The sequence below is a fragment of the Salvelinus namaycush genome, chromosome 38, assembly GCF_016432855.1.
Source record: "Salvelinus namaycush isolate Seneca chromosome 38, SaNama_1.0, whole genome shotgun sequence".
Lineage (NCBI taxonomy): Eukaryota > Metazoa > Chordata > Actinopteri > Salmoniformes > Salmonidae > Salvelinus > Salvelinus namaycush.
Genome location: NC_052344.1, coordinates 12,417,732 through 12,489,820, shown reverse-complemented (window position 1 = coordinate 12,489,820; position 72,089 = coordinate 12,417,732). Strand labels below are relative to the sequence as shown.

Sequence of the window (72,089 nt, the reverse complement as noted above, 5' to 3'; positions counted from 1 at the left end):
TGATTTTTAAGTAATTAATTTGCATTTTATTGCATGACATAAGTATTTGATACATCAGAAAAGCAGAACTTAATATTTGGTACAGAAACCTTTGTTTGCAATTACAGAGTTCATATGTTTCCTGTAGTTCTTGACCAGGTTAAATACTATCAAATACTTGTTCTCCCCACTGTATGTATGTAGAATGATGAGAAAAAAAATATTGAATACATTTTCAGAATAAGGCTGTAACGTAACAAAATGTTGAAAAAAAGAAGGGGTCTGAATCCTTCCCGAATGCACTGTAAGTGGGAGTAGAATCTGGGTTTGTCCCAAATGGACCCTATGGGCCCTGGCCAAAAGTAGTGCACTATATAGGGAATAGGGCACCATTTGGGAGGCAAGCTGTGTTGTGTCGGCAAGACTAAATACATGTTGTTCTCTAATTCTCAACAAAACATTTCAGATGGACTACATTTTCATTCATTGGATGGTCCTCTCATCGATGGGGTTCCCACCTATAAACATCTGGGCATTTGAATTGATAAAGATTTGATGTTTAAAAAACTTCTTAATGAATTTGCTAAAAAGCTAAGATTTAAAGTGGGATTCTTTTTTAGAAATAGATATTGCCTCTCTCTCAATAGCAGGAAGCAGATTGTACAGTCAACTTTCCTGACAGTTCTTGACTATGGTGACACCATTTAAAACTTTGGATTCTGTCTACAATGGCGCCCTTCGTTTTATCACAAGTAACAGTTTTAATACTCATCGCTGCACCCTTATCAAAAGGTTGGCTGGTCCTCATTAAAGTCCCGTAAGTTGGCTGGTCCTCATTAAAGTCCCGTAAGTTGGCTGGTCCTCATTAAAGTCCCGTAAGTTGGCTGGTCCTCATTAAAGTCCCGTAAGTTGGCTGGTCCTCATTAAAGTCTGACTTTGTTGTTAAAGTATGAAACATGAGATGCCAAACCCATTCACAGGGCTGGTTACTCTTGAGGTTCCTCGAGTCTCCACAGAACTAGATATATCCGTATTTTTTATTTATTTTGGGGGTGAATCGCTTACAAAATTCATTACATTTGGATTGCCTGGTGCCACTAGGACAGTTTAAAACACTGATGATAAACGTGTTCACCGAGGTGTGCAATTGTTTTGATTGATTGACTTTAATAACTTGTTTATGATGCCTGTGATGTTTGTGATGTTCTAATGTAATGTACCTGTTATTGTATCTTGTATCTTGTAGTTTTATATTTTCTTTTACGTCCTCAGGGCACCATTGGAAATGAGGCTCTGGTCTCGATTGGGCTCCCCTGAATAAAAAAAAATAGTGAATAACATGGGGAGAAATAGATAAACGTGTAAAAAGGAAGAAAGAGGTGTTTATGGGAACAGCCGTGCAGACATGCAGGAGCCTACATGGACCTGGGGGGAGGTCACTAATAATCCTCTCCCTTTAATACAGTTCAGGATAACCTTCATGAAATGTACAACTTGTAGTGTATTTGAGGTTTAAAACGGCTTCTGAAGACTTGATTTTCCCTTACGAAAAATGTATTAACCCCTTCAAAAATGTCCATTAATTATAATCCACATAATACTTCACATTACCTGTTAATGGAAGGATTGTTTTCCTCCTTTAGCAAATTGGCTCGACCTGGGGTCTTGCGGCACTAACACAGTGCCATAAACATTTATTGGCAAGCTCAAGGGCCCCTTAGGCATTAGAGCGTGCCACCTTTAAATTACAAGCTCGATTCATTCAACCCACTGATACCATTGTCGGCCCATAACACTTTATATTGACTTTATATTACAATCAGAAGACAGAGAAACAGGAGGTGGCTGGGTGATTGACAGGTTAGGATCATCAGAGGGTCATCCTCTAAATTGCTGAAGGGAGGAGAGACACAATTGTTTTGGCTCAGAAAGAGACACGTGTCAAATGAAGAGGCACTTTGGAGAGCAACAGTAATGGCCGCCACATTGTAAATGGGCCTTACACAAAGTGTAGTAAACCGCCAAGACGGGCGGTCCCGCCCCACAGGGCGGGTGGCAGATTTCTTAAGCCAGCCCCCCTGGCGTCCACTACCACTGAGTATGGACCCTGCTCTGAGTCTAACACTGAGTGACCTTTTTGCTCTTCTCGCCCCTCTGAATAGGTTCCCAGGGGGCAATGTTTTTGTGGAGCACTATTGAGCGAAGTCGTAACGATAAAGTAGCATTCAGAAAATACAAGCAGCGGGGGAAATCTCTGGGCTTGAGAGAGGTTCTCTCGCTCGGTGGGCCCAAGAGGTAAATTTTTCACCCACTGCACTGTGACTCAATCAATAACAAATGATTTGCTTGATCATTTTGAGAGATTTCTGGGAGAAATGTACTTCAAATGTTTTTCTGTGTGAAGCCAGCACACACACACACTTTAATTGAGGATGCTTTTTGACCTTTGGACTTTGACTGAAAAGCAGGGGTAAAAAAACTCAGACGCCTACCTCATGTCCTGTTAGTTTGCAAGGCAGCTGACCACACACGTATAAAGCTTGTCCTCGCAAAAATACACATGCCCTTCAACAGTCTTTGGTGTAGGAGGGGAGGGGACTGAAGAAGAACAATTTGTTCATTTACAAACAGCAGAATAGAAAACTGACAAATAATACTTGATTGATTGATCGTACAGTTTAAAAAGTACAAAGAAATCCCACAGGATAACACATGAAACTGTTAAATGTGGTTATTTCCAATGTGGTGAAGCTTAACGACAGCACATCTCATTGTTCTGTACCACCATCTTCCTTAAAGCAACAATCATGGACCTGGAGAAATGTAACCACTCTCAAATTCATAGACAGAGCTATGGAAGCAAGGACTGGCCTTATCAAAATTAGAGTTGTAACCATGTTTTGAGGCTATATAGTGTTTGTTGACATTTACTATTATGTAAAGAAGAATTTGTTCTTAACTGACTTGCCTAGTAAAATAAGGTTAAATAAAATTAAATTAAAAAGACTGTTTACAAACATTGAAATACAACATGCTTATATTTTGGGTTCTGTTAACACTGTTAAACTCGAGACATTTAGAAGTTATATTCTTCAACAATTGATGCCTACATATCATTCATTTATGAGTCCCAAAAATGGATGTTGCAACTGCTGATTGTCCCTTTAAGCATTCCTTTTCTTGACACATTCTGACTTGAGATCAGCAACATGCCCCTTTAAGCGTTCCTTTTCTTGACACATTCTGACTTGAGATCAGCACCATGGCTCCTCTCCCTGTAGTAGAATGGCTAAAAAGCATCTGGATGAAGCATTACTCCCAACTGATAACACGCTAATTCATTTGATGCACTTCCACAGGAGTTGAGGTGAATGAGGAAACCAGATAGATGGGTCCAGAGCAGTACTGTCAGGCACTGTAGGCTAGGGCCATTTTAACAGCCTGATTCCAATGTTGCTCGAGCCGTGAGAGATTGACCCTGTCGGCCACGCCTGACATTAGCGAAGCGCACCGTTTCCATTAATTCCAAGCCTTGTTGGACAAAAAATATTCCACAGCGTGTGAGAGGATTTATCTAACCAGATGCGTGCCAGCTACTAATGCTTCTTGGCATATGCTGTTTCTTAAGGCTACGTCCCAAATGGCATAGGGCTCTGGTCAAAAGTAGTGCACTACACAGGGAATAGGGTGCCATTTTGGATGCAATCACTGGCGCTCCTCAGAGTAATTATAAAAAGGAAGTGTTTTTAAATACACATGAGGCTGAACCACAGGGCTTTTTAATCCTCCACCTCCCTCTTGTAGGCGAGCCATGATGATACGCTGTCCTTTAACCCTGGCAGCCTGTTTTGGAGGCTGGGAGTGAGACGGGATAGCTGGGAAAGGTATGATAAGGAATTTAAAGTGAATTTGAGATGTCCACAGTACACCCCCACAAATATGTCAGAGCGCAATGAAATAAACGTTTCGAGAAGGGCACCTTTTATAATGATATTTACTATAGCGTCTCTTGTACAAACTCATCACTGGTGTAAGCCCATTTCAGCCATGTTGGACTTTAGTGTAATGTCTCCAGTTTACCCTGTTCCCCCGGTAACCCGGTCTTTGGTTGCTGTGGTGATCCATCAGGTCAGACCGCCCCTGTCAGAGGTAGCTCCTTTTTTTGGATCCTTCTTCAGGAACTGGGCAAACTCTCTCTCTCTCTCTCTCTGAGGAGATGAAACTTTTGAGCTTTCTCTAGGGAAAGTCCGTTGGAAGTCCTGCTGTAGTAAGCTGAACGTGTCAGTCAGACTTTAGTTGAAGGACACAAAAGGATATTTTTCCCTTCGGCCACCCAGAAATATACGTTTGACTACTGTAGTCAGCTAGCCTCTGCTGAAAGGAAAAGAGAGCCTCCGAGGCAACTTCCACTATTGGACGTTAACAAGGCGACACTCCATCTTAACCCCTCCTCCACATTTACTGGATTGGTTGAACAGTGCAGAAGAGAACCTCCCCCGACAGGTTGTTTCTTCTTGTCAAGACCAGTATGTAGAGCATCTAGTTTCAGGCGTTTCTTATACGCCTGCTACGTTAGGTTAGTAGTGGACAAACAGCACTGAAGACATCACAGGCTTCAAATGTAATCTGTCACACAGATAGAATTTCAAAGACCGCTGTCTATATCTCCTCACTACTTTTTCCATAGCCGTCTTTCTGCAATTCATTTATATCTGATTTCAAGCAATACTGTGATTCCTCTCAAAATAGCATTGCTTTACATGACCAGTTTATGGAGTAAAAAAACATGGTAACACTTTGCCTTAATCTGTCCCCATACCTGTATGTTACTACACAGTAATAACTGTAGTAGCGTTGTATTAACATGTAGCTACATAGTAACCACTTAGTAACTACAAGTCTTACCAAATACATTCTGCTACATGTTCTCCTCTGACAGCTATACTGTCCTACTAACGACAGTATCAGGTATAAACGTTGTTCTGTGTCTGACAGCTGTACTGTCCTACTAACGACAGTATCAGGTATAAACGTTGTTCTGTGTCTGACAGCTGTACTGTCCTACTAACGACAGTATCAGGTATAAACGTTGTTCTGTGTCTGACAGCTGTACTGTCCTACTAACGACAGTATCAGGTATAAACATTGTTCTGTGTCTGACAGCTGTACTGTCCTACTAACGACAGTATCAGGTATAAACGTTGTTCTGTGTCTGACAGCTGTACTGTCCTACTAACGACAGTATCAGGTATAAACGTTGTTCTGTGTCTGACAGCTGTACTGTTCTACTAACGACAGTATCAGGTATAAACATTGTTCTGTGTCTGACAGCTGTACTGTCCTACTAACGACAGTATCAGGTATAAACGTTGTTCTGTGTCTGACAGCTGTACTGTCCTACTAACGACAGTATCAGGTATAAACGTTGTTCTGTGTCTGACAGCTGTACTGTCCTACTAACGACAGTATCAGGTATAAACGTTGTTCTGTGTCTGACAGCTGTACTGTTCTACTAACGACAGTATCAGGTATAAACGTTGTTCTGTGTCTAGCTACATTCACAACACTCTCAGCATGTAAATATACCCTTTTCACTCCAGCACCTTCGTATCCCCTCCCTCCTCAGACAATTGTGCTATTCACTCCATTCACAGCCAAACACACTGCCTGAACCGTGAATTTCTCTTGTTATAGCTGCGTCCCAAATAGCACCCTATGCCCTATATAGTGCACTACTTTTGACTGGGGAACATAGGGTACTATATAAAGAATAGGTTTTCATTTGGGACGCAGTCTAGAAGTCCCTTTAGCACAGTGCTGGAGTGACTCTTGTTAGAGGGTCTCTCACTGAGCTCTAGGTCCACTCCATCTGAGTGGCTATCAACACCAATGAGACATTCGACAGGGAAGTGGAGGGGCCCCCATCTGTATCCATGTCTATTACACAGCTGGCCTGCGTGCCAAATGGCACCCTATTCATATATACAGTGCACTAGCTTTGACCAGGGGCCCATAGGGTGCACTATATAGTAGAATAGGGTGCCATTCAGGACGCAGAACTTGTCCTCCCTCTTCTCCTGGCACTCCAGAACAGATCACTATAGCAGCTCCTCTTCGCGCTGTCTAGCGACTATCTTGCTATCTCACAGTCTTGTGTCCTCCTGCCCGCTTCTCATTAGTGATTTGTAATGAGAGTGTGTGTTGCTCTCAGAGGCACTGACTCCAGTTAGCTTTTGCTTCGCCTCCCATGGATCTCTCAATGTAGCATCCAGCTAATTGGATGGCGTAGATGTCAAACCGCTATTGCACTTTCTAAGCACATTGTTTGAGGTGTCGTGTGCTTTTTGTAATATATAAATGTTTTTACCATTATCAATGTTCAATGAGGGTGGGATTTCTCAGTCAATGAGAACAGTGAGAGAGACAGACAGATGGACAGAGAGAGAGGGACAGACAGCCAGCGAGACAGCCAGAGAGACAGACAGACAGCCAGAGAGACAGACAGACAGCGAGACAGACAGCGAGACAGACAGCGAGACAGACAGACAGACAGACAGACAGACAGACAGACAGACAGACAGACAGACAGACAGACAGACAGACAGACAGACAGACAGACAGACAGACAGACAGAGATAATTTAATCAATTTTATAATAAGGCTGTAACGTAATAAAATGGGGAAAAAGTGAAGGGGTTTGAATACTTTCCGAATGCACTATATATTATGACATGTGTTATGACGTTTTTGTTCAATTTGGTGTTCGGCAGCGTTCGACAGGGGTTTTTTCGGCTGGTCAAGCACACCATTTTTTTTATTGAATCTCGTCGAAGTTCACTAGCCAAAGTCTATGCCCCTAAGTCTGTGATTGGTCAACAGTAGGGATTCTTCAATGAAGTGTTTGCAGTTAGATGTAAAATTGTGCGACTAAGACCTTGGCAAAAACGTCTAAATTAATTGCAGATTTCTTGAGCCATTTTAGATTAATTTGGACTATTTTGAGGAAGTGTACTGGCTATGGCATCTAAAGAGGGACAAACAGTAATATTGATCGTTTTTTCTCGATTTTCAAGCGAACCTATGTATGCAAACCCCTTTATACTCCTGTAACACCTGAATCCTCTCTATGAGCTGGCCAATGTCCACTGACGCTACAGTTGAGTTGAGTCCCAAATGACACCCTATTCCCTACATAGTGCACTACTTTTGACCAGATCCCTATGTAGCGCACTCTATAAGGAAGTATTGCACTATATAGGGAATAGGGAGCCATTTAGGGTGCAACCTTGGCCTCTGTCTGACGGCCCACGCTGGCTGTCGATGGGTGTTAGGGTGGGTTGTAACTCACAGTCCAAACACATTGCATCCTGGGTGTGTGGGAGTGAGACCCTGAGGGCCATGGCAGGGATGTCCCAGAATACCACTACCGTTGCTGGGCAGGAGACACCACCTTTCACCCCTGTCCGCCACACCACCATCACCACCCCCTCACACACAGTGGTGGTGGTGAAGATACCAAATGAATGACTGGAGTGCATTTTGCAACAAGGGGGAGATAGTGGTCTCTCAACGGCAGTGGTTCCCAACCCCTCACAGTTTACCGGGAGGGTCGTTGGGCCTTACTTGATTTGAGAGGTGGCATGAAATGCATCAACTGTGAGATATGTGAAATAGGGGTCCCAGGGGGGAAAAGCTTGGGAACCCCTAGTGTAAGGTACAAAATGGCCGACGTTATTGCTCCGCCTCTTTGCGTGCTATGGACTAACCACGTCATACTTATTTCTCCGCTGTCTCTCAGCAGATCCATTAGATCCACTCAGCCTGCCTCGCCAGGGTTCTGGACAGACATCAGGGCAGCGGCATGTCGACAGTCACGAACAAACAATGCGTCGTTGGACAGATCAAGGCAGCGACTCTGACATGCTCAGCCGAGGGAGCCTCAGATCTGCCGTGAGCGATTAGGCCAGAGCTGTGGAGATAATGAGTCTTTTTCCTGCTAGTGACATCGTCTCTTAACATTTACTATGAGCTGATCGCAAATGTATTTATTTTCTCTTTTCTCTCTCAGGACTCTCGGGAGTCTGAGGTGTGATGCTGTAATGTTATGTCTGCCTCTGTCTGTCTGTCTGTCTGTCTGTCTGTCTGTCTGTCTGTCTGTCTGTCTGTCTGTCTGTCTCTCTCTCTCTCTCTCTCTCTCTTTCTCTCTGTCTCTGTCTCTGTCTCTGTCTCTGTCTCTGTCTCTGTCTCTCTCTCTGTCTCTCTCTCTGTCTGTCTCTCTGTGAAGGTAGCATGTGTTCTCTCTTGTTCAGAACCTCAGATTGGTTAGGATATTCTTGGCCATGACTTAGAGAGACTAAATGAAAGAGAGAGAGAGACAAACTGAGCTATTTCCTTCCCTAGCAGTCTGTGATGTGTATGTTTCACAAGAAGTCTCTGAGAAGACTTGGCTTATAAGGTCAAAAATCCAGCAACTCAGTATTTATAGCCTTGCCCCATCTAGAGTTAACGACAAGAATGGACAAATCCAAGGACTGGATTCTTTCCGAGAAGCCCAGAATTCCTTTTGTAAGTTATCATGGGTAAAACAACTCTATGAGCAGATTTTTTCAGATGCGGTGTCACAGTGTGACTGTGAATACATCCCCCTCATCCCCAATTCCTCTTCCCCCTTAATTCTCTCAATTTCCTAACCCCCCCCCCCCCCCCCCCCCCCCCCCCCCCCCCCCATTCCTCACCCCTTCCCCCAGCCTACATATTATCCAAGCCTGTAGCTGGGACTGTGGCTGTATACTGTTCCTCCTGCCTACATATTATCCAAGCCTGTAGCTGGGACTGTGTGTCACGTTCTGACCTTAGTTCCTTTTTTATGTCTTTATTTTAGTTGGTCAGGGCGTGAGTTGGGGTGGGCATTCTATGTTGTTTTTTCTATGTTTTGTTCTGTTGTCATATTTCTATGTGTTTGGCCTAGTATGGTTCTCAATCAGAGGCAGGTGTCAGTCGTTGTCTCTGATTGGGAGCCATATTTAGATAGCCTGTTTTCTATTGTGTTTTGTGGGTGGTTGTTTCCTGTGTCTGTACCATACGGGACTGTTTCGGTTGTTTGTTTGTTTGTACTTTTGTTAAGTGTTCTGTTGATTTATTAAATATCTCATTATGGACACTTACCACGCTGCACATTGGTACGATCCTTGCTACTCCTCTTCAGACGAAGAGGAAATCCGTTACACTGTGGCTGTATACTGTCCTCCTGCCTACATATTATCCAAGCCTGTAGCTGGGACTGTGGCCATACTGTTCCTCCTGCCTACATATTATCCAAGCCTGTAGCTGGCACTGTGGCTGTATACTCATCCTCCTGCCTACATATTATCCACGCCTGTAGCTGGGACTGTGGCTGTATACTGTCCTCCTGCCTACATATTATCCAAGCCTGTAGCTGGGACTGTGGCCATACTGTTCCTTCTGCCTACATATTATCCAAGCCTGTAGCTGGGACTGTGGCTGTATACTGTTCCTCCTGCCTACATATTATCCAAGCCTGTAGCTGGGACTGTGGCTGTATACTGTCCTCCTGCCTACATATTATCCAAGCCTGTAGCTGGGACTGTGGCTGTATACTGTCCTCCTGCCTACATATTATCCAAGCCTGTAGCTGGGACTGTGGCTGTATACTGTTCCTCCTGCCTACATATTATCCAAGCCTGTAGCTGGGACTGTGGCTGTATACTGTTCCTCCTGCCTACATATTATCCACGCCTGTAGCTGGGACTGTGGCTGTATACTGTCCTCCTGCCTACATATTATCCACGCCTGTAGCTGGGACTGTGGCTGTATACTGTCCTCCTGCCTACATATTATCCAAGCCTGTAGCTGGGACTGTGGCTGTATACTGTTCCTCCTGCCTACATATTATCCAAGCCTGTAGCTGGGACTGTGGCTGTATACTGTCCTCCTGCCTACATATTATCCAAGCCTGTAGCTGGGACTGTGGCTGTATACTGTTCCTCCTGTCTACATATTATCCAAGCCTGTAGCTGGGACTGTGGCTGTATACTGTTCCTCCTGCCTACATATTATCCAAGCCTGTAGCTGGGACTGTGGCTGTATACTGTCCTCCTGCCTACATATTATCCAAGCCTGTAGCTGGGACTGTGGCTGTATACTGTTCCTCCTGTCTACATATTATCCAAGCCTGTAGCTGGGACTGTGGCTGTATACTGTTCCTCCTGCCTACATATTATCCAAGCCTGTAGCTGGGACTGTGGCTGTATACTGTTCCTCCTGCCTACATATTATCCAAGCCTGTAGCTGGGACTGTAGCTGTATACTGTTCCTCCTGCCTACATATTATCCAAGCCTGTAGCTGGGACTGTGGCTGTATACTGTCCTCCTGCCTACATATTATCCAAGCCTGTAGCTGGGACTGTGGCTGTATACTGTTCCTCCTGCCTACATATTATCCAAACCTGTAGCTGGGACTGTGGCTGTATACTGTTCCTCCTGTCTACATATTATCCAAGCCTGTAGCTGGGACTGTGGCTGTATACTGTCCTCCTGCCTACATATTATCCACGCCTGTAGCTGGGACTGTGGCTGTATACTGTTCCTCCTGTCTACATAGTGTCATCAGGGAGGTTTCAACCTGTCAGGATAGGAATGGAAGGTCTCTGGCCCCACGAGAATCACTAGCGTCCAAGCAAAGGTCAAGTTTTATAGTCCTCTCTCCTAACCCTTCCAAATAGAGGTGATTATGGCCTGTGGAGTCCAATGACACGGTGCACTACCACAGTGGCATTGTTTTACACTTAACCCAGTGCTCTCATAATAGGGGGATTGTGTAAAGATGCATCTGCAAAAATCAACTAGTATTCTGAGGACTAAGATGTCTTATTTGAAATACATTTAACATTTTCACCCCAAACTGTCATTACTGAAATGCATCCAGATTAAATTCTCAGGTCATTTTATACAATTTTACTTTAGAAAAACCTAACTTATTTGAATGAAACACAAAATATGTTTCTGTAGTTTGTCCATAAATCATAAAAATGGTATACTAGTTTACGTTAAACTATAATCTTTATTACGTACAAACACAGTGTCTGTGGACATGTTTCATTACCATGACACTTTTTCAAGTTCCTGTAAAAACTCCAATCAGTTTTTAAATAAACTTGTATTCCCCCATGATGCATCATCTAGAGGAGAAGTAGAGGTTTAGTTAATTTATTCGCTTCAATGCCTTCAAAATGAGGTTCTGATTCTCCAACACTCCCTTTACCCCACTTGGCCTTCTCATTACCGAAACGACTAAAAAGCTCAAATTGGGGAAAAAGTCTAATTTAATTGTATTATAATTTTATAATTTAATTTAAAATATTTGTAATTTCAGTGTAATGTTTAAATCAGGCCTTTTCATTAGGGGAGCAATGTTAAAAAATATTAGAACTTGATTTGTTTCACTTTTTTGGACTGTTTTGGTATTTTGTGGCAATTGTAGTAAAATGCATCAAATCGGATGAAAAAACATCATAATAATTATGAAATAGCTAAATACAGATCCTAATCTCAGTGATCCAAGAGGAAAGTTTGTGAAAATGACACTTGAGAATTTGTTGGTCAAATGTCAGTTTCGTGAGAATGACTCAATAGCAACGCTGCACCGTTTGTCACTGTGACAAGGCCATTACTGCCCCGGTCTGTCACCCTCTGGTCGTACATCCTATCCAACTCCAACCAGGAGTCATAGAGTTGCTCATTGATATATCCTGGCATCGGCAGTGCCACAGCCCCAGCCCTGTGGAGACGAGTGAGCAGGAGACCATTGTTGACATATCGCTGACTTCTTAACAGTATTATATATAGTATTATATTATTATATGATAATAATATAATATATTATTATTTATTATATTAGTATTTTATTATATTTTATTATATTAGTTATTATATTATATTAATTACTAATTATATTAATTATTATATCAGTATTATATTATAGTATTATATTCTTAACAGTATTATAGCCTTGGTTTGTATATCATTGAGAGAGGAGGGATTAGGCCTACACTAAAGGGGTTTTGCTAAATGATGACTTCAAGGAGTCCAAGGGATCTTTCTCCAAAATGCCTCCTCCTTCACTGCGTTCTAATGGCAAACGGTGCCAACCTACACAGCAAACCGTTCTCAGAAAGGGGATGCTTCTTTTCAATAGTTAACGGTTTAATTCTGGGAATCCTTGTCTGCTGGCCAACTTCTATATTTTCCCTATGGCTTGGCACCGACTTCAGTCGGCACTGTTTAATAACAGTGTGTTTTATATGTATTAAACAGGGAAGACGAATCAATAGACATTAAACCAGAGGGCAAATGTTTAAGTGCTCGGGGAAATGTTAACACTACGCGCTTAGAATGACTCAAAGTGGCTCGGTGTGTACTTTTCAGTCTAGTCAAACGCAACCCTGAACAGGGGCCAAGTCTCACTAAACGCTGAGGATAAAGCAGGAACATGACATGTAGCTATTACCTCTTGAACATGTACGGACGCATTGTCTCGCTGTAAATGAGGGAGAAGGGGGATGAGCTGTCACCCAGAATAAACCAGAAGACCAAGATGATTACCCATCAATGGGATCACTTTTTATTTGAGACAGATGCTGTCAGCCGCACTCCGCCCCGTAATGATGAAGTAATGTATTCCACAGTGAGAGGATGGGAGAGGAGCGAGTCAGGAAAGCTGAACTCGTTCCTTGTGTTCCTGGATGACCTGTGTGTGTGTGTGTGTGTGTGTGTTTGCTCCTCAGTCTCACCTAATTGTGCAGTCAGGCCCATCCCAGGGCATGTGATGAGAATGGAGCACCCTCTCACTTGTGGAAACTTGAGGTGATCTGTCAGAACAGGTAGAACACACACACACACACATTTTGACCCCATCACTGAAAGTCTGTCTGAAAGACTCTACTATGTCCACAAGCCGTGTAGGACATGTAATAATGATGTTATTTTCTACAAGGAAGATCATCCAAAACTATAGCCTGGTGATCTTGTGAACTTCCCAATACCTTTCTGATGCATTTCAGTCACTTCAAACCATATTTCCTTTAGATTGAAATACTGTCCGACTGATTTCTAAAAGACTGTCATAGCCTCGATTAATAAGTTAACATTGGCTGTTGATTGGCCGTTTCTTTACATGCTGGAGTTTTTTGATACCAAAAAAGTTTGGGAACCCCCATCCTGTCCTCTGTGACTTTGACTGTGCCACATTTGACCTTGACCTACATTTTCATATAATTGAATACATTTTACATCACTGTGAAATGGAACTTGATGATTCTAAAGGCAGCTTTGTGATATTATAGAGAGTTTTTGCTCTGATGGTTTTGAAGCATTGAAGCATTGAGAGTGATCACAGAGATATGTATGCATTGGTATGCTGTGTGACTGTGTGACAGAAATCATTTCCTAATGGATACAAATAAAGGCATCATCATCTTCGTCACCATCATCATTACCATCCTCATCATCATCATCAACAGCACCCCCTCACCCTTGGTACTCCAGACCTCCACCCCACCCCTCCTCTGACCCTTAGTACTCCAGGCCTCCACCCCCCGACCCTTAATACTCCACCAGGCCTCCACCCCACCGCCCCTCTGACCCTTAGTACTCCAGGCCTCCACCCCCCGACCCTTAATACTCCACCAGACCTCCACCCCACCGCCCCTCTGACCCTTATTACCCCAGGCCTCCACCCCACCCATCCTCTGACCCTTGGTACTCCAGACCTCCACCCCACCCCTCCTCTGACCCTTAATACTCCAGGCCTCCACCCCACCCATCCTCTGACCCTTGGTACTCCAGACCTCCACCCCACCCCTCCTCTGACCCTTAGTACTCCAGGCCTCCACCCCCCCGACCCTTAATACTCCAGGCCTCCACCCCACCCATCCTCTGACCCTTGGTACCTTAGACCTCCACCCCACCGCCCCTCTGACCCTTATTACCCCAGGCCTCCACCCCACCCATCCTCTGACCCTTGGTACTCCAGACCTCCACCCCACCGCCCCTCTGACCCTTATTACCCCAGGCCTCCACCCCACCCATCCTCTGACCCTTGGTACTCCAGACCTCCACCCCACCCCTCCTCTGACCCGTAGTACTCCAGGCCTCCACCCCCCCGACCCTTAATACTCCAGGCCTCCACCCCACCCATCCTCTGACCCTTGGTACTCCAGACCTCCACCCCACCCCTCCTCTGACCCGTAGTACTCCAGGCCTCCACCCCCCGACCCTTAATACTCCACCAGGCCTCCACCCCACCCATCCTCTGACCCTTGGTACTCCAGACCTCCACCCCACCCATCCTCTGACCCTTGGTACTCCAGACCTCCACCCCCCCCCCCCCCGACCCTTAGTACTCCAGACCTCCACCCCCCCCCCCCCCCCGACCCTTAGTACTCCAGAACTCCCCCCACCCCCCCTCTGAACCTTAGTACTCCAGACTTCCACCCCACCCCCCCTGACCCTTGGTACTCCAGACCCCCCCCCCTCCCCACACCCCCTCTGAACATTAGTACTCCAGACCTCCACCCCCCCTGACTCTTAGTACTCCAGACCTCCACCCCCCCTGACCCTTGGTACTCCAGACCTCCTAATCCCCCCCTTAGTACCCCAGGCCTCCACCCCACCCCCCTCTGACCCTTAGTACCCCAGGCCTCCACCCCACCCCCCTCTGACCCTTAGTACCCCAGGCCTCCACACCCCCCTCTGACCCTTAGTACCCCAGGCCTAAACCCCACCCATCCTCTGACTCTCCTCTGGACTTCTCCCCTTTTATGGAACAGTGTGAACAGTCCAATCCATGTGCGTCTCCCAACCCACCTCCCTCTCTCCCCATATCCCCTTTCCCCCCCATGTAATCCCCCCTGTAGCGCTATTCGCCCCCCCGCCCAGTGCTGTAAGACAAGACGTGTGACAAGTTTTGCTGCAAGTCTGGCTGGCACTGATCCCCTGGCACACCTCCTCTCCTCCTCTCCTCCTCTCCCACTCCGAAGAAAGAGTGTTTCACCCTGTTTTTATGAGACAGCATGCATCTCTCTGCCTCTCACTTTTGGTCTGTACCACAAGAAACCCAGGGAAGGCGTTTGGTGGGCTGTATCATCCAATTCTCACAGCATGGCTGTATTTATTCATAGACTTCTTCAGTTGTTGGGTCTTTAGCCAACCAGTGCCTTTCAATGGGTTTATTTTCCTCTCACACTGAGGGAGCGTGGAGGTGGTTTGTTATTTCAAGCGTCAATATTTTTAGATGTGAAGTGAAAACTCCATGTGAAAGTGGAAAATGGCAAGCCTGAGAGGTCAGATATTGGCCATTTGTCACCAGCCAGCAGCAGTAAATTAAGCTTTAAAAACAGAAATAGCCCCGTTTGACTGCCAAGTAATCTCCAGCCAATCTACTGGAAGACTGGGCCCAGGGTGGTGCTGTCCGGGTCACCAGGCAGCTCCAGGCTCTCCACATCTTACAGGGTCTCCTTCATCCAACACCTGCCACAGGCTGCCATGAGCCCTGCCTGCACACAAAGCCATAAATATCCCACCATTCCACATGGCTTGCTTTCACATCATGGACTCTCATAGTGGATAGCTCCTTTTTAGCTTTTCTCCTCAGAATTGCACACCGTCCTCTCTACGGGAGTGTATACCTCTAATGGCATTTCTCTCATTAAGGATTAAGACTGGTCAGTTCGTCATGAAGACTGAGATATTTTAGATGGCCATTAGAGGAGACATTCGGCTGTTACCTTCTGAGACGAACCCTATCGCCACTTAGACTTCCATTGGTGTGAAGCAATTCACTCACCAGGGAGCTTGGAGCCAGTTCCTTGGGTTCAAATATGTAACCCCGGCAACAATGACTCCACTTATTTAAAACCCCACATTACTCAACTTGTCACTTCATAAGAATATCACCCATTGTCCACCTGCCAGTGGTAAAAGCACTTTAGCCTTCCTGAGGGGTTAGAAATTCTAACGATTGGTAATAGCACATACAGAGAGTTCAAATGGTGTTGTTGCCTGGGATGGCCAGGAGCGCTAGGGCGTAGCGCACACTTCCACAATGGAGAAGCAACATTGGTCATCACTCATCGCCGGTTGGCGACAGGGTGTGACTGATGGTTGCCGTGGCGATTTATGAGATGGCCTTTATTCAGGCCTGGAGAGACTGAGGAAATCGAGGAGCGAGTGGAGGATGCACTCATTCCTCCCTTCCTACCTCTCTCCCTCCCTTCATTCCTCCCTCCCTTCTGCTCTTTCTTTCTTCTCTCTCTGTCTGACATGGAGAAACAATGACCTTGAAGCAGCTGGGAATTACAGGAATCATCCACTTGGAGACTTGGGGAGAGGGGCAAAGGAACTCGAGGAGTGTTTTAAGGGATTCATTTCACTCGTTTGTTCGAAGGAGCAGTCCAGGATCCTCACATTAGGGATTTGGGGGAGAGAGAGCGAGCAAGTGTGTGCTTTGGTTACGCAAGGTGATACCCACCAGCAGCCAAGTGCAAGGGCACCAAGCAGGCTACAGTACAGACAGGAGACAGGGTACTGGTAACGCCAGAGACATAGTCTTTTGAGTGTCCATGCTGCTTCTGTCCACACACGCACGCACACACACACACACACACACACACACACACACACACACACACACACACACACACACACACACACACACACACACACACACACACACACACACACACACACACACACACACACACACACACACACACAACGGTTCATTTACACACAACAACAACAACAACACTGCTATTTGATTTCTTATCTGAACTGTAGCCGTCCGCATCCCGCTAGCAATCCCTTTAATGTTTACCCCACATCAATCTCCAGGGCTCTGGATGCACGCAGCCTTGCTGTGATGCTTATCATAGTTAAATTGGGATAACGAACTGTACACATTATCCATTCTGCCTCACAGCAATGCTGCTGAATTTTTATTTTTTATACAAAGCACATTAAAATCAATCCCACTGGGCAAAAACTAGTTGAAACAATGTTGTTTCCACATCATTTCAACAAGAAAAGTCTGTGAAGACGTTGAATCAAAATGGAAAACTGATTGGAATTGCAAAAAGTCAAGACATTTCTTTTTTTTTTATACCTAACTTTTTACCTAATTTTTTTTACCTTTTTACCTAAATCTGATTTTTTATTTTATTTTTCACGATGAATTCACGTTAGTTGACAACTTAAGCAAAAATAGACGTTGAACTGACATCTGTGGGATGTTACGGGCGCTGACACCCGTAAAAAGGTAAACTGCCCCTTAGAACCAACTCCTCTCGTTTTAAACTCTAGTTTCAAAATTGACTACAAAGTATAAATAGGATCATTTTGGTCATAAAGTCAGTCTTGTCCAAAGCTGAGTTTTGTAGGTGAGTTCTTCACGACTTCCTGGAGGGGTGGGTATGGATTAAGATCATGCCCACTGGCACCGTGCCCACTAACAAGACAGAAGCAGCTGTGTTGATTGCACTTTATCAGCTGCACACGCTCTATCCAATCACAGCTCCCAGAACCTCCACACAGAGACAGACCTGCCCATTACACAGCGCCTCAGACTTGTTTTCATAAGACAACACGTCCCAAAAGTTATGTTGAAATAACCTCTGGCCCTAGGCCCTTTATGGAGTGGCCACTTGCTGATGTGTTTGACAGTGTCAATCATTCCAGTCTGCCACTTTTTTGGGCAAAATGAGAATTGAGACGATCAGAGAGCACTTGTATACCAACTGCAACTTGTCAATATTCCAAAACGTATTTGTATAAATATCTTGTGTCGCCCCGTGATCTGTTTTGTAACATGATTCCCAATGAAACACTGCCAGACAGATGCACACTCTGGTAAAAGATAGTGAGAAAGTTGTAAAAAACTAAACGGTACGGAAGCACACACGTCGCCACTCGCCAGTGACTTGATAAGCTGATTGTGGCCTGGCTGCTCAACGTTCTTGTTAGCTACTACTTGCTAGCATCATTAACAAACACAGTTGGAACTTAGCTAGTTAGCAAGAGATTTTGGGGACTGATAAAAAGCGTGTACTGTAGCTTGTGCTTAATTTACGATAGTTTGACAACTTGTTTGACAAGTTGTAGACGTGTTATTGTTCTCAGAAATCAGTCCTGAGCACGCAGCCAGACTTTCCCGACTGGATAGACTGTATGCAGTGCAATGTCTATTTTTACATGAGAAATGCTACACCAAACACCTTAGCTAAATGTAGAATTGCATCATTAAGGCCACCTAGGCAGAAACGTCTAAATTAATTACAGATTTCTTTATCTTAGATTAATTCAGACTATTTTAAGGAAGTGACTATTTTGAGGAAGTGGCTATGTTGTTGCTACGCAGGGACAAACAACAGGACCTGCCAGGGTACAGTATACGACCATAACACACCCACATCAAACCACACCCCCAAGACAGCTTTCGTTTGGCTTCAGTCATGGCCACTAGCATTTCTTAATGAGCAATCTTCGAAACGAGGCCAAATCAAGAAGTGCAGTCGCCCTTTAATCCACCCCTCCACCCCTCCCACTTCACCCCTAGAACCCTACAACCCTTCCACCCATCTCCACCCCTCCCACACCTCCCACCCTCCCACCCCTTCCACCCATCTCCACCCCTCCCACCCTCCCACCCCTCCCACCCTCCCACCCCTCCACCCCTTCCACTCCTCCACCCCCACTACTGGTAATTGGTGCCGTGAGGCTCCATAGTTCTTTGTGTACTGTACTGTTCTACCCTGCTCTCCATGAGTTCCCTGGCTCCCTACAGACTAATTGGGCTAACTGGATGTGAAATGCCTAGATAGCTTCCCCCTAACGCTAAGAGTTTATATGTATCCGCTAGGGGATTGTAGTCTTTGCCTGCCTGCCTCTCTGCCTGCCTCTCTGCCTGCCTGCCTATTTGCCTGTCTTCCTCTTTGCCTACCTCTCTGCCTGCCTCTGAGCAAGGTAAGGCAGGCATATGCATACGGCCGTGCGCTGTCTGCCAGTGCGTGCTTGCGTGATGCACTTGCTAGCGAGCCGAGCTAATGCTGCACCCAAATGTCGTTTTGTGCCTCTCAGGTTGCATGGCAGCCTGCACAGAAGTCAGGCAAGCATGTTAATTCACTAAACACTCTTATTAAAATGCACCAAATACAAGTTAGTGCATCATTAGGACTGCTAATCTGAATGCACTGTGTTTGAAACATCCTTTTGTATGACTAGATGCTATACTTGAAGCGTTCCCTGTAGATTGAATTTGCGTTGTAGTTAAAGATTTATCACTTTGAGGATACATGTCACAGGACTGTTTTCAGTCATTCAAAACTCTCCAGTACGACAAACTATTTCCCTAGAACCTTATATACAGTGACAGGGATCTTTATGAATCTTTCTTCATCAGGTTTTTCTTTTCTGCATTTGAGTGATTTGATTGATTTTTTATTTATTTAACCTTTATTTAACTAGGCAAGTCAGTTAGAGCAAATTCTTACTTTACAATGACGGCCTACCCCGGACAAACCCTCCCCTACCCCGGCCAAACCTTCCCCTACCCCGGACGACACTAGGCCAATTGTGCGCCACCCTATGGGACTCCCGATCACGGCCGGTTGTGATACAGCCCGGGATCGAACCAGGGTCAGTATTGATGCCTCTAGCACTGAGATGCAGTGCTTGCTGTTTGGGGTTTTAGGCTGGGTTTCTGTACAGCACTTTGAGATATCAGCTGATGTAAGAAGGGCTATATAAATACATTTGATTTGATTTGATTTAGACCGCTGCTCCACTCAGTAGCGTGGATGCTGAGTGTCTTCATGTGAACTCCATTATTGAAGGAGGAGGGTGGGGAGATGGATTGTTGGGCTGGTTTCTGGGTGTCTAGCTCATCCATCATCCCTCTTCATTAGAGTTTTCCAGACTGGGCGTTCCATTAACGGAATTCCCGTTCTGAATTCCACAGTCCAGAGCTATGATAGATACTGAGATATACTGCATGTTTTGCATGCATTTCAGTTCAATAAACGCAGGAAGTAAACTGAAATTGAAAACCAATGAGGAAAATTTGAATTAGAATATCAGTTTACTTCATGAATATGCAGTTTGGTAAATGGTTGTGCCACCTTGTGTAGTGAATTGCAAGGACTGTGTCACCTGTAGCCTTAATGATAGGAAATCATTTGACCCTCAAAGATATGGACAACTGGCACCTCCTACCTGGACTGACTCTAAATGAGGATCACCTAATACAAATGGATCTCTAAGTACCATTTATAGAGACATGGCTCATTTCAGTGTTATCAACATTTTACACACAGCCTTAGCAACACAGAGTAAACTGACATTTTTGGAGGGAATTAGGTAACACTTTTTACCTGTGCACTAATTGGTGCTGATCTGGGATCAGACTGTAAGCACGAGTGATATTAATAATTCAGCAGATACACCATGAATAGATCAATGGCGAAGCGATAAACCCCAGTTTGCTGTCGCTCTGTTCACTTTGATCCTGTTTGAAGAACAAATGTAATCTAAAGCTTGTGGAGCAGTGTCATAAATTCCCACTGAATCAGACAGCGCTAGAATGGAGAACTAAGGACAGGTGACAATGCATCAGTCATAGAATGATACTAATAATATCCACACAGAATGCTCAGTAAATTGATTGATAGGGGTTGGTTGATTCATTGATTCATTGGTTGGTTGATTCATTGGTTGATTGATTCATTGATTAATTGGTTGGTTGGTTAAGTGATTGATTGATTACTTGATTTATTGGTTGGTTGGTTGATTTAATGAATCAATTATCAGTATTTTGTTGATAATGAAATATACAGAGATCTAGATTTGTCCAGTTTAGTTCACATGCATGAGTATTGTGATGTATTCTTCTTAAAGTTATAGGCCGTCATCATTTAATACTCTGTAGTAACAGGGAATATGGTGTGCATTCATATGCATGTTATGGTTGTTCTCTTAGATACAACACCTCCCATCATGCACTCTCAATGACCTCTGGATTGAGGTCATGTGTGTCTCCTGTGTCTGAACGAACAAGTCTGTACCACGGTTGCGTCCCAAATGGCACCCTATTCCCTATATAGTGCACTACTTTTGACCAGAACCCATAGTCTCCCACTAGGATATACTGTATAGACCCCAGCAGCCTGCTATCTGACAGTGGATAATTTATTTATTGTATGGACCATTTATCTCCGCTGCTGCTTAGCTGTTCAGTGGGCAGGGACCTAGTGAACTATATATTTCCCCATGATTCTGTCAAATGGAAAAACAAGGTATTTTCCATTCAGCTAGGGGCTACTCATCAATCAGAAGTCCATTCCCATGTTTAGGTCCCACAGGGGAGTCCCAGACATAGTTATACCATGGCCGGCATACATGGGTGGGCAATCACAGACCAGTTTGGGCTAGCATTGGCTGAGGCCTCCCAGGGTGTGTGAATCTCTTGTCCTTGAGGCTGGGTAAGTAAGAAGAGAGGGAGGGGGCAGCGAATTGGAGCATAAATTGCCTTTTTCCAATGGAGCTTTGTCTGACATTTCAGTCACTGAAATAATTCCGTTATAGTAGTTTACTGGTTTGTACCACGGGTTTAAATTACTGGTTTGTACACGAGTGCTGGGAAGTGAGAACTCCCTCAACAAATCAAGCCATCACATTATGCTTATAAATGTTATGTGGACATCCCTATAAATGCAAAAAATGTATATTCCTTCACCATTGTCATGGCACCACCAAGCATCCATGTAATTCACACCTTGCATGATGCTGTCTACAAGGATTGCATTCACTGAGTGACCTTCATATAATAGGGAGAATAGCTATGTATACTACAGGGGTCAAATTTCAGTTAGTGGTGAAACACCTGCCAACATCACTGTGTGGAATAGTAGTGGTTAACTCTGGGAGTCCATCTCGCTGTGTATAAATAAGTGTGAAAATGCAGGGTAGTCAAATCAACTGGCCTGGGGGTGGGATAAGGGTGGCCAGAAGAATATGGGCCTCCTCTCTGAACCTGGTTCCTCTCAAGGTTTCTTTCCTCTGGGAGTTTTTCCTAACCACTGTGCCTCTGCTTCTGTTTTGGTCTTTGGGCTTTAGGCCGGGCTGCTGTAAAGCCCTTTGTGACAACTGCTGATGTAAAAAGAGCTTTATAAATACATTTAGTTGGGTGAGTGATTGGGTTGGGACCCTCACCATGGAAACCACCATTTCCGACCGTGTCCGGCCATCCTGGAAAGTCAGCAGTTGGGTCCTCTGAACGTTGACTGAACATTGTCAAAAGTAATGACACTCAGCTGCTAGCCTTTGGGACAACGGGCAGGCTTCATCACACCTGTCCTCTGTCCTCAGAACGCTTCCTCAATGACAACTTATGTAACCCCGGCCTCATGCTCCGCATCACCATAGCAACTACATCATCCTCATCCGTCTCTTCCAGCCAGGGCCGCAGCCCCAATAATATGTCATAGATGATAGTAACGATGCTTCTAGATTACATGTCAAAGGAAGAGGAGAAAGTGTTGAAAGTGCTGCTATATGTTGGACTATCAGTGTGTGCGATAAGATTCCGATTTTAATAGTTGTCCTGATATTATATTTATTCTCGCTTCAAAGTTAAAATTGAAAAATGTGATCACACAGACTTCACGTCGTGGGCATTATATGTATCTGCTCTTAACCCCAACATTCTATTTTTAAATTCCTTTATAGGTGTCGGGGAGAGAGAAAAACAACATCCAAATAAATGCATTATAACCCAGCTGTTTAGAAAATCAATCATGGCTCTCGGGTGGGCAGTGTTTCAGCCTGGCAGGGAGAGATCTGGCAGGTATAGTGGCCCAGTGCTTCTCTCTCAGGGAGAGATCTGGCAGGTAGAGTGAACCAGCGCTGCTCTCTCAGGGAGAGATCTGGCAGGTAGAGTGAACCAGCGCTGCTCTCTCAGGGAGAGATCTGGCAGGTATAGTGACCCGGTCCTGCTCTCTCAGGGAGAGATCTGGCAGGTATAGTGGCCCAGTGCTTCTCTCTCAGGGAGAGATCTGGCAGGTATAGTGGCCCAGTGCTTCTCTCTCAGGGAGAGATCTGGCAGGTAGAGTGACCCAGTGCTGCTCTCTCAGGGAGAGATCTGGCAGGTATAGTGGCCCAGTGCTTCTCTCTCAGGGAGAGATCTGGCAGGTAGAGTGACCCAGTGCTTCTCTCTCAGGGAGAGATCTGGCAGGTAGAGTGACCCAGTGCTTTTCTCTCAGGGAGAGGTCTGGCAGCTTGTTTTTATGACTGGGGGAGGGGGGGTGGATGTGCTCAATGGAGTGGGCTTCTCCCTAATAACTCAACTAAATCTTGTGGATGTGAATTTACATTTTAAATGCATGTCTCCATCGATTTGAGACGCCGGTTCTGGTCATAATTGTTTGTGCTCCTCCGAGATCAAAACATTTCTGAATTAATGTCACATTTGCAAATGTAATTCAAACAAAACTCTGCTTGCTGAACAGTAATTTAGTCAAGGGTTGTGTCAAAAGTAGTGCACTATGTAGGGAATAGGGTGCCATTTGGGATGGACCCTAGATGTTTTTGTCATCATGGCCAGTCCTCTTTGCGGTCAAGCAAACAAGGGAAGGGCAAGGGGAATCCAGCCAGGCAGAAACGTAACCCCTCCCTCCCTCCATAGCCTTTGTTTCTCAGGTCTGCAGGTTACACAGTATCAACTCCCACTGGCTGCATAACGGATGGCCTGGACACTGTGGATGGTACAAGATACACAGTATCCACTCCACTGGCTGCATAACGGATGGCCTGGACACCGTGGATGGTAAACAGATTATTTATGCCAACGCCAATCAGCCAACAGCACCAGGGCTAGTGGGAAGGGAAATTACCCAGACAGCCTGTACTGCTGACCCTCCTCCCAACCCACTATTTTTGGGTGACCCACTTTGCTAATGCTATACTAAAAAAAGCATAATGTTAAATCTGGAACAAACTATTCATCAGTCCATTAAGTGACAAATTATAGAGCTATTTATTCGAGGAGCGGATATTTTTCATCAATAGTTGCCGGGAGGAAGGTGTGTGTGTTTGTGTGTGTACACGTAAACGTGGGTGTCTGTTCTTGAGTTCATGCAGGAGTGTGTGTGTGTGTGTGTGTGTGTGTGTGTGTGTGTGTGTGTGTGTGTGTGTGTGTGTGTGTGTGTGTGTGTGTGTGTGTGTGTGTGTGTGTGTGTGTGTGTGTGTGTGTGTGTGTGTGTGTGTGTGTGTGTGGGAGGGGGGGGGGGGTTATACATCTGACAAGGCAGGTTTTTAAAATGACAATAATATATTCATGTATTCTGGAAGCTCTGGGAGGGCTGAACAAATGCCTGCCAACTAGGTTTTATCAAGGAGGAATAAAGCCTGGATTCTGACATTCACACACACACGTATATAAACACACACACACGTATATAAACACACACACATGTGTATAAACACACACACACATATATAAACACACACAAACTATTGATCAAGAAACTGGAGCATGTACTGCTTTCATCTCCCTTGTGTTCTCTACCTGGAGAAGACTGCAGACAAAAGATGTCTGCCGGCCACAGCTTTCTCTATGTGTTGATATATAATCAGGGAGGAAGGGAACCTGACTAGAACTTTACAGACTAGTCAGAGGAGAGTTATCTTTTATTAAAGGAAAACTCCACCCAAAAACTATATTTTAGTTTTAGCAAAATGCATCCTACGGGGTTGATTTCTGTATTTTGAAAGTTACATATCTTGAAAACTTGAGTGCTGACAAGCAAAACATTTGGGACTATGTCAACAATGGACTAATGAAACAAATACCAGAATACCTTTAAGTATTTCCTTGTTTTATGACAAGGCTGTTGGTAGGAGAGCATTCAAGTAGCTACAAGCAATTGGACTGGACTCTCCCGGCCAAATGGACCAAATGGCTACTCGAATAGAATAGGTATACTTTTTGCGTTTACATTTTAGTCATTTAGCAGACGCTCTTATCCAGAGCAACTAGGGTTAAGTGCCTTGCTCAAGGTCACATTGACAGATTTTTCACCTAGTGAGCTCGTGGATTTGGCCCAGCAACCTTTCGGTTACTGGCCCAACACTTTTAACTGCTAGGCTACCTGCTCATGAGTAGGAAGTGTGTGTTTTTGGTCTCTGGGACAAGGATCTCCACCGAGCCCCTTAAAAATGTAAAGTAATGCAGTGCAGACAGACAGACGTGTTTCATTACATCTCATATAGACAGTCCATCAATGCAATACATCACCATAACGCCGCCATGCATCGGTCATGTCTCTGTGATGCACTCTTCATGGGGTTTCCCCCCATCGGTGAACATCACCTGTGTCATGACGGATATTTATGCATCCGCTACGTGTTCTCATAAATACAAGCTCTGGGGAGTCAATAGCATGTCTGCATAGAAGCACGTCTTGAAATATTGATGGCCAGATGAGTGAATGAAGAACAGTATGGCGTATAGAGTGTGTTGTGTGTGATGTTGGCATGACAACATATGGATGTTCTATGTGGAGGTTATTTCAAGAAAGACCTTCACTGATGCCACATACAGTACATACTCACGTGTTCAGAATGCCCATTCCTCATTCTCTGTAACGTGTCAAACTGCACATTGGTACTTGTTAAGGTGTTTGAACCACTCCTTTCCTATATACACCATTCCTATGAATGACAACCAAATAGTTTCCCCATTGGGCAGGCCACGAACTATGTCTATTTTTACCTGCTGTTGTCGTGTATGTCTCCGCTATTGATGTCATTTCCCCAGCAGCAGGATGACCTGGGTCTTGTAGTTATGTAATCCCTGACCTCTGACCTCTAATGGGCCAGTGTTTCTTCTCCGACTAATTTCCTACACATGGTAGGGCACACGTGTAGGCCTGCAGTTTACAATTCGTCTCTTTTGGACAGCTGCTTTGAGTATTATTGTTGCGGGGCCCTGCGAAGCTCTATGGACTGACAGTATTGTGCCTGGCAAGGATCCAACTGTCAGTTTCTCATCCCCCCACGTCGACTTTATGAGGGAAAGTAATAATGAATTATTCAAATTAGAACGTCTGGAAATGTTTGATAGGCTATTTTTAGACCCGGTATCTGGCTGGTTGCCAAAAGCTATGGGGTTTTAGAAGGGTTCCCCGAGCGCATCTGCTGTCATGTCACAGCGAGATGCATAATGAGAACGGAAGCCAGGGTAAGTGTGAGAGGGAGACAGTGACGTAGAGTGGGAGAGAAAAAGAGCGAGGGAGAGAATAGCAAATGTCTCTCATAGAGGAAGGGTTTTCTCTACCTCTAATCCTCTTCAGTTGAGGTTGATTCCACCTTTTCTATTTTTACCCCAATAGATACTGTCTCTTAGTCTGTCAGCACAGAAATCTCTTCTCTGCTGCGTTTGTGTTTGGGGAAAAGAGGGGGAAACCCTTTTCCTTTCTCTGCCATGAACACATCCATTCACCCCCCCCCCCCCCCCATTCTCTCTCTTGGTCTCTCTCATTCTCTCTCTCTTCAGCCTGGTCTCTCTCTCTCTCTCTCTCTCTCTCTCTCTCTCTCTCTCTCTCTCTCTCTCTCTCTCCCTGTCTCTCTCTTTCTCTCTTGACAACACGACTTTACCATGCCAAGTTGTCAGAAAAAGTTGCCGTTACCATGGCGCCATGCACTTGATCAAAAGAGAAGAGCAGGCAGGGTGTGTGACAATGGCTTTGTGTGGGACTTCATTGTTACATGGGGACAATTCACTCCTGTTTCCTCCCGAGGATATTCCCTGGGAATACTGTTTCATCAGCTTCACCTTATGATGAACCCCAGACTCTTCAAGGTCTCTGAAGAATTCAGCTGAAATGAAAATCTATTATTTGGCAGGTTAATTACATATGTGTTATGTCGTTTGTAAATTAACAGATCCGGAAACTGCGGTACATGATGTAGGTTTTAACTACTGTTTATTTCTGGAACAGGCACAGGAAACTTGAGCCGAGAAGACGAGCAAATATGGTTGACATGATTAATTTATCTTATTCAGTATTAGTATGTATGGTGGTGCACCAGTGCTACCAATCAACCCTCTCTTGACTTGTTATCCACTGTCTTAACACATTCAGCTGAAACCATACAGTCTACATGACACCACCAGCATTCTCCATGTTCCATATGGCATGTTTGATAAGGGGGTCTGTGTGCGACAGTAATCATTTTAGGAGATGCACAGTGCCGCCCTGGGTTGGAAAGCAGGAGATAAACAGTGCCCCCCTGGGTTGGAAAGCAGGAGATAAACAGTGTTCCCCTGGGTTGGAAAGCAGGAGATAAACAGTGCCCCCCTGGGTTGGAAAGCAGGAGATAAACAGTGCCCCCCTGGGTTGGAAAGCAGGAGATAAACAGTGTCCCCCTGGGTTGGAAAGCAGGAGATAAACAGTGTCCCCCTGGGTTGGAAAGCAGGAGATAAACAGTGTCCCCCTGGGTTGGAAAGCAGGAGATAAACAGTGCCCCCCTGGGTTGGAAAGCAGGAGATAAACAGTGTCCCCCTGGGTTGGAAAGCAGGAGATAAACAGTGTCCCCCTGGGTTGGAAAGCAGGAGATAAACAGTGCCCCCCTGGGTTGGAAAGCAGGAGATAAACAGTGCCCCCCTGGGTTGGAAAGCAGGAGATAAACAGTGCCCCCCTGGGTTGGAAAGCAGGAGATAAACAGTGTTCCCCTGGGTTGGAAAGCAGGAGATAAACAGTGCCCCCCTGGGTTGGAAAGCAGGAGATAAACAGTGCCCCCCTGGGTTGGAAAGCAGGAGATAAACAGTGTTCCCCTGGGTTGGAAAGCAGGAGATAAACAGTGCCCCCCTGGGTTGGAAAGCAGGAGATAAACAGTGCCCCCCTGGGTTGGAAAGCAGGAGATAAACAGTGTTCCCCTGGGTTGGAAAGCAGGAGATAAACAGTGCCGCCCTGGGTTGGAAAGCAGGAGATAAACAGTGCCCCCCTGGGTTGGAAAGCAGGAGATAAACAGTGCAGATAAACAGTGGGTTGGAAAGCAGTTTTTTTTTTAAATATTCCATGTTAATGTCGGAAACCGCTGGGTTCCCCTTGGTGGGAGATGACGTCACAAAGGCTCAGTGCTGGATGGGGCTTTTGGGCACTAGGCCAGGGCAGTATGGGGAGGCTCATAGGCAGGACTTGGACTCCCCATGGTTGGTAGAGCTACAGAGCTCTACGTCTGCATCCCAAGTGGCACCCTACACCCTATATAGTGCACTACTTTTGACTAGGGAATAGGGTGCCATTTAAGATGCAACCTACATCTCCTACAGATGATGGGTGTCCAGAGGAGATAGGGCTAATGGGCCCTCTGATTGGTCGAATGTGTCGGGCTGTTGATGACACGGATAGCAGAGGAGTAGTAGCCTGATCGGGTTTTTCTTCTGATGGACTGATGCCAGGGGTTGCCCATCCACGTCTGTTGTTGTGCCAGCAGTCAAAGCAATGTGTGTGGAATTGGAACCAAGATTGACGTTCTGTTTCCAGGCTGAGATAGATCCGTCTGGTTTTTGCCCCCACTGGGATGACTGTGCTGTATAGTGCTTCATTGTTAGTGTAACAGAGGTTTGGTGAACCACACATGACGAATGACCTTGCCGGATACCTGAAGACTCGTATTAGCTCCCCAAGCCTATGGCATTAGCTCAGAGGGTTAGCAAGTTTGTGGCTCACAGACCAGGGTTTGAATGCATTTGTTTTCACAAACTCCCTATGGTAAAGTTATAGCTCAATTGTAAGTATGTTGCTGCGTCCAGTAGAAATTGCATCCAGGATGTCTATACAGTACCAACAACATGCCCTACTCCTCGCTAAAGCTCTCATGGTATCCGTTACGGCTGCAGCTCAGTAGTATAACTATACTGTCTGTTGGCTGGACTGGGAGTGTGTTCCAAATGGAACCCTATTCACTATCCCTCCGCAAGGCAATCAAACAAGCTAAGCGTCAGTATAGAGTCAAAATAGAGTCGCAATTCAACGGCTCAGACATGAGAGGTATGTGGCAGGGTCTACAGTCAATCACGGACTACAAAAGAAAAACCAGCCCCGTCGCGGACCATGATGACTTGCTCTCAGACAAACTAAAAAACGTATTGGCTCGCTTTGAGGACAATACAGTGCCACTGGTAGGAAGGAAGGAAGCATCATGGCCGCCAGTCTTCTTGTTTTGTGTTCATGAGAATGGCAGGAGAAAGAGAAATAGTATAAGTTATAGTATGAGTTATAAAGACAAGATACATTAGATATTTATTAGTAAGGTTGTTACTTTAAAAGGAGGATATTCCCCATTTTGAGGACCAGTTTACACAGGTTGATACCGCGGCACAGTTTACACACTTAACCCGGCTGTTGTTGATACCGCCACACAGTTTACACACTTAACCCGGATGTTGTTGATACCGCCACACAGTTTACACACTTAACCCGGCTGTTGTTGATACCGCCACACAGTTTACACACTTAACCCGGCTGTTGTTGATACCGCGGCACAGTTTACACACTTAACCCGGCTGTTGTTGATACCGCCACACAGTTTACACACTTAACCCGGCTGTTGTTGATACCGCCACACAGTTTACACACTTAACCCGGCTGTTGTTGATACCGCGGCACAGTTTACACACTTAACCCGGCTGTTGTTGATACCGCCACACAGTTTACACACTTAACCCGGATGTTGTTGATACCGCCACACAGTTTACACACTTAACCCGGCTGTTGTTGATACCGCCACACAGTTTACACACTTAACCCGGCTGTTGTTGATACCGCGGCACAGTTTACACACTTAACCCGGCTGTTGTTGATACCGCGGCACAGTTTACACACTTAACCCGGCTGTTGTTGATACCGCGGCACAGTTTACACACTTAACCCGGCTGTTGTTGATACCGCGGCACAGTTTACACACTTAACCCGGTTGTTGTTGATACCGCCACACAGTTTACACACTTAACCCGGCTGTTGTTGATACCGCCACACAGTTTACACACTTAACCCGGCTGTTGTTGATACCGCAGCACAGTTTACACACTTAACCCGGTAGTTGTTGATACCGCGGCACAGTTTACACACTTAACCCGGCTGTTGTTGATACCGCGGCACAGTTTACACACTTAACCCGGCTGTTGTTGATACCGCGGCACAGTTTACACACTTAACCCGGCTGTTGTTGATACCGCCAAACAGTTTACACACTTAACCCGGCTGTTGTTGATACCGCCACACAGTTTACACACTTAACCCGGCTGTTGTTGATACCGCCAAACAGTTTACACACTTAACCCGGCTGTTGTTGATACCGCCACACAGTTTACACACTTAACCCGGCTGTTGTTGATACCGCGGCACAGTTTACACACTTAACCCGGCTGTTGTTGATACCGCGGCACAGTTTACACACTTAACCCGGCTGTTGTTGATACCGCCGCACAGTTTACACACTTAACCCGGCTGTTGTTGATACCGCGGCACAGTTTACACACTTAACCCGGCTGTTGTTGATACCGCGGCACAGTTTACACACTTAACCCGGCTGTTGTTGATACCGCCACACAGTTCACACACTTAACCCGGCTGTTGTTGATACCGCCGCACAGTTTACACACTTAACCCGGCTGTTGTTGATACCGCCGCACAGTTTACACACTTAACCCGGCTGTTGTTGATACCGCCGCACAGTTTACACACTTAACCCGGCCACACAGTTTACACACTTAACCCGGCTGTTGTTGATACCGCGGCACAGTTTACACACTTAACCCGGCTGTTGTTGATACCGCCACACAGTTTACACACTTAACCCGGCTGTTGTTGATACCGCCACACAGTTTACACACTTAACCCGGCTGTTGTTGGTACCGCGGCACAGTTTACACACTTAACCCGGCTGTTGTTGATACCGCGGCACAGTTTACACACTTAACCCGGCTGTTGTTGATACCGCCACACAGTTTACACACTTAACCCGGCTGTTGTTGATACCGCGGCACAGTTTACACACTTAACCCGGATGTTGTTGATACCGCGGCACAGTTTACACACTTAACCCGGCTGTTGTTGATACCGCGGCACAGTTTACACACTTAACCCGGCTGTTGTTGATACCGCGGCACAGTTTACACACTTAACCCGGCTGTTGTTGATACCGCCACACAGTTTACACACTTAACCCGGCTGTTGTTGATACCGCGGCACAGTTTACACACTTAACCCGGCTGTTGTTGATACCGCGGCACAGTTTACACACTTAACCCGGCTGTTGTTGATACCGCCACACAGTTTACACACTTAACCCGGCTGTTGTTGATACCGCGGCACAGTTTACACACTTAACCCGGCTGTTGTTGATACCGCGGCACAGTTTACACACTTAACCCGGCTGTTGTTAATACCGCGGCACAGTTTACACACTTAACCCGGCTGTTGTTGATACCGCCACACAGTTTACACACTTAACCCGGCTGTTGTTGATACCGCCACACAGTTTACACACTTAACCCGGCTGTTGTTGATACCGCGGCACAGTTCACACACTTAACCCGGCTGTTGTTGATACCGCGGCACAGTTTACACACTTAACCCGGCTGTTGTTGATACCGCAGCACAGTTTACACACTTAACCCGGCTGTTGTTGATACCGCCACACAGTTTACACACTTAACCCGGCTGTTGTTGATACCGCGGCACAGTTTACACACTTAACCCGGCTGTTGTTGATACCGCGGCACAGTTTACACACTTAACCCGGCTGTTGTTGATACCGCGGCACAGTTTACACACTTAACCCGGCTGTTGTTGATACCGCCACACAGTTTACACACTTAACCCGGCTGTTGTTGATACCGCCACACAGTTTACACACTTAACCCGGCTGTTGTTGATACCGCGGCACAGTTTACACACTTAACCCGGCTGTTGTTGATACCGCGGCACAGTTTACACACTTAACCCGGCTGTTGTTGATACCGCCGCACAGTTTACACACTTAACCCGGCTGTTGTTGATACCGCGGCACAGTTTACACACTTAACCCGGCTGTTGTTGATACCGCCACACAGTTCACACACTTAACCCGGCTGTTGTTGATACCGCCGCACAGTTTACACACTTAACCCGGCTGTTGTTGATACCGCCGCACAGTTTACACACTTAACCCGGCCACACAGTTTACACACTTAACCCGGCTGTTGTTGATACCGCGGCACAGTTTACACACTTAACCCGGCTGTTGTTGATACCGCCACACAGTTTACACACTTAACCCGGCTGTTGTTGATACCGCCACACAGTTTACACACTTAACCCGGCTGTTTCAATACTGTTTCATCAGCTTCACCTTATGATGAACCCCAGACTCTTCAAGGTCTCTGAAGAATTCAGCTGAAATGAAAATCTATTATTTGGCAGGTTAATTACATATGTGTTATGTCGTTTGTAAATTAACAGATCCGGAAACTGCGGTACATGATGTAGGTTTTAACTACTGTTTATTTCTGGAACAGGCACAGGAAACTTGAGCCGAGAAGACGAGCAAATATGGTTGACATGATTAATTTATCTTATTCAGTATTAGTATGTATGGTGGTGCACCAGTGCTACCAATCAACCCTCTCTTGACTTGTTATCCACTGTCTTAACACATTCAGCTGAAACCATACAGTCTACATGACACCACCAGCATTCTCCATGTTCCATATGGCATGTTTGATAAGGGGGTCTGTGTGCGACAGTAATCATTTTAGGAGATGCACAGTGCCGCCCTGGGTTGGAAAGCAGGAGATAAACAGTGCCCCCCTGGGTTGGAAAGCAGGAGATAAACAGTGTTCCCCTGGGTTGGAAAGCAGGAGATAAACAGTGCCCCCCTGGGTTGGAAAGCAGGAGATAAACAGTGCCCCCCTGGGTTGGAAAGCAGGAGATAAACAGTGTCCCCCTGGGTTGGAAAGCAGGAGATAAACAGTGTCCCCCTGGGTTGGAAAGCAGGAGATAAACAGTGTCCCCCTGGGTTGGAAAGCAGGAGATAAACAGTGCCCCCCTGGGTTGGAAAGCAGGAGATAAACAGTGTCCCCCTGGGTTGGAAAGCAGGAGATAAACAGTGTCCCCCTGGGTTGGAAAGCAGGAGATAAACAGTGCCCCCCTGGGTTGGAAAGCAGGAGATAAACAGTGCCCCCCTGGGTTGGAAAGCAGGAGATAAACAGTGCCCCCCTGGGTTGGAAAGCAGGAGATAAACAGTGCCCCCCTGGGTTGGAAAGCAGGAGATAAACAGTGTTCCCCTGGGTTGGAAAGCAGGAGATAAACAGTGCCCCCCTGGGTTGGAAAGCAGGAGATAAACAGTGTTCCCCTGGGTTGGAAAGCAGGAGATAAACAGTGCCCCCCTGGGTTGGAAAGCAGGAGATAAACAGTGTTCCCCTGGGTTGGAAAGCAGGAGATAAACAGTGCCGCCCTGGGTTGGAAAGCAGGAGATAAACAGTGCCCCCCTGGGTTGGAAAGCAGGAGATAAACAGTGCAGATAAACAGTGGGTTGGAAAGCAGTTTTTTTTTAAATATTCCATGTTAATGTCGGAAACCGCTGGGTTCCCCTTGGTGGGAGATGACGTCACAAAGGCTCAGTGCTGGATGGGGCTTTTGGGCACTAGGCCAGGGCAGTATGGGGAGGCTCATAGGCAGGACTTGGACTCCCCATGGTTGGTAGAGCTACAGAGCTCTACGTCTGCATCCCAAGTGGCACCCTACACCCTATATAGTGCACTACTTTTGACTAGGGAATAGGGTGCCATTTAAGATGCAACCTACATCTCCTACAGATGATGGGTGTCCAGAGGAGATAGGGCTAATGGGCCCTCTGATTGGTCGAATGTGTCGGGCTGTTGATGACACGGATAGCAGAGGAGTAGTAGCCTGATCGGGTTTTTCTTCTGATGGACTGATGCCAGGGGTTGCCCATCCACGTCTGTTGTTGTGCCAGCAGTCAAAGCAATGTGTGTGGAATTGGAACCAAGATTGACGTTCTGTTTCCAGGCTGAGATAGATCCGTCTGGTTTTTGCCCCCACTGGGATGACTGTGCTGTATAGTGCTTCATTGTTAGTGTAACAGAGGTTTGGTGAACCACACATGACGAATGACCTTGCCGGATACCTGAAGACTCGTATTAGCTCCCCAAGCCTATGGCATTAGCTCAGAGGGTTAGCAAGTTTGTGGCTCACAGACCAGGGTTTGAATGCATTTGTTTTCACAAACTCCCTATGGTAAAGTTATAGCTCAATTGTAAGTATGTTGCTGCGTCCAGTAGAAATTGCATCCAGGATGTCTATACAGTACCAACAACATGCCCTACTCCTCGCTAAAGCTCTCATGGTATCCGTTACGGCTGCAGCTCAGTAGTATAACTATACTGTCTGTTGGCTGGACTGGGAGTGTGTTCCAAATGGAACCCTATTCACTATCCCTCCGCAAGGCAATCAAACAAGCTAAGCGTCAGTATAGAGTCAAAGTAGAGTCGCAATTCAACGGCTCAGACATGAGAGGTATGTGGCAGGGTCTACAGTCAATCACGGACTACAAAAGAAAAACCAGCCCCGTCGCGGACCATGATGACTTGCTCTCAGACAAACTAAAAAACGTATTGGCTCGCTTTGAGGACAATACAGTGCCACTGGTAGGAAGGAAGGAAGCATCATGGCCGCCAGTCTTCTTGTTTTGTGTTCATGAGAATGGCAGGAGAAAGAGAAATAGTATAAGTTATAGTATGAGTTATAAAGACAAGATACATTAGATATTTATTAGTAAGGTTGTTACTTTAAAAGGAGGATATTCCCCATTTTGAGGACCAGTTTACACAGGTTGATACCGCGGCACAGTTTACACACTTAACCCGGCTGTTGTTGATACCGCCACACAGTTTACACACTTAACCCGGATGTTGTTGATACCGCCACACAGTTTACACACTTAACCCGGCTGTTGTTGATACCGCGGCACAGTTTACACACTTAACCCGGCTGTTGTTGATACCGCCACACAGTTTACACACTTAACCCGGCTGTTGTTGATACCGCGGCACAGTTTACACACTTAACCCGGCTGTTGTTGATACCGCGGCACAGTTTACACACTTAACCCGGCTGTTGTTGATACCGCGGCACAGTTTACACACTTAACCCGGCTGTTGTTGATACCGCGGCACAGTTTACACACTTAACCCGGTTGTTGTTGATACCGCGGCACAGTTTACACACTTAACCCGGCTGTTGTTGATACCGCGGCACAGTTTACACACTTAACCCGGCTGTTGTTGATACCGCCACACAGTTTACACACTTAACCCGGCTGTTGTTGATACCGCCACACAGTTTACACACTTAACCCGGCTGTTGTTGATACCGCCACACAGTTTACACACTTAACCCGGCTGTTGTTGATACCGCCACACAGTTTACACACTTAACCCGGCTGTTGTTGATACCGCAGCACAGTTTACACACTTAACCCGGTTGTTGTTGATACCGCGGCACAGTTTACACACTTAACCCGGCTGTTGTTGATACCGCGGCACAGTTTACACACTTAACCCGGCTGTTGTTGATACCGCCACACAGTTTACACACTTAACCCGGCTGTTGTTGATACCGCGGCACAGTTTACACACTTAACCCGGCTGTTGTTGATACCGCCACACAGTTTACACACTTAACCCGGCTGTTGTTGATACCGCCACACAGTTTACACACTTAACCCGGCTGTTGTTGATACCGCCACACAGTTTACACACTTAACCCGGCTGTTGTTGATACCGCGGCACAGTTTACACACTTAACCCGGCTGTTGTTGATACCGCGGCACAGTTTACACACTTAACCCGGCTGTTGTTGATACCGCCGCACAGTTTACACACTTAACCCGGCTGTTGTTGATACCGCGGCACAGTTTACACACTTAACCCGGCTGTTGTTGATACCGCGGCACAGTTTACACACTTAACCCGGCTGTTGTTGATACCGCCACACAGTTTACACACTTAACCCGGCCACACAGTTTACACACTTAACCCGGCTGTTGTTGATACCGCCGCACAGTTTACACACTTAACCCGGCCACACAGTTTACACACTTAACCCGGCTGTTGTTGATACCGCCGCACAGTTTACACACTTAACCCGGCTGTTGTTGATACCGCGGCACAGTTTACACACTTAACCCGGCTGTTGTTGATACCGCGGCACAGTTTACACACTTAACCCGGCTGTTGTTGATACCGCCACACAGTTTACACACTTAACCCGGCTGTTGTTGATACCGCGGCACAGTTTACACACTTAACCCGGCTGTTGTTGATACCGCGGCACAGTTTACACACTTAACCCGGCTGTTGTTGATACCGCGGCACAGTTTACACACTTAACCCGGCTGTTGTTGATACCGCGGCACAGTTTACACACTTAACCCGGCTGTTGTTGATACCGCCACACAGTTTACACACTTAACCCGGCTGTTGTTGATACCGCGACACAGTTTACACACTTAACCCGGCTGTTGTTGATACCGCGGCACAGTTTACACACTTAACCCGGCTGTTGTTGATACCGCCACACAGTTTACACACTTAACCCGGCTGTTGTTGATACCGCGGCACAGTTTACACACTTAACCCGGCTGTTGTTGATACCGCGGCACAGTTTACACACTTAACCCGGCTGTTGTTGATACCGCGGCACAGTTTACACACTTAACCCGGCTGTTGTTGATACCGCCACACAGTTTACACACTTAACCCGGCTGTTGTTGATACCGCCACACAGTTTACACACTTAACCCGGCTGTTGTTGATACCGCCACACAGTTTACACACTTAACCCGGTTGTTGTTGATACCGCAGCACAGTTTACACACTTAACCCGGATGTTGTTGATACCGCCACACAGTTTACACACTTAACCCGGCTGTTGTTGATACCGCGGCACAGTTTACACACTTAACCCGGCTGTTGTTGATACCGCCACACAGTTTACACACTTAACCCGGCTGTTGTTGATACCGCCACACAGTTTACACACTTAACCCGGCTGTTGTTGATACCGCGGCACAGTTTACACACTTAACCCGGCTGTTGTTGATACCGCCACACAGTTTACACACTTAACCCGGCTGTTGTTGATACCGCCACACAGTTTACACACTTAACCCGGCTGTTGTTGATACCGCGGCACAGTTTACACACTTAACCCGGCTGTTGTTGATACCGCGGCACAGTTTACACACTTAACCCGGCTGTTGTTGATACCGCCACACAGTTTACACACTTAACCCGGCTGTTGTTGATACCGCGGCACAGTTTACACACTTAACCCGGCTGTTGTTGATACCGCGGCACAGTTTACACACTTAACCCGGCTGTTGTTGATACCGCGGCACAGTTTACACACTTAACCCGGCTGTTGTTGATACCGCGGCACAGTTTACACACTTAACCCGGCTGTTGTTGATACCGCAGCACAGTTTACACACTTAACCCGGCTGTTGTTGATACCGCCACACAGTTTACACACTTAACCCGGCTGTTGTTGATACCGCCACACAGTTTACACACTTAACCCGGATGTTGTTGATACCGCCACACAGTTTACACACTTAACCCGGCTGTTGTTGATACCGCGGCACAGTTTACACACTTAACCCGGCTGTTGTTGATACCGCGGCACAGTTTACACACTTAACCCGGCTGTTGTTGATACCGCCACACAGTTTACACACTTAACCCGGCTGTTGTTGATACCGCCACACAGTTTACACACTTAACCCGGCTGTTGTTGATACCGCGGCACAGTTTACACACTTAACCCGGATGTTGTTGATACCGCGGCACAGTTTACACACTTAACCCGGCTGTTGTTGATACCGCCACACAGTTTACACACTTAACCCGGCTGTTGTTGATACCGCGGCACAGTTCACACACTTAACCCGGCTGTTGTTGATACCGCGGCACAGTTTACACACTTAACCCGGCTGTTGTTGATACCGCAGCACAGTTTACACACTTAACCCGGCTGTTGTTGATACCGCCACACAGTTTACACACTTAACCCGGCTGTTGTTGATACCGCCACACAGTTTACACACTTAACCCGGCTGTTGTTGATACCGCCACACAGTTTACACACTTAACCCGGCTGTTGTTGATACCGCCACACAGTTTACACACTTAACCCGGCTGTTGTTGATACCGCAGCACAGTTTACACACTTAACCCGGATGTTGTTGATACCGCCACACAGTTTACACACTTAACCCGGCTGTTGTTGATACCGCAGCACAGTTTACACACTTAACCCGGATGTTGTTGATACCGCGGCACAGTTTACACACTTAACCCGGCTGTTGTTGATACCGCCACACAGTTTACACACTTAACCCGGCTGTTGTTGATACCGCGGCACAGTTTACACACTTAACCCGGCTGTTGTTGATACCGCCACACAGTTTACACACTTAACCCGGCTGTTGTTGATACCGTCACACAGTTTACACACTTAACCCGGCTGTTGTTGATACCGCGGCACAGTTTACACACTTAACCCGGCTGTTGTTGATACCGCGGCGCAGTTTACACACTTAACCCGGCTGTTGTTGATACCGCCACACAGTTTACACACTTAACCCGGCTGTTGTTGATACCGCAGCACAGTTCACACACTTAACCCGGCTGTTGTTGATACCGCGGCACAGTTTACACACTTAACCCGGCTGTTGTTGATACCGCCACACAGTTTACACACTTAACCCGGCTGTTGTTGATACCGCGGCACAGTTTACACACTTAACCCGGCTGTTGTTGATACCGCGGCACAGTTTACACACTTAACCCGGCTGTTGTTGATACCGCGGCACAGTTTACACACTTAACCCGGCTGTTGTTGATACCGCCACACAGTTTACACACTTAACCCGGATGTTGTTGATACCGCCACACAGTTTACACACTTAACCCGGCTGTTGTTGATACCGCGGCACAGTTTACACACTTAACCCGGCTGTTGTTGATACCGCGGCACAGTTTACACACTTAACCCGGCTGTTGTTGATACCGCCACACAGTTTACACACTTAACCCGGCTGTTGTTGATACCGCGGCACAGTTTACACACTTAACCCGGCTGTTGTTGATACCGCGGCACAGTTTACACACTTAACCCGGCTGTTGTTGATACCGCCACACAGTTTACACACTTAACCCGGCTGTTGTTGATACCGCGGCACAGTTCACACACTTAACCCGGCTGTTGTTGATACCGCGGCACAGTTCACACACTTAACCCGGCTGTTGTTGATACCGCGGCACAGTTTACACACTTAACCCGGCCACACAGTTTACACACTTAACCCGGCTGTTGTTGATACCGCGGCACAGTTTACACACTTAACCCGGCTGTTGTTGATACCGCGGCACAGTTTACACACTTAACCCGGCTGTTGTTGATACCGCGGCACAGTTTACACACTTAACCCGGCTGTTGTTGATACCGCCACACAGTTTACACACTTAACCCGGCTGTTGTTGATACCGCCACACAGTTCACACACTTAACCCGGCCACACAGTTTACACACTTAACCCGGCTGTTGTTGATACCGCGGCACAGTTTACACACTTAACCCGGCTGTTATTGATACCGCCACACAGTTTACACACTTAACCCGGCTGTTGTTGATACCGCGGCACAGTTTTTCTGGTCAAAGTGGTGTTTTTGTGCCTAAGTTGCACAAGATTGTGGTCAGGGGGAAGTGCCTTATGAATCTGTCTTCAGTGCTCATTATTATGTTGAAATAGATGCAGTAGAAAAACGTGAAGGCTTTTGTGAAGCTCTGGAAAGTAAAGATGTTGTCTGGAACAGATGGCGCGGCGGCACATTGTAAACAACTGAGCTTCTGTCCATTGTATGGCTCCCGTGCCTGCCTCTTACTTCAAAATGGTAAATGTGCTTCACGATTTCATGTTCTGTTCTGTTGTGGCCTTGACTATTCACTTGGCTCGCTCTAGAGCTCCATTATTAAATAGCTAGTACCTCGGTTCTGTAACAACGAATGCTTGTTAACTTTGCAAAGTAAATTCATGGGTTTTCATTTATAGTTTCTCTCAGTTGCCTGCTGCCTTTTTAGAACTTGTCCTCCTGGTGAAAAAAATACAGAAAGTTTATGAATAAAATAAAGTCACGTTCTGGAAAAGACATGCATAATACATGTGAAAGGCTGCATGCAACCAGTGACTGCCAGGATGAATGCACAGATACACTTCATGAGTGCAGAATGACGTTCTGAGACTGCATGAGTCATAGGCTGCTTTCCAAATGGGACCCTATTGTCTAGATAGTGCTCTACCAGAAACGCATACAATTCAAAACAAGGGAGGGTGTGAAACCACTTCCTCTGAGCTCTAGGAGAGATGGAAGGAGAGCGATGGAGGGAGGAGAGGAGCAAATTGTACACCTCTCTGGACCCAGCTCCATTTGCACATACAAACACAAATGCATACGCCCGCGCACACAGTCTACACATCTAGGTCAAACAGACTGAAGTTTGTCTGCCAAGGAAATCAGTTTCTGAGTACAACAGGTCTGGCTGTTTTGAGCTCAAGTCAAAACCACGTGATGCAGTGGACATTCTGAAGTAAATTGTTTTGTGTAGCTGTCACACCCTGGCCTTAGTTATCTTTGTTTTCATTATTATTTTAGTTAGGTCAGGGTGTGACATGGTGAAGTATGTGTTTTTTGTATTGTCTAGGGTGTTGTTTGGTTTAGGGGGTTTAGTAGAATAGATGGTTTAATGTTCAGTGTAGGTGTCTAGGAAAGTCTATGGTTGCCTGAATTGGGTCTCAATTAGAGACAGCTGGTTATTGTTGTCTCTGATTGGGAGCCATATTTAAGGCAGCCATAGGCTTTAGCTGTTTGTGGGTCATTTTCTATGTCTAGTCTATGTTGAACGTAAGTAGTTTGTGTGTGCACTTGCGTTTGTAGCTTCACGGTCGTTAGTTGTTTTTGTTAGTTTGTATAAGTGTTTCGTGTTACGTCTTCGTATAATAAAAAAGAAGATGTATTCATATCATGCTGCGCCTTGGTCCAATCTCTCATATCAAGACGATCGTGACAGAATGACCCAACAAACCCGGATCAAGCAGCGTGACAAGCGGCAACAGGATCAAGGCATCAAGGATTCATGGACATGGGAGGAGATATTAGATGGAAAGGGACCTTGGGCACAACCGGGAGAATATCGCCTCCCTCGTGAAGAGCTGGAGGCAGCGAAAGCCGAGAGGAGGCGATATGAGGAGGCAGCACAGAGGCAAGGCTGGAAGCCCGCGAGTACTACCCAAAAAAATTCTTGGGGGGGGGCTAAGAGGTAGTGGGCCGAGGGCAGGTAGGAGACCTGCGCCCACTTCCCAGGCTAACCGTGGAGAGCGGGAGTACGGGCGGACACCGTGTTACGCAATAGAGCGCACGGTGTCTCCTGTACGTGTTCATAGCCCGGTGCGGGTTATTCCACCTCCCCGCACTGGTAGGGCTAGATTGGGCATTGAGCCAGGTGCCATGATGCCGGCTCAACGCGTCTGGTCTCCAGTGCGTCTCCTCGGGCCGGCATACATGGCACCAGCCTTACGCATGGTGTCCCCGGTTCGCCTACATAGCCCGGTGCGGGTTATTCCACCTCCCCGCACTGGTCGGGCGACGGGGAGCATTCAACCAGGTAAGGTTGGACAGGCTCGGTGTTCAAGGGAACCAGTACGCCTACACGGTCCGGTATTTCCGGCGCCACCTCCCCGCCCCAGTCCAGTTCCACCAGTGCCTACACCACGCACCAGGCTTCCAGTGTGTCTCCAGAGCCCTGTTCCTCCTCCACGCACTCGTCCTATGGTGCGTGTCTCCAGCCCGGTACCACCAGTTCCGGCACCACGCACTAGGCCTAATGTGCGTCCCCAGGGTCCAGTATGCCCTGTTCCTTCTCCCCGCACTAGCCTGAAGGTGCGTGTCCTTAGCCCGGTGCCTCCAGTTCCGGCACCACGCACCAGGCCTACAGTGCGCCTATTCCGGCCAGAGCCATCCGTCTGCCCAGTGCCATCTGAGCCATCCGTCTCCCCAGCGCCATCTGAGCCATCCGTTTCCCCAGCGCCATCTGAGCCATCCGTCTCCCCAGCGCCATCTGAGCCATCCGTCTCCCCAGCGCCATCTGAGCCATCCGTCTCCCCAGCGCCATCTGAGCCATCCGTCTGCCCAGTGCCGTCTGAGCCATCCGTCTGTCCCGAGCCATTAGAGCCGCCCGTCTGTCCCGAGCCGTCAGAGCCGTTAGTCAGTCAGGAGCCGCTAGAGCCATTCGTCAGTCAGGATCTGCCAGAGCCGCCAACCAGACAGGATCTGCCAGAGCCGCCAACCAGACAGGATCTGCCAGAGCCGCCAACCAGACAGGATCTGCCAGAGCCGCCAACCAGACAGGATCTGCCAGAGCCGCCAACCAGACAGGATCTGCCAGAGCCGCCAACCAGACAGGATCTGCCAGAGCCGTCAGCCAGCCATGAGCAGCCAGATCCGTCAGCCAACCATGAGCAGCCAGATCCGTCAGCCAGCCATGAGCAGCCAGATCCGTCAGCCAGCCATGAGCAGCCAGATCCGTCAGCCAGCCATGAGCAGCCAGATCCGTCAGCCAGCCATGAGCAGCCAGATCCGTCAGCCAGCCATGAGCCGTCCAGCCAGGATCCGCCAGAGCCGTCCAGCCAAGATCCGCCAGAGCAGTCATCCAGCCAGGATCCGTCCCTCAGTCCGGAGCTGCCGTCCCTCAGTCCGGAGCTGCCGTCCCTCAGTCCGGAGCTGCCCCTTATCCTGGAGCTGCCCCTTATCCTGGAGCTGCCCCTTAGTCCGGTGCTGCCCCTTAGTCCGGTGCTGCCCCTTAGTCCGGTGCTGCCCCTTAATCCAGTGGGGTTAATGTGGAGGGTGGCCATTTGGAGGAGGCTACGTAAGCGGGTAGTGACTATGGTGGGGTGGGAACCACGACCAGTGCCAGAGCCGCCACCGTGGACAGACGCCCACCCAGACCCTCCCCTAGACTTGATGCTGGTGCGCCCGGAGTTCGCACCTTAAGGGGGGGGTTATGTCACACCCTGGCCTTAGTTATCTTTGTTTTCATTATTATTTTAGTTAGGTCAGGGTGTGACATGGTGAAGTATGTGTTTTTTGTATTGTCTAGGGTGTTGTTTGGTTTAGGGGGTTTAGTAGAATAGATGGTTTAATGTTCAGTGTAGGTGTCTAGGAAAGTCTATGGTTGCCTGAATTGGGTCTCAATTAGAGACAGCTGGTTATTGTTGTCTCTGATTGGGAGCCATATTTAAGGCAGCCATAGGCTTTAGCTGTTTGTGGGTCATTTTCTATGTCTAGTCTATGTTGAACGTAAGTAGTTTGTGTGTGCACTTGCGTTTGTAGCTTCACGGTCGTTAGTTGTTTTTGTTAGTTTGTATAAGTGTTTCGTGTTACGTCTTCGTATAATAAAAAAGAAGATGTATTCATATCATGCTGCGCCTTGGTCCAATCTCTCATATCAAGACGATCGTGACAGTAGCGACCATGCTGTTGACATTCATACATACAGTGGCTACTTTTAAAGGGCAAAGCTGAAAGCCTTCCACTGAAGAATACACTAATTCATTGAATGTTTCACTGTAGTCATAAAACCATGGATAGGGATGCATGTAAACCAGAAAGGTCACAATCTCTGCCACTGAGGCTGTACAACATAGTCCCAATGAAATCAATCCCCCTGTCGTCTCCCACTTCCTCTGGCTTGTCCATAAAGACAGGGCTTTGGTCAGTAAACTAGACCCAGGGTGTCACGTGTGCTCCCTCTCCAGCCTCTAGGTCACCAGGCTGCTCGTTATGGCGCACACCTGTCACCATCGTTACGCGCACCTGCGCGTCATCAGACTCACCTGGACTGCATCACTCCCTGATTACCTTCCCTATAGATGTCACTCCCTTTGGTTCCTTCCCCAGGCATCATTGTTTCTGTTTCAGTTTGATGTCTGTGTTCTGTTAGTGTTTCTTGTTTTGTATTATGGTCCGTTTATTTCATTAAAACACTCACTCCCTGAACTTGCTTTCCAACTCTCAGCTCATATCGTTATATAGGGGTTAATGAATAGGACCAATGAGGGCTATTTAGTCATCCCTGTCTCTGCTTGACTTTGCCGTGGGGGCACTGTGCAGACCCTGAGATATGTTTTGTGAGTGACAGAGAGATTTCAGCTAGTGAAGACTGAAACAGAGGTATAGGCAGTAGACAGAGAGATTTCATCTAGTGAAGACTGAAACAGAGGTATAGGCAGTAGACAGAGAGATTTCAGCTAGTGAAGACTGAAACAGAGGTATAGGCAGTAGACAGGGAGATTTCATCTAGTGAAGACTGAAACAGAGGTATAGGCAGTAGACAGAGAGATTTCATCTAGTGAAGACTGAAACAGAGGTATAGGCAGTAGACAGAGAGATTTCAGCTAGTGAAGACTGAAACAGAGGTATAGGCAGTAGACAGAGAGATTTCATCTAGTGAAGACTGAAACAGAGGTATAGGCAGTAGACAGAGAGATTTCAGCTAGTGAAGACTGAAACAGAGGTATCGGCAGTAGACAGAGAGATTTCATCTAGTGAAGACTGAAACAGAGGTATCGGCAGTAGACAGAGAGATTTCATCTAGTGAAGACTGAAACAGAGGTATAGGCAGTAGACAGAGAGATTTCATCTAGTGAAGACTGAAACAGAGGTATAGGCAGTAGACAGAGAGATTTCATCTAGTGAAGACTGAAACAGAGGTATAGGCAGTAGACAGAGAGATTTCATCTAGTGAAGACTGAAACAGAGGTATAGGCAGTAGACAGAGAGATTTCATCTAGTGAAGACTGAAACAGAGGTATAGGCAGTAGACAGAGAGATTTCATCTAGTGAAGACTGAAACAGAGGTATAGGCTGTAGACAGAGAGATTTCAGCTAGTGAAGACTGAAACAGAGGTATAGGCAGTAGACAGAGAGATTTCAGCTAGTGAAGACTGAAACAGAGGTATAGGCAGTAGACAGAGAGATTTCATCTAGTGAAGACTGAAACAGAGGTATAGGCAGTAGACAGAGAGATTTCATCTAGTGAAGACTGAAACAGAGGTATAGGCAGTAGACAGAGAGATTTCAGCTAGTGAAGACTGAAACAGAGGTATAGGCAGTAGACAGAGAGATTTCATCTAGTGAAGACTGAAACAGAGGTATAGGCAGTAGACAGAGAGATTTCAGCTAGTGAAGACTGAAACAGAGGTATAGGCAGTAGACAGAGAGATTTCATCTAGTGAAGACTGAAACAGAGGTATAGGCAGTAGACAGAGAGATTTCATCTAGTGAATACTGAAACAGAGGTATCGGCAGTAGACAGAGAGATTTCAGCTAGTGAAGACTGAAACAGAGGTATAGGCAGTAGACAGAGAGATTTCAGCTAGTGAAGACTGAAACAGAGGTATAGGCAGTAGACATAGAGATTTCATCTAGTGAAGACTGAAACAGAGGTATAGGCAGTAGACAGAGAGATTTCAGCTAGTGAAGACTGAAACAGAGGTATAGGCAGTAGACAGAGAGATTTCAGCTAGTGAAGACTGAAACAGAGGTATAGGCAGTAGACAGAGAGATTTCATCTAGTGAAGACTGAAACAGAGGTATAGGCAGTAGACAGAGAGATTTCAGCTAGTGAAGACTGAAACAGAGGTATAGGCAGTAGACAGAGAGATTTCATCTAGTGAAGACTGAAACAGAGGTATAGGCAGTAGACAGAGAGATTTCATCTAGTGAAGACTGAAACAGAGGTATAGGCAGTAGACAGAGAGATTTCAGCTAGTGAAGACTGAAACAGAGGTATAGGCAGTAGACAGAGAGATTTCATCTAGTGAAGACTGAAACAGAGGTATAGGCAGTAGACAGAGAGATTTCAGCTAGTGAAGACTGAAACAGAGGTATAGGCAGTAGACAGAGAGATTTCAGCTAGTGAAGACTGAAACAGAGGTATAGGCAGTAGACAGAGAGATTTCATCTAGTGAAGACTGAAACAGAGGTATAGGCAGTAGACAGAGAGATTTCAGCTAGTGAAGACTGAAACAGAGGTATAGGCAGTAGACAGAGAGATTTCAGCTAGTGAAGACTGAAACAGAGGTATAGGCAGTAGACAGAGAGATTTCATCTAGTGAAGACTGAAACAGAGGTATAGGCAGTAGACAGAGAGATTTCATCTAGTGAAGACTGAAACAGAGGTATAGGCAGTAGACAGAGAGATTTCAGCTAGTGAAGACTGAAACAGAGGTATAGGCAGTAGACAGAGAGATTTCAGCTAGTGAAGACTGAAACAGAGGTATAGGCAGTAGACAGAGAGATTTCATCTAGTGAAGACTGAAACAGAGGTATAGGCAGTAGACAGAGAGATTTCATCTAGTGAAGACTGAAACAGAGGTATAGGCAGTAGACAGAGAGATTTCAGCTAGTGAAGACTGAAACAGAGGTATAGGCAGTAGACAGAGAGATTTCAGCTAGTGAAGACTGAAACAGAGGTATAGGCAGTAGACAGAGAGATTTCATCTAGTGAAGACTGAAACAGAGGTATAGGCAGTAGACAGAGAGACTGATGAAAGAACCTTCACTGTGTCTCACCAACAGCTGATGTTTAATTAAAAGGTGACTCATTCCTAGGAATATATATCCTTCTGTGTCTCTGTCTCTGTCACTGTGTGTCTCTCTCTCTCTGCATCGATATTTTGGTTAAAATCACACAATTGCTTTATTATTTAGGGTGTTTTATGGACTAATATAAGGTTGACATTCACCACATGTAAAAAATAATGTTTTTTTGTTGTCTGTTGTATTAGAAAATAATATACTTCAAGGATTTCCTCTTGTAGTTATTGCCTTCAGCTACATTCAAGTGAAATATTTGTTATTGACTAAGCTATGTGCTGAATTCCCCTGTGCCACTCTGCTCATCTAAAGCAATGTGTACAGACTAGTTTTCGAGAGACAATCTGAACTGACCTGAAGAGGTAGTCTGAGTCCATTACACAGAGGATGTGGGCTTGTGCTGTGTAGAACGACAATTCTATACCGCTTTCTACTCAGTCATTGGGGCTGGATTGTAAATCTGTAATGTGGAGGACAAGGGCTGCATTTCCATACTAATTGGTGTCTTATGACCCAAAGATCTGATGTGATTGGTCAAAAGACCAAATAGTGGAGAGGAAAAAAATCTGAATTGTGCTGCCTGTTTAAACGCAGACAATGAGATCCATCAATCAAGTATTTGTTTTTGTATATGGCTTTTTAGAAATATATTTGTCACAATTTGTGACTCACGTGCTGAACAAAAACCCAGCCTTTATCTGTTTGAGCTCTTCCCAACTCCATACAGTCATGCAAACCAACCATGGCATGACGCGGTGGAAAGGAGTGGCATGATGGCAGAAACAGACTGGTACCCACTACCAGGCTACCAAATGGACTGGACAGATCTTTTCCCATCCACTCAAAAGGATGACACCTCATTCACTCCAACACACTGTATAACAGTGACTGAACGTTTTTTAAGACTTGAATACTGTAAGCCCTTCTGCATCAATGAACCTTCACCGATGGGTTTGAGGGAATGAGTGGGCCAGTCAGCGGGTTTAACTGCATTAAGACTGCCAGGCCACGTCCCAGTGAGCCACTGGCTGGGTTTATTGCTAGTACTAATAGATTGCTCTCTCTCTCTCTGGAGTGTATTGTATTTGATGAAGGTGATGTTAATTACCGTTGCTATGGTTCTCCCTACCCCCCTACCTTTCTATCTCTCTCTCTCTCTCTCTCTCTCTCTCTTTCTTTCTCTATTTCCTTCTTTCTTTCTTTTTTTCTCTCTCTCTCTCTCTTTCTTTCTCTCTTTCTCTCTCTTTCTTTCTCTCTCTGTGTGATGAGTGAATAAATTAATTAGTAAATAGAAGGTTATCCAGATTGTATGTATTGTGCTTTATGAGCTGCAATGACACAAGAGAATTTGACATTCAAAAGTCTCTCTAATTCCCTCTCTCTCTAATCTCCCCCTCTCTCTCTCCTTATCTCATCTCCTCTTCTCCAGTTTGTGGCCTTTGCCTCCTTGTTCTTCATCCTGGTCTCGATCACCACCTTCTGCCTGGAGACCCATGAGGCATTCAACACCATCACCATCATCAACAAGTCTGAAGCAGTGCTCAACGGCAGCCTGCCGGACCTGGGTCCTGATTACATTATCGAGACGGACCCGGCTCTCACCTACGTGGAGGGTGTCTGCGTTCTTTGGTTCACCCTGGAGTTCATGGTGCGTGTCATCTTCAGCCCAGACAAGCTGGAGTTTGTCAAGAGCCTGCTCAACATAATCGACTTTGTGGCTATCCTGCCGTTCTACCTGGAGGTAGGCTTGAGCGGACTGTCGTCTAAAGCAGCTAAGGACGTCTTGGGCTTCCTCAGAGTGGTAAGGTTTGTCAGGATCCTGCGTATCTTCAAGCTGACGCGACACTTCGTGGGGCTGCGGGTGCTGGGTCACACATTGAAGGCTAGCACCAACGAGTTCCTCCTCCTCATCATCTTCCTCGCCCTAGGTGTGCTTATCTTCGCCACCGCAATCTACTATGCCGAGCGCATCGGCGCCAACCCCAACGACCCCACGGCCGGCGAACACACCATGTTCAAGAACATCCCCATCGGCTTCTGGTGGGCCGTGGTCACCATGACCACGCTGGGTTACGGTGACATGTACCCGCAGACGTGGTCGGGCATGCTGGTGGGCGCGCTGTGTGCCCTGGCGGGTGTGCTGACGATAGCCATGCCTGTGCCCGTCATCGTCAATAACTTTGGAATGTACTACTCGCTGGCCATGGCCAAGCAGAAGCTTCCCAAGAAGAGGAAGAGGCACATCCCCCAGGTCGTACTGGGGGGATCCCCAACCTGCCTCAAAGTAGACCTCAACACCACCTGCAACAGCCCCCAGGGGGACCTCTGCAACATGCAGGGGAGCAGGGTGCTGGAGCGCAACCAATCAGGTGAGACCGCCAGCATACCACCATTGTATCTTAAGGTGGAATTTGTCAGTGGGCTAGGGGTTATTCATGTATAGACAGAAGGGGAGGGCAAGGGGAGAATCTATAAGGGATCTCATTCAGGTGGAAAACAGTGGCCTTTTAACAGACCCCCCGGGGCAACACAAGGTTTTCCTCTTGAGAGACTAGACCCGCTGATGTCCTTAGAATGTTTAGCACTTCTGTTGCCACGGACATAAGAGAATGATGCGAAAGGAATTGATGGGTCAGAGATGATTGCTGTGAAATATTTCTTCACTAATAAGATTTTGGACGAAAACAAAAAGCCTTTGACTCTTGAGGTTTTAAAGTAGGGATTGTTCATTTGTGACTTGACTGTAGGTGGCCGTTTTCCCCCTGCAGGCGTTCATCTGTAAATCACTCTGACACATCTGATATTGATGGAAATGAGTGTTGACCCTTGTCTCCTTAGTTTCTTTTAACTATAATCCAGAAATTCCTCAGGGTATTCATGCTCTGGTTTCTTTGCAATATGTTGCTTTATTAGATGTGAAATATTAACATTTAACAAGTTCAGAACTAGCCGTGCTTTAATAAATGTATTCCAACACAGATTAAATCTGTTGAGAAGCCAGCATGATTTTCTTTTTGGGGGGCGGGGGTTATTTGAAATGCAGGCAATAGCATTGGCTATTTATTCTTAACATGCTATGTGCAATCAAATGATATGCTGAATTCAAAGTGGAATTTCTCAATAGATTAATTCTAATTAAGCTTTTTGATTATAAGATGTGATAAATGCTAAATTTCAGCCTGTTTTGTTTTGACATTGGCAAGCTCTTTTATAGGCAGACACTAGGTGCGCTGACACCATCGATTGAGGTCCTGTCTATTTCACCTTTGACCCTTGTCCCCCAGCGCGCCTGGTCCTCGTGGCATTTGGCAAGCGCTCTTGATGTGGGAGTTTGTTTGATGTGTCCTGATTCGATCCCTTAACCTGCCTTTCCTCGCCCCCTCTTCCGCCCTACCACCCTTAACCCCTCCTCCTCCTCTCTCCCTGCGGTCACCAGTGCTGTCAGGGGACGGCAGTGGAGGCAGTGATCTCACCATGTCCCCCAGCACAGAGGAGAGGGTCCCCATGCGCAGGTCCAGCACCCCAGAGCAGGAGCGGAGGAGTGGGGGGACGTGCTTCCTGCTGGCTGCCAGTGACTACACCTGCCCTGCCGACGGTGGGGTCAGGAAGACAGGTACTGCGTCACCCCTCTGGATCAGGATCTTTATGCATGTGCATCAGCACCCGTCATCATGGACGTGTCTATTTTCATGGCTTTTGTTTGGTTTTGAAAGGCATGGCAAATGTCAATGTCCATTATCCATTATTCATTGTTACATCATTATTGGGAATTCATAAATCATCATTCATTAATGGTGATTCATAACTAAATCATTTAGGCGTTTCTGTCATTGCTCATTCAAGGCTGTGGGGCTTCATTTGTGGTAGTGGTCACTAAAATAGCGCCACCAAACCTAATCCACTAGTCTAGTTTGTGTGATAAGGGAGACCTACTGCTACGTTCAGTTGACACTACTCACCCCTTGGGATATGGACAATGATCAGATGATCCACGAAAAGTCTCCTTCCTGTATCTGCCCACATGTTGAATTCCTCCCAGGAAAGAGGAGGAAGACAGAGGCCCTCGTCTGCTAATGTAATCCAGCCTGAGGCTATAGGGGGATGTTGCAGTGGCGCAGTCCTGTAGTGTGTCTGTGGAAAGGTCATGTTGTGTGGCGACCCAGTCTTCCCACCACTGTGCCCTAAAGGTCATCAGGAAGGTAGAATCCATCTGCAGCACCAGACAGAGCAGACAAATTGCACGACAAGCCTTCTATCTTTGAATGGCATGCTAAATGCCGTCACTGAAATGTAGGCTAAAGAACACAGCACAGAACAATACTAAACACTAGACAAATAGAAACAATAGAAATAGAATCAAGGTTGTTAATGAGGTCATGACCTGCTGTTTGTACAGGTGATGCCTGTGTTGAGTTAGAATGACCTGTTGTTTGTACAGGTGATGCCTGTGTTGAGTTAGAATGACCTGCTGTTTGTACAGGTGATGCCTGTGTTGAGTTAGAATGACCTGCTGTTTGTACAGGTGATGCCTGTGTTGAATTAGAATGACCTGTTGTTTGTACAGGTGATGCCTGTGTTGAGTTAGAATGACCTGCTGTTTGTACAGGTGCTGCCTGTGTTGAGTTAGAATGACCTGCTGTTTGTACAGGTGCTGCCTGTGTTGAGTTAGAATGACCTGCTGTTTGTACAGGTGATGCCCGTGTTGAGTTAGAATGACCTGCTGTTTGTACAGGTGCTGCCTGTGTTGAGTTAGAATGACCTGCTGTTTGTACAGGTGCTGCCTGTGTTGAGTTAGAATGACCTGCTGTTTGTATTAGGTGCTGCCTGTGTTGAGTTAGAATGACCTGCTGTTTGTACAGGTGCTGCCTGTGTTGAGTTAGAATGACCTGCTGTTTGTACAGGTGATGCCTGTGTTGAGTTAGAATGACCTGTTGTTTGTACAGGTGCTGCCTGTGTTGAGTTAGAATGACCTGCTGTTTGTACAGGTGCTGCCTGTGTTGAGTTAGAATGACCTGCTGTTTGTACAGGTGCTGCCTGTGTTGAGTTAGAATGACCTGCTGTTTGTACAGGTGCTGCCTGTGTTGAGTTAGAATGACCTGCTGTTTGTACAGGTGATGCCCGTGTTGAGTTAGAATGACCTGCTGTTTGTACAGGTGCTGCCTGTGTTGAGTTAGAATGACCTGCTGTTTGTACAGGTGCTGCCCGTGTTGAGTTAGAATGACCTGCTGTTTGTACAGGTGATGCCCGTGTTGAGTTAGAATGACCTGTTGTTTGTACAGGTGCTGCCTGTGTTGAGTTAGAATGACCTGCTGTTTGTACAGGTGATGCCTGTGTTGAGTTAGAATGACCTGCTGTTTGTACAGGTGCTGCCTGTGTTGAGTTAGAATGACCTGCTGTTTGTATTAGGTGCTGCCTGTGTTGAGTTAGAATGACCTGCTGTTTGTACAGGTGCTGCCTGTGTTGAGTTAGAATGACCTGCTGTTTGTACAGGTGCCTGTGTTGAGTTAGAATGACCTGCTGTTTGTACAGGTGATGCCTGTGTTGAGTTAGAATGACCTGCTGTTTGTACAGGTGCTGCCTGTGTTGAGTTAGAATGACCTGCTGTTTGTACAGGTGCTGCCTGTGTTGAGTTAGAATGACCTGCTGTTTGTACAGGTGCTGCCTGTGTTGAGTTAGAATGACCTGCTGTTTGTACAGGTGCTGCCTGTGTTGAGTTAGAATGACCGGCTGTTTGTACAGGTGATGCCTGTGTTGAGTTAGAATGACCTGCTGTTTGTACAGGTGCTGCCTGTGTTGAGTTAGAATGACCTGCTGTTTGTACAGGTGATGCCTGTGTTGAGTTAGAATGACCTGCTGTTTGTACAGGTGCCTGTGTTGAGTTAGAATGACCTGCTGTTTGTACAGGTGCCTGTGTTGAGTTAGAATGACCTGCTGTTTGTACAGGTGCCTGTGTTGAGTTAGAATGACCTGCTGTTTGTACAGGTGATGCCTGTGTTGAGTTAGAATGACCTGCTGTTTGTACAGGTGCTGCCTGTGTTGAGTTAGAATGACCTGCTGTTTGTACAGGTGATGCCTGTGTTGAGTTAGAATGACCTGCTGTTTGTACAGGTGCTGCCTGTGTTGAGTTAGAATGACCTGCTGTTTGTACAGGTGCCTGTGTTGAGTTAGAATGACCTGCTGTTTGTACAGGTGCCTGTGTTGAGTTAGAATGACCTTCTGTTTGTACAGGTGATGCCCGTGTTGAGTTAGAATGACCTGCTGTTTGTACAGGTGCTGCCTGTGTTGAGTTAGAATGACCTGCTGTTTGTACAGGTGATGCCCGTGTTGAGTTAGAATGACCTGCTGTTTGTACAGGTGCTGCCTGTGTTGAGTTAGAATGACCTGCTGTTTGTACAGGTGATGCCTGTGTTGAGTTAGAATGACCTGCTGTTTGTACAGGTGCTGCCTGTGTTGAGTTAGAATGACCTGTTGTTTGTACAGGTGATGCCTGTGTTGAGTTAGAATGACCTGCTGTTTGTACAGGTGCTGCCTGTGTTGTGTTAGAATGACCTGCTGTTTGTACAGGTGCTGCCTGTGTTGAGTTAGAATGACCTGTTGTTTGTACAGGTGCTGCCTGTGTTGAGTTAGAATGACCTGCTGTTTGTACAGGTGATGCCTGTGTTGAGTTAGAATGACCTGCTGTTTGTACAGGTGCTGCCTGTGTTGAGTTAGAATGACCTGCTGTTTGTACAGGTGCTGCCTGTGTTGAGTTAGAATGACCTGCTGTTTGTACAGGTGCTGCCTGTGTTGAGTTAGAATGACCTGCTGTTTGTACAGGTGATGCCCGTGTTGAATTAGAATGACCTGCTGTTTGTACAGGTGATGCCTGTGTTGAGTTAGAATGACCTGCTGTTTGTACAGGTGCTGCCTGTGTTGAGTTAGAATGACCTGCTGTTTGTACAGGTGATGCCTGTGTTGAGTTAGAATGACCTGCTGTTTGTACAGGTGCCTGTGTTGAGTTAGAATGACCTGCTGTTTGTACAGGTGCTGCCTGTGTTGAGTTAGAATGACCTGCTGTTTGTACAGGTGCTGCCTGTGTTGAGTTAGAATGACCTGCTGTTTGTACAGGTGCCTGTGTTGAGTTAGAATGACCTGCTGTTTGTACAGGTGATGCCTGTGTTGAGTTAGAATGACCTGCTGTTTGTACAGGTGCCTGTGTTGAGTTAGAATGACCTGCTGTTTGTACAGGTGCTGCCTGTGTTGAGTTAGAATGACCTGCTGTTTGTACAGGTGCCTGTGTTGAGTTAGAATGACCTGCTGTTTGTACAGGTGCCTGTGTTGAGTTAGAATGACCTGCTGTTTGTACAGGTGCTGCCTGTGTTGAGTTAGAATGACCTGCTGTTTGTACAGGTGCCTGTGTTGAGTTAGAATGACCTGCTGTTTGTACAGGTGATGCCCGTGTTGAGTTAGAATGACCTGCTGTTTGTACAGGTGATGCCTGTGTTGAGTTAGAAGTCACTACCATACTGTATCGTGTCTTCAAAATAACCTTTTTGTTGGAATGAGAAATTACATTTTGGGCCTAATGAACGTTTAGGCCTAAATCGTACTTCACTGTCTTAATTCCCAAGCTTTATCTCTGTCATCTTGACCAGTTAATGCTGTGTTAATCTATTCTACACTGTAATATGGAACTCTGTTACGCTTTTGCTAATTGCCTCTTATCAGAAGTGAACTGCCTCTCCAGAAGGCAATCTAAATCTCATGCTTACACTGGGTCTGCTGTATGGCCTGGCAATCAACCCACTCCTCTGTGTGTAATTGTAGAAGGGCATGGTTATAACTGTCATTTGGGGTTAATATTAATTATAGCATTATTACTATAGGATACGTTTAACTGTTGCAGGAGTCTTTTCTTATTAGGATTCATTCTATGGTTCAGATTGTTATGGTTAATTAATTGATTTGATATTGACTTAGTGCAGCTCTGATGTCTGCGCAGTTAGTGTTCCTGTTTAACTCAACCATCCATTACATGGAGACACACACAAAGCCAGTCAGTAAATCTCTCTGGGGTACCAACTCATAAACCTCACAGCCCCCCATGTGTTGACCGGGACAGTGCTGTGCCATGCTCAGCCCACCTGGGTCTTGAGGCAATCTGCCAGGCATGAGACAACCCTGGGCCTCCCACCACCTGGACCCATGCCCACCACAGGGCGACTCTGCATCATCATGGGCTATGGAACAGTTGGGTGCCACAAGGCGAGCGTCCAGCTGTGCCCTCGTCTCAGCCTCCTCAGCCGGCGGTGGCGGTCGCAGCAGTGCAGCGGTTAATGCATAAAACATGAGGTCCTTTCTAGTCCCCAGCACTACCTGTCGGCACAAGCTGAAGCTGCCCTTTGTTCTGCCAGCTCGGCTGGTTCTGAAGCGGCCTCATTTGCGCGCCGTCCCTTTTGAGTAAACGCTGAAACAAATGGATCCATCTACAGTATGGTAATGATGCTGCAATCCCATTAGCTTGTCTTTCTTCCTCTCCCTCTGTCTTTGTGCCAGCTGATTGGCCAGCTCTGTTAATGGTCTGGCTGGTTTGTCGTTTGTTTGTTTCTCACTGGCGTCTGGACATTTAAAAAGGACTGCTGATATAAATGAATGTACATTTAGTTGGTGTGCACCACCTGCTTACAGGCTCGTCAGCGCCGTTCTCTTTCCCATTATCATCACCGTCATTTCCACAATCATCACACTCCTCATCATCTTGCTTTACATTTAAACACAGTTATTTTACATTTAAACAGTTATTTTGCATTTAAACACAGTTATTTTACATTTAAACACAGTTATTTTACATTTAAACAGTTATTTTGCATTTAAACACAGTTATTTTACATTTAAACACAGTTATTTTGCATTTAAACACAGTTATTTGACATTTAAACACAGTTATTTTAAATTTAAACCGTTATTTTACATTTAAACACAGTTATTTTAAATTTAAACACAGTTATTTTACATTTGCACGCCCTGTGTTTTTGATGCTGGCTTTATTTCAGAGACTTTGTACACATCGGCACAAATGCTAGAGCTCCTGAATGAAAAGCAGTTTTTAGCCTGATATATATATATATATATATATATATATATATATATATATATATATATATATATATATATAAACACTTTAATTAGCAATTGAAATATGAACACATCTGTATGAGATTATTGCTTGAATAAATTGTGTGACAAAACGTAGTAATGATGCCATTATATGAGACATTCATATTGGCATAACTTCAAAAGCAGTAATTAAAGCAAAGTTCTGTCAACATATTCAATTAAATGGACATTTTCCGTCTGACCTGTGTCATGAGAAACTACATATGTGCATGAATCACCGTATGTATGTACTGCTGCTCTGTCTCACTCCTGTCTCCTGTCTTGTTTCATTCACGTGGCTGGCTTGGACTTGGAATACTTGACTGCGTGCCTGTGTGTGTTCATGTCCCGTTCCTGCGCCCTCGCCCACTCATCCGAAGGCTGTGAGAAATCCCCAAGCTTAAGCAACATAGCGGGCTTGGCTGGTAACGCCCTGAGGCTGTCTCCAGTGACCTCACCCTACGATTCACCGTGCCCGCTGAGGCGTTCCCGCTCCCCAATACCATCCGTCCTGTGAGGCCCGGCCCAGAGCGAGGCTTGCCTTCCATCTGAGCACACTCCCCTCCCCCACCCCCACCCCCAAAACACCCGACAGAAGCCAGCTTCATAGGCGTTAGCTCTCTGTAGCATCCTGGAATCATATAATATACTCTGTGAATGTTGTTAGCTACTTTAGAGACTAACCTTAGTGGTTTCGACCACAGACTAACCCTGCTCTTCTCCTCTTCCATACAAACGTTGCTTTGAACTGTAGATGTGGTGACCACCCCTGAAGTAGCTTAGCTGTGCATCACTTTGAATTCCCATTACTTCAGTTTTGTTGTACTTTAATAATGGCAATAAAAGGACTCTTGAATGGTGGCTCTAAAAGTAGCAGCCACAACATTTAGTAAATACGTATTCATAATCAGGGAGATTTACATGTTGCTATATTTAGATACTTAGAAAATACGTGCTTCCATAAAAAAATAAGAAAAATGTCACTTTATTTTGTGGGGGGGGTGGGAGAACTTGTCATGGACTATGTCTTGATTCACACGCTCTCACCTGCCACCCTCTCGCTCTCACCTGCCACCCTGTCCCTATGACCTGCCCCCCTGTCGCTCTCACCTGCCACCCTGTCCCTATGACCTGCCACCCTCTCGCTCTCACCTGCCACGCTGTCGCTCCCACCTGCCACGCTGTCGCTCTCACCTGCCACCCTGTCTCTCTGACCTGCCACGCTGTCATTCTCACCTGCCATGCTGTCGCTCTCACCTGCCACGCTGTCGCCCTCACCTGCCCCGCTGTTCGTCTCTTCTGCCACACTGTCTCTCTGACCTGCCACGCTGTCATTCTCACCTGCCACACTGTCTCTCTCACCTGCCACGCTGTCGCTCTCACCTGCCCCGCTGTCACTCTCACCTGCCCCGCTGTCGCTCTCACCTGCCACGCTGTTGCTCTCACCTGCCCCGCTGTTCGTCTCTCCTGCCACGCTGTCACTCTCACCTGACCCGCTGTCGCTCTCACCTGCTCCGCTGTTCGTCTCTCCTGCCACACTGTTTCTCTCACCTGCCACCCTGTCACTCTCACGAGCCACCCTGTCGCTCTCACATGTCACCCTGTCCCTCTCACTTGCCACACTGTCGCTCTCACCTGCCACCCTGTCCCTCTGACCTGCCACCCTGTCGCTCTCACCTGCCACCCTGTCACTTTCACCTGCTACCCTGTCGCTCTCACCTGCCACCCTGTCACTTTCACCTGCTACCCTGTCGCTCTCACCTGCCACCCTGTCACTCTCACCTGCCACCCTGTCCCTCTGACCTGCCACCCTGTCGCTCTCACCTGCCACCCTGTCGCTCTCACCTGCCACCCTGTCACTCTCACCTGCCACCCTGTCCCTCTGACCTGCCACCCTGTCGCTCTCACCTGCCACCCTGTCTCTCTGATCTGCCACGCTGTCATTCTCACCTGCCATGCTGTCGCTCTCACCTGCCACGCTGTCACTCTCACCTGCCCCACTGTCGCTCTCACCTGCCCCGCTGTCGCTCTCACCTGCCCCGCTGTTCGTCTCTCCTGCCACACTGTCTCTCACCTGCCACGCTGTCGCTCTCACCTGCCACGCTGTCACTCTCACCTGCCCCGCTGTCGCTCTCTCCTGCCACGCTGTCACTCTCACCTGACCCGCTGTCGCTCTCACCTGCTCCGCTGTTCGTCATCCTGTGTAATCATCTGCCAGCGGTGTGGTGAGAAAGAGAGAAGGAGAGATAAAAACTAAAGAGAAGACAGGCTAAAAACGGTGGGCCTGGGCCGTGGGAATGTGCATGGGACTTGTGTGTCTGCATCGTGCCATTGGCCTCCACCTGGGGGACTGAACACACAACATAAAATGCACAACAGTGTTTTTCTGTTTTCTCTGCATGTGGGCTATGATGGTTTGCTACTGTTTCAAATGTTTTACTGTGATCTTATTTAACTGTCAATCGCTGTGTTGCCAAGCTGAAGTGTCTCTGATATTGTTTACTCACAGATAACTGCAAAGAGATTGTCTTTACTGGTTTCACGCAAGCAGAGAGCAGCATTCTTTAATTGCTGGGGGAAGGCACATCCCTGGTGGAAAGGTAACATTGTCATTCTGAATGGCATGTGAGCTGCCTGCTGAACACTGTGCTGCTGATCCCTGGTGGTCACCTCTGGCTAATGGCCTTTTGTTTTAGTGTGTGTGCAGAAGGGGGTAATTCAACAATTGTAGTCACGGAAATGACATCGGCACCCCCTCTGCATCATGACTCATGGCTTTATACACACATGCATGCATGTGCACTCATATACACACACAAGCATTTGACAGACGTGCACACACACATACACCACATTAGACACAGACACACACACACACACACACACACACACACACACAGACACACACACACACACACACACACACACACACACACACACACACACACACACACACACACACACACACACACACACACACACACACACACACACACACACATTAGACACACACAAACACATTTCTGTATATTCTTTCAAAGACAGCAGGAATGCCTTTGATGGTCCTATCAAACCAGAGCCTTTGTTTTATTAATAGCGATGTAATTCATTATTGATGAGAGAATTTACTACTCACATAAATTGTTGCCGATGCTAACAGGTGTGTCGCACGACAGAGGACATTACCATTCAGCAATATGCCTCACCCAATCCTTTGTCTATACTAGTAGCAGGAAGGTTGCTAAGCAACTGGCACATAGTCAGACGCATCTCACAGTTGCTGAACACACAAACTGTCTCCTAATTAAAACGAAAAGCTCACGACCAGCGCTTTCCATATTTCTATATTAAAATAATTATTGAATCACCCCCCCTCCCATTGCAATACTGTGCATTGATTGAGCGTTTACGATCATGACTTCATAGAATGCCATCGATTTGTATATATTCATCTTTACATATAAACTGTAAATGAGAAGCAAATATCTGAACACAAAAATAGCATGAATCTGCATGTGGTTATTGGTATAATGACTATAGATTATTATCATTAGAGAGATGCATTTCTGATATTTAGAGATGTGACCTGCTTTACATTCTGTTTAGCCGTTTACGTGTCCGATTGGAATGACGGCAGTCATCAGCCAATCAGTGGACTAACAAGACCTATTGGTGTGTGGATCCTATTGAATCACACAGCGTCACTCAAGGGACGTGAACCAACCAGAACACTCACATCGGTGAAGGATTGTTGACTGACAAGCGTCATGCTGCCTGGGAAAACAGGAACTGTCCAAGACTGAGGTCAATTGGAATTCTGGGAATAGATGGGACAGGGAAAGTTGTCTTTTTCCCAGATTCTCAATGTCATGGATATTGAGTGAAGCATAAAACTGTCACAAGAAAAAAAAAGGACCCTTCTTGGAAGACGAGGCTAGCTGCTTTATTTAGATATTGTATTTGTAAATAATAACATGATACAGCACATGGGTCAAGAAGCTCCTCTCTCTCTCATCTGTCCTTTGGATTGCGAGCCAGGTAAAAGGGTCATGCTTAGACCTCCATATCAATCACTCTCCATGGTATCCCTCCTCGCAATACATGTTATTAAGATGCATCAGTTGAGGCACTATGTGTTCTGAAAATGGAGTGTATTAATATATGAATTCTGCTTAATATCCAGTAAAGAGAGAATAACGTGGGATAAGTTGAATAAATGTGACATACGGTTTCATCATTGCTTTTGATTCCCTTAGACGTGTTGGTGGATTCCATTGCTGTGGTGTGCATTTACATGTGTGTGTTGTGAACTCCAGGGTAACATCTAGACATCATGCAGTTGTAAAGCAGAACAATGAAAACCTGTAAGAAACCCATTTCACTCTTCCAGCTAGTTTGAACATAGAACGAGGAAGCTTAAAGTACCCTGTAGAGATGTGTTATCCTGGACACCATACCCCAACAATCAGATACAATTTGCAATAATGACACCCAAACGAAAGGCACCGATTTGCACTGTGATTTTAGCTACCTGCCACAAGAAATGATACACTGGTCTAGTATCTAGTACAGCCTATATAACAGGACAATGCTAAAGCACCCCTCCATTGACTTGATAGTGAGGGTTGATTTTGACCATCAGTAATTGGGGGATTGGAATACTGTGACCTGCACAGTGAAGACCCCCCCCCCCCCACACACACACACACACAACTCTCTGTGTAGTGCATTGCTGCTTAACTCTTTGAAACGTCAAGGGACACCAATCAGTATCTATTCTTCTATGACAAAAGTGATTTAAATGTGTTTATTTTTTTGAATCTCGAACATGTAATTTTGTGTCTCTTGTGGAGTGCTTGGTTTACTTGTGAAAGTTATGGTAGCCCAACACTGTTTCTCTCCATTACGTCCACAACTGTCACTTGGGCTTGATCCAGCTTCATGTTCTGTATCTTTTAATGTGAGGACAATTCTAGTTTGAAGTCTGTATTTGTCGAGCCATTTGTTGGCATTCTGAAGTGCATGCTATAAAAAAAAGAAAACATGTCAAATTGTAAAACAGGATGACAACATATATCACGTTCAAAGAGATGTGTAAAATGAAATGCCATGTGAGAAAATCACATAAACATATTTAACTTTTAAACCATTGTTGTTTCTTTACTTCACACAATTGCAGGAGAAGTACTGTCTTTGATAGAGGAACAGCTATAGCACAACGCTGATCCAACTAAGGTCCATCCTTTTTCATAAGACTCACACAGGTAATTGTATTGCAATTGTCTTTGTTCAAGCTACACCATTTTATGCTGTTGACGAATTGAAGAAGGATCCATTTTCATTCAGATATCTAGCATCACCCTTTACTCCTACGGCTTATCGTCAACGATAATGATAGCAGTCGTTGTGATAATGATATGCCTTTTCCCAGTTCTCTCTCCTGTGCTGCCTCTAATTCTCCAGCTGGCGTCCGGCGGCAATCAGCCCCTCCATGCCGGTAACTCAGAGACATCCCAACTATCTTTACACCCGTTACCATGGAAACAGCAAACGTGTGTCTTGAAGATGTAAACAGCTGGGGATAGGAGTGTGTTTTACAGGGGAAGAAACTCCACACACCCCGGGCTGTATCAAACTCCCTTAAGGGCGAGCGCGAGAAATCCTTAGACAGCCAGGGGGAAAAACCAACCGTAATTTTCTAAATATCAAAATAGTGACTATGAATATAGAATCAAAGCGTTGTTCCTGGGCCGCCGTGAGAAACATCACAGACAAGTGTCTGTGAACTGGGCACTATTGCAACCTACAGTGAAAGACTTGTACTAAAAGTCTCTGTGAACTGGGCACTACTGCAACCTACAGTGAAAGACTTGTACTAAAAGTCTCTGTGAACTGGGCACTACTGCAACCTACAGTGAAAGACTTGTACTAAAAGTCTCTGTGAACTGGGCACTACTGCAACCTACAGTGAAAGACTTGTACTAAAAGTCTCTGTGAACTGGGCACTACTGCAACCTACAGTGAAAGACTTGTACTAAAAGTCTCTGTGAACTGGGCACTACTGCAACCTACAGTGAAAGACTTGTACTAAAAGTCTCTGTGAACTGGGCACTACTGCAACCTACAGTGAAACACTTGTACTAAAAGTCTCTGTGAACTGGGCACTACTGCAACCTACAGTGAAAGACTTGTACTAAAAGTCTCTGTGAACTGGGCACTACTGCAACCTACAGTGAAAGACTTGTACTAAAAGTCTCTGTGAACTGGGCACTACTGCAATCTACAGTGAAAGACTGGTCGTCTGCAGGTTTGCTCGTGAAAACAAACAACGACAAAAAGAGAGAGACAGAGAAGGATGTGTCAGTGTCCGACGCTAAGTGCTGGTTGAGTGGTATACTGTATGTCTTAGTAACTATGTGGAGTAGTTGTGCCAGGTTCTCCACATGATGTTGTGTCACACCGCTGAGAGGGGACGGTGATGGGGACACCCACTGCTGAGAGGGGACGGGGACAGACACTGCTGAGAGGGGACGGGGACAGACACTGCTGAGAGGGGACGGGGACAGACACTGCTGAGAGGGGATGGGGACACACACTGCTGAGAGGGGACGGACACACACACTACTGAGAGGGGACGGGGACAGACACTGCTGAGAGGGGACGGAGACAGACACTGCTGAGAGGGGATGGGGACTGGAACGAGTGCGGGGACGGGGATCAATGAGCTCACAACCTATTATGATTAACCTGTCAGAATCAGTTAGAATCCAACCTTCATTGACAAATATATTTATATCTGATGAATGGAAACAAGTTTAGATCATCGAACCGAAGCTCTCAACGTCAGAGTGGTGCTTTAATCCTAATAATCACAATGTAATGAGTGTGGTATGAGAGAGGTGTAGTTGAGTAGGGAGCAAAGTGAATCAGGGAATAGAGTGGGTCTCATTTTCAGCCATTGTTTCAGGTTCTGTACTCAGAAAGCCACAGAAAATGCTCTCAATTCCAGTTACTGACACAGAGGCCTCTGTCGACAACCACAGGGGCTTGCTGTAGTAGTGTGTGCTGAGTGCTGGATGCTCTACAGCAGTAATGATAGCGTTATAGGTCTCCCAAACAGCAATGAGATGAGTGTTGCTATAATGGCCCTCCAGTTAAAATATGATTCATCGCCCGATAACAGATACATCAGCCTGGTCACTTCAGCGAGTCGGAAAAAACACTGCTATAGTTGTATAATGTGTAAGTGTAGTGTTGATAGTGTTAAACACTGCTACAGTTGTATAATGTGTAAGTGTAGTGTTGATAGTGTTAAACACTGCTATAGTTGTATAATGTATAAGTGTAGTGTTGATAGTGTTAAACACTGCTATAGTTGTATAATGTATAAGTGTAGTGTGCATAGTGTTAAACACTGCTATAGTTGTATAATGTGTAAGTGTAGTGTTGATAGTGTTAAACACTGCTATAGTTGTATAAGTGTAGTGTTGATAGTGTTAAACACTGCTATAGTTGTATAATGTGTAAGTGTAGTGTTGATAGTGTTAAACACTGCTATAGTTGTATAATGTGTAAGTGTAGTGTGCATAGTGTTAAACACTGCTATAGTTGTATAAGTGTCGTGTTAATAGTGTTAAACACTGCTATAGTTGTATAATGTGTAAGTGTAGTGTGCATAGTGTTAAACACTGCTATAGTTGTATAATGTGTAAGTGTAGTGTTGATAGTGTTAAACACTGCTATAGTTGTATAATGGGTAAGTGTAGTGTTGATAGTGTTAAACACTGCTATAGTTGTATAATGTGTAAGTGTAGTGGTGATAGTGTTAAACACTGCTATAGTTGTATAATGTATAAGTGTAGTGTGCATAGTGTTAAACACTGCTATAGTTGTATAAGTGTAGTGTTGATAGTGTTAAACACTGCTACAGTTGTATAAGTGTAGTGTGCATAGTGTTAAACACTGCTATAGTTGTATAATGTGTAAGTGTAGTGTTGATAGTGTTAAACACTGCTACAGTTGTATAAGTGTAGTGTGCATAGTGTTAAACACGGCTATAGTTGTATAAGTGTAGTGTTGATAGTGTTAAACACTGCTATAGTTGTATAAGTGTAGTGTTGATAGTGTTAAACACTGCTACAGTTGTATAAGTGTAGTGTGCATAGTGTTAAACACTGCTATAGTTGTATAATGTGTAAGTGTAGTGTTGATAGTGTTAAACACTGCTATAGTTGTATAATGTGTAAGTGTAGTGTTGATAGTGTTAAACACTGCTATAGTTGTGTAAGTGTAGTGTTGATAGTGTTAAACTCTGCTATAGTTGTATAATGTATAAGTGTAGTGTTGATAGTGTTAAACACTGCTATAGTCGTATAAGTGTAGTGTTGATAGTGTTAAACACTGCTATAGTTGTATAATGTGTAAGTGGAGTGTTGATAGTGTTAAACACTGCTATAGTTGTGTAAGTGTAGTGTTGATAGTGTTAAACACTGCTATAGTTGTATAATGTGTAAGTGTAGTGTTGATAGTGTTAAACACTGCTACAGTTGTATAATGTGTAAGTGTAGTGTTGATAGTGTTAAACACTGCTATAGTTGTATAATGTATAAGTGTAGTGTTGATAGTGTTAAACACTGCTATAGTTGTATAATGTATAAGTGTAGTGTGCATAGTGTTAAACACTGCTATAGTTGTATAATGTGTAAGTGTAGTGTTGATAGTGTTAAACACTGCTATAGTTGTATAAGTGTAGTGTTGATAGTGTTAAACACTGCTATAGTTGTATAATGTGTAAGTGTAGTGTGCATAGTGTTAAACACTGCTATAGTTGTATAAGTGTCGTGTTAATAGTGTTAAACACTGCTATAGTTGTATAATGTGTAAGTGTAGTGTGCATAGTGTTAAACACTGCTATAGTTGTATAATGTGTAAGTGTAGTGTTGATAGTGTTAAACACTGCTATAGTTGTATAATGGGTAAGTGTAGTGTTGATAGTGTTAAACACTGCTATAGTTGTATAATGTGTAAGTGTAGTGGTGATAGTGTTAAACACTGCTATAGTTGTATAATGTATAAGTGTAGTGTGCATAGTGTTAAACACTGCTATAGTTGTATAAGTGTAGTGTTGATAGTGTTAAACACTGCTACAGTTGTATAAGTGTAGTGTGCATAGTGTTAAACACTGCTATAGTTGTATAATGTGTAAGTGTAGTGTTGATAGTGTTAAACACTGCTACAGTTGTATAAGTGTAGTGTGCATAGTGTTAAACACGGCTATAGTTGTATAAGTGTAGTGTTGATAGTGTTAAACACTGCTATAGTTGTATAAGTGTAGTGTTGATAGTGTTAAACACTGCTACAGTTGTATAAGTGTAGTGTGCATAGTGTTAAACACTGCTATAGTTGTATAATGTGTAAGTGTAGTGTTGATAGTGTTAAACACTGCTATAGTTGTATAATGTGTAAGTGTAGTGTTGATAGTGTTAAACACTGCTTTAGTTGTGTAAGTGTAGTGTTGATAGTGTTAAACTCTGCTATAGTTGTATAATGTATAAGTGTAGTGTTGATAGTGTTAAACACTGCTATAGTCGTATAAGTGTAGTGTTGATAGTGTTAAACACTGCTATAGTTGTATAATGTGTAAGTGGAGTGTTGATAGTGTTAAACACTGCTATAGTTGTGTAAGTGTAGTGTTGATAGTGTTAAACACTGCTATAGTTGTATAATGTGTAAGTGTAGTGTTGATAGTGTTAAACACTGCTATAGTTGTATAATGTGTAAGTGTAGTGTTGATAGTGTTAAACACTGCTATAGTTGTATAAGTGTAGTGTTGATAGTGTTAAACACTCCTATAGTTGTATAATGTGTAAGTGTAGTGTTGATAGTGTTAAACACTGCTATAGTTGTGTAAGTGTAGTGTTGATAGTGTTAAACACTCCTATAGTTGTATAATGTGTAAGTGTAGTGTTGATAGTGTTAAACACTGCTATAGTTGTATAAGTGTAGTGTTGATAGTGTTAAACACTGATATAGTTGTATAATGTGTAAGTGTAGTGTTGATAGTGTTAAACACTGCTATAGTTGTATAATGTGTATGTGTAGTGTTGATAGTGTTAAACACTGCTATAGTTTTATAATGTGTATATGTAGTGTTGATAGTGTTAAACACTGCTATAGTTTTATAATGTGTATGTGTAGTGTTGATCGTGTTCAATGTGTTTCTTCTTAAAGGTCCAGTATAGTCCAACGTGATGTTTCTGTGTTTCATATGCACTGAGTGTACTTAACAACACCTGCTCTTTCCATGACATAGACTGACCAGGTGAATCCAGGTGAAAGCTATAATCCCTTACTGATGTCACTTGTTAAAACTTCTTGTCAATACGGGGGCGCTGTTTTCACTTTGGAAAAAATCGTGCCCAATTGAAACGGCCTCGTACTCTGTTCTAGATCATACAATATGCATATTATTATTACTAATGGATAGAAAACAATCTCAAGTTTCTACAACTGTTTGAATTATTTCTGTGAGTAAAACAGAACTCATTTGGCAGCAAAAATCCATACAGGAAGTGAAAAATCTGAAAACGAGGCTCTGTATCAGGGCCTGCCTATTCAACTGGCTTTTATTTATCGATATGCATGCACTTCATACGCCTTCCACTAGATGTCAACAGGCAGTGGAAGGTGGAATGGGGTGTCTAGCTTGATCTGAGGTCGAATGAGAGCTTTTGGAGTGACAGGTCCGGAATTTTCTTTGTCTTCGAAGGCGCGCAGCGGAGGTCGACATTGTCTTCTGAAAAGTGTTCGGTTTACTCGGCGAATATCTCCGGCTCTGATTTTATTTGATACATATGATAATAACATCATAAAGTAGGTTTTTTCAACCGAGTTTTATCAGTTTATTCAACGTTTATTGGGACTTTTGGAGTTTTCCGTTCTTTGCGTCAAGAGAGGATGGGAATGTTAGCAACCTTGGCTAGCATTGTGGCGCGAATTCGACAGAAGAAATGGACATTCTAAAACCAAACAACGATTTATTCTGGACCAAGGACTCCTTGTACAACATTCTGATGGAAGCTCAGCAAAAGTAAGAAAACATTTATGATGTTATTTCGTATTTCTGTGTAAAATGTTGAGTCCTATTCTCCGCCGTTTTGGTGAGCGCTGTCTCGCAATAACGCAAGCTGTATGTTATGGTAAAGTTATTTTAAAAAATCTAACACAGCGGTTGCATTAAGAACCAGTGTATCTTTCATTTGCCATACAACAAGTATTTTTATGTAAAGTTTTTGATGAGTTCTTTGGTCAGATTAGGTGAGTGTCCAAAATATCTCCGGAGATTCTGGTGAATCGATGCTACGTATTCACAATGTATAACCAGGATTTGTAGCTCTAAATATGCACATTTTCGAACAAAACATAATTGTATTGTATAACATGATGTTATAAGACAGTCATCTGATGAAGTTGTCCAAAGGTTAGTAATTCATTTTATATATTTTGCTGGTTTTTGCGAAAGCTACCTTTGCGGTGAATAAATGCGTTTGTGTGTTTGGCTATTGTGGTAAGCTAATATAATTCAATATTGTGTTTTCGCTGTAAAACACTTAAAAAATCGGAAATATTGGCTGGATTCACAAGATGTTTATCTTTCATTTGCTGTACACCATGTATTTTTCATAAATGTTTTATGATGAGTATTTTGTATTTCACGTTGCTCTCTGTAATTATTCTGGCTGCTTTGGTGCTATTTTTGATGGTAGCTGCAATGTAAAACTATGATTTATACTTCAAATATGCACATTTTCGAACAAAACATAAATGTATTGTATAACATGTTATAAGACTGTCATTGGATGAAGTTGTTTCTTGGTTAGTGACTAATTTTATCTCTATTTTGTCGGTTTTGTGAAAGCTACCTATGCGGTGGAAACATGGTGAAAATATGTGGTTGTGTGTTTGGCTATTGTGGTTAGCTAATAGAAATACATATTGTGTTTTCGCTGTAAAACATTTTAAAAATCGGAAATGATGGCTGGATTCACAAGATGTTTATCTTTCATTTGCTGTATTGGACTTGTGATTTCATGAAAATTATATGATATGATATCCCTGTCCCATTAGGCTAGGCTATGCTAGTCAGCTTTTTTGATGAGGAGGATCCCGAATCCGGGAGAGAGAAGCGGTAGAGGTTTTAAAAACACTTCAATCCTTGTAGATGAAGGGGAGGAGACAGGTTAAAGAAGGATTTTAAGCCTTGAGAAAATTGATACATGGATTGTGCATGTGTGCCATTCAGAGGGCAAGACACAAGATTCAAGTGCCTTTGAACAGGGTATGGTAGTAGGTGCCAGGCACACCGGTTTGTTTCAAGAACTACAACGCTGCTGGGTTTTTCACGCTCAACAGTTTTCCGTGTGTATCAAGAATGGTCCACCCTTGTAGAGTTCATGTCCCGACGAATTGAGGCTGTTCTGAGGGCAAAATGGGGAGGTGCAACTCAATATTAAGATTGTTTGTACACTCAGTGTATATTTCCACACTATGAGGTTGAATAATACTGTGAAAATGATGGCAATCTCCTTTTAGTGTAAGAGCTGTTAGAAAAGACCACCTGAAATTTCAGCCTGTTTTGGTGGGATGGAGTTTTGACCAATAAGAAAGAAAGTTCCAAACTTCTCTGCCAATAACAGCTAGTTTTCAATTTTCCCCTCCCCACTCAGACCACTCCCAGAAAGTCCTTTCTAAAGTCTTGCTTGAGACATTGCTCTTGCTAAGATGCTGTTATGTTTCTTTTGACAATTTTAATTGAAAACAATCACAGTAAGATACTTAATTAATTGTTACCCAGAAATGATTTGATATTGAGCTAAAAACGGCTACATTGGACCTTTAATCTTTCTCCAAGGTCTCGTTAGAAGAACTATACTTCCTCTTTTGCTGGGAAGGCGTCATATTAGTATTCAGTGTTGCTACAGACTTTTCCTGATATGTGGAAATAGGGCTTTTTCTTGTATTGTCACGATCGTCATAATTAGCGGACCAAGGTGCAGCGTGAGAGACATACATCTTCCTTTTATTAGACGAAGACGTACCACGAAACACTCTTACAAAACTAACAAAACAATAAACGACCGTGAAGCTATAAACGAAAGTGCACACACAAGCTACTAACGTTCAACATAGACAATTACCCACAAACACCTAAAGCCCATGGCTGCCTTAAATATGGCTCCCAATCAGAGACAACAATAAACAGCTGTCTCTGATTGAGAACCAAATCAGGCAACCATAGACTTTCCTAAACACCTACACTGAACACAACCCCATACATACTACAAAACCCCCTAAACAATACACACACCCTAAACTAGACAAAACACACAAACATCCCCCATGTCACACCCTGACCTAACTAAACTAATAAAGAAAATCAATATAACAAAGGCCAGGGTGTGACAGTACCCCCCCCCCCCCCAAAGGTGCGGACTCCGGCCGCAAAACCTGACACAGAAGGGGAGGGTCCGGGTGGGCCTTCCTATGGTGGCGGCTCGGGTGCGGGACGTGGACCCCCCTCCACCATAGTCACTACCCGCTTTGGTGGCGCCTCTGGAACGGCGAGTCCCGGACTGATTACCATCCCATAGGGCGCCACTGGACGGAGGGGCAGCTCCGGACTGAGGGGCAGCTCCGGACTGAGGGGCAGCTCCGGACTGAGGGGCAGCTCCGGACTGAGGGGCAGCTCCGGACTGAGGGGCAGCTCATGACTGGCAGATGGCTCTGGCGGATCCTGGCTGGCTGGCTCTGGCGGATCCTGGCTGGCTGGCTCTGGCGGATCCTGGCTGGCTGGCTCTGGCGGATCCTGGCTGGCTGGCTCTGGCGGATCCTGGCTGGCTGGCTCTGGCGGATCCTGGCTGGACGACTCTGGCGGATCCTGGCTGGACGGCTCTGGCGGATCCTGGCTGGACGGCTCTGGCGGATCCTGGCTGACGGCTCTGGCTGGTCATGGCTGGCTGACGGCTCTGGCTGGTCATGGCTGGCTGACGGCTCTGGCTGGTCATGGCTGGCTGACGGCTCTGGCTGGTCATGGCTGGCTGACGGCTCTGGCTGGTCATGGCTGGCGGACGGCTCTGGCTGGTCATGGCTGGCGGACGGCTCTGGCTGGTCATGGCTGGCGGACGGCTCTGGCTGGTCATGGCTGGCTGACGGCTCTGGCTGGTCATGGCTGGCTGACGGCTCTGGCTGGTCATGGCTGGCTGACGGCTCTGGCTGGTCATGGCTGGCTGACGGCTCTGGCTGGTCATGGCTGGCTGACGGCTCTGGCTGGTCATGGCTGGCGGACGGCTCTGGCTGGTCATGGCTGGCTGACGGCTCTGGCTGGTCATGGCTGGCTGACGGCTCTGGCTGGTCATGGCTGGCTGACGGCTCTGGCTGGTCATGGCTGGCGGACGGCTCTGGCTGGTCATGGCTGGCGGACGGCTCTGGCTGATCCTGTCTGGCGGACGGCTCTGGCTGATCCTGTCTGGCGGACGGCTCTAGCGGCTCGGGACAGACGGGCAGCTCTGACGGCTCGGGACAGACGGGCAGCTCTGACGGCTCGGGATAGACGGGCAGCTCTGACGGCTCGGGACAGACGGGCAGCTCTGACGGCTCGGGACAGACGGGCAGCTCTGACGGCTCGGGACAGACGGGCAGCTCTGACGGCTCGGGACAGACGGGCAGCTCTGACGGCTCGGGACAGACGGGCAGCTCTGACGGCTCGGGACAGACGGGCAGCTCTGACGGCTCGGGACAGACGGGCAGCTCAGACGGCTCGGGACAGACGGGCAGTGCAGGCGGCACTGGGCAGACGGCAGACTCTGGCCGGCTGAGGCGCACAGTAGGCCTGGTGCGTGGTACCGGAACTGGTGGTACCGGGCTGGGGACACGCATCTCAGGGCTAGTGCGGGGAGCAGCAACAGGATGCACAGGACTCTGGAGACGCACAGGAGGCTTGGTGCGTGGTGTAGGCACTGGTGGTAATAGGCTGGCGACACGCACCACAGGGCTAGTGCGTGGAGGAGGAACAGGGCTCTGGAGACGCACAGGAAGCCTGTTGCGTGGTGTAGGCACTGGTGGTACTGGGCTGGGACGAGGAGGTGGCGCCGGAAATACCGGACCGTGCAGGCGTACTGGCTCCCTTGAGCACTGAGCCTGCCCAACCTTACCAGTGCGGGGAGGTGGAATAACCCGCACCGGGCTATGTAGGCGAACCGGGGACACCATGCGTAAGGCTGGTGCCATGTAAGCCGGCCCGAGGAGACGCACTGGAGACCAGACGCGTTGAGCCGGCTTCATGGCACCTGGCTCAATACTCAATCTAGCCCGGCCGATACGAGGAGCTGGTATGTACCGCACCGGGCTATGCACACGTACAGGAGACACCATGCGCTCTACTGCGTAACACGGTGTCTGCCCGTACTCTCGCTCTCCACGGTAAGTACAGGGAGTAGGCGCAGGTCTCCTACCTGACTTCGCCACACTCCCTTTTAGCCCCCCCCCCCCCCCCCCTGACTCACAGGCTTCCTACCGCGTCGTTGTGCTGCCTCCATTCGCCGGTATCCCTCCTCGCACTGCGCCAGAGAATCCCAGGCGGGCTCCGGCATTCGCCCTGGGTCGATCGCCCACCTGTCGATCTCCTCCCACGTAGTGTAGCCCAGATCCTGCTCCCATTGTCATAAATCCTGTGTAGGTGGGTCCTGTTGCTGTTTCACACGCTGCTTGGTCCTGGGTTGGTGGGTAATTCTGTCACGATCGTCATAATTAGCGGACCAAGGCGCAGCGTGAGAGACATACATCTTCCTTTTATTAGACGAAGACGTACCACGAAACACTCTTACAAAACTAACAAAACAATAAACGACCGTGAAGCTATAAACGAAAGTGCACACACAAGCTACTAACGTTCAACATAGACAATTACCCACAAACACCTAAAGCCCATGGCTGCCTTAAATATGGCTCCCAATCAGAGACAACAATAAACAGCTGTCTCTGATTGAGAACCAAATCAGGCAACCATAGACTTTCCTAAACACCTACACTGAACACAACCCCATACATACTACAAAACCCCCTAAACAAT

The 72,089-nt window shown here is 46.0% G+C and overlaps 1 protein-coding gene across 1 annotated transcript; it reads left to right on the top strand.

Annotated features, from left to right (window-relative positions):
• Positions 1-13,446: 13,446 nt before the first annotated feature.
• Positions 13,447-56,480, top strand: LOC120031838 (potassium voltage-gated channel subfamily C member 2-like). The gene is made up of 4 exons (XM_038977658.1): positions 13,447-13,533; positions 48,258-49,197; positions 50,265-50,441; positions 56,344-56,480. Exons 1-4 carry the CDS (start codon positions 13,447-13,449, stop codon positions 56,478-56,480), a joined length of 1,341 nt encoding a protein of 446 aa, XP_038833586.1.
• The last annotated feature ends 15,609 nt before the right edge of the window (positions 56,481-72,089 follow it).

Bases quoted from the DNA above. Each gene is read 5' to 3' on its own strand.
- LOC120031838 (XM_038977658.1), top strand. From the start codon at position 13,447: ATGGATACAAATAAAGGCATCATCATCTTCGTCACCATCATCATTACC. The intron at 13,534-48,257 runs GTACTCCAGACC...CCTCTTCTCCAG, and splicing joins ACAGCACCCCCTCACCCTTG to TTTGTGGCCTTTGCCTCCTT. The intron at 49,198-50,264 runs GTGAGACCGCCA...TGCGGTCACCAG, and splicing joins GCTGGAGCGCAACCAATCAG to TGCTGTCAGGGGACGGCAGT.